General features: G+C 41.6%; 1 protein-coding gene across 2 annotated transcripts; it reads right to left on the reverse strand.

The window, feature by feature from the left end:
* Nucleotides 1-33,919: 33,919 nt before the first annotated feature.
* klhl20 (kelch-like family member 20) lies at nucleotides 33,920-53,724 on the reverse strand. 2 transcript variants are annotated; one of them, XM_080034270.1, is made up of 14 exons: nucleotides 53,640-53,724; nucleotides 52,210-52,273; nucleotides 51,486-51,734; nucleotides 50,918-51,026; nucleotides 45,232-45,438; nucleotides 43,554-43,712; nucleotides 43,334-43,428; nucleotides 42,278-42,393; nucleotides 38,193-38,376; nucleotides 37,607-37,750; nucleotides 36,624-36,757; nucleotides 36,229-36,437; nucleotides 35,923-36,029; nucleotides 33,920-35,406 (listed from the first exon to the last, which is right to left on the reverse strand). In XM_080034270.1, exons 2-14 carry the CDS (start codon nucleotides 52,230-52,232, stop codon nucleotides 35,322-35,324), a joined length of 1,821 nt encoding a protein of 606 aa, XP_079890396.1. In that variant the 5' UTR covers nucleotides 52,233-52,273; nucleotides 53,640-53,724; the 3' UTR covers nucleotides 33,920-35,321. The 2 variants fall into 2 exon arrangements, with proteins under 2 accessions (XP_079890396.1, XP_079890395.1); XM_080034269.1 differs by having other exon boundaries at nucleotides 51,486-51,743; nucleotides 53,640-53,722.
* Nucleotides 53,725-72,089: the final 18,365 nt, after the last annotated feature.

Consider the following 72,089-nt stretch of genomic DNA (forward strand, 5'->3'; position numbering starts at 1 on the left):
TTCAATTTGACATGAAAAACACAAACAGTCCTCTCACCTCAAATTCAGCAGTCTAACTCCAAGGAAGACTATGTAGGTGACCTCTGACCCCAATTGTGGATATTTACATACCAAAATTTCACAGACAGCGCCTTCTGGTTCCGAGATATAACGATTGTGACAACCAACCCGTGTGACAATTTTCCCCGTTCTCCCCTATAAAGGAACGCAGCATTCAACTGAAACTGGAGCGCGACTTCAACGTCATCGTTCTCAGCCACTCGCTCTGTTCGCTGATTGGACCGGCAGAAATCTGCCTGAGCAGGAACCCATGAATACACCGCACACCCAGACTGACTACTGAAGTGAAATGAAAATTGAGCGGAAGTAGGTAGGCGGGCGGAGCCAGGCTAACACACAGTGGCAGTGTTGTTTAACCTCTTAAGCTCTAGCCTATTTTTTAGGTTTCTGCTCGAAAATGACATACCCAAAATGAATAGAGTATATCTCTGCATCTACAAGGTCTATTTGAATAATTGTGGTGTCAATATGAAGGGAACACTTGTGAAATGTGTTCAGATGTGTAAGTATCAGTATGTATGTCACTGGCTCAGAGTCAATTAAGTTTGCACACAAGCATAAATGACTGATTTCATTTCCGCCTAAAAAATATCACACTATTTCAATGAATATCTCTTTGAAATGATGCTGATGGGGCTAAGCATAGCACAAGGTGTTACCATTATCCCTGCAAAGTTTGATCCTCATAAAGAGCAGAATTACAGAGGTTTTAGTACAGACTAGTCAGGCGGACTCTCCAAAATGGTCATTTTGGCACACTTTGGCACTAGCTGTGCCATTTGAAGTTTTTGATGTACTGAACTATATTCTTCACTGTTATGACATTATCTGTGATCATCACATACATTTTCAAGAGTTTTTGACTTTTTTTTTATTATTACATTTTTTCATAACCAACCTAAACTATATACAATTTTCAAAGAACCATAAAAAGCAACTGAAGTTTGAATCAAAATGTTTTGATTCAAACTTCAGTTGAATCAAAAAAAATTATTTTATTTTATTTATTATTTATTTATCAACAATAATAAACAAACTGTAAAAAAATAAATCACACAAAACTATTTACACTGACTGTGAAGTCCAAATAAAAACAATATATCAACAATAAGTCCAAACTAAAAACAGCCCCTCCTGAGTCTCCTTTTCCTCTCTACTTGTTGTCGTGCCAGAGCTGGAAACAGTTCTTTTTTGCAGTGAGACAGTGGTGCCTGACATTTCCTGCAATACATGGATGTCTTCACCCTTGGGATCCCAGCATTGAGGCACCACTTGCAATGCTTGCGAATTTGCGAGTCATAGTAGATGGGCATGCGTGGGGGTAGAGGCAAGCTGCTGAGCCTTCAGCAAACACCAACTTCCTAGCTGCATCTGAGAAGGCAATGGCTCTGTCTGGGAAGATGAAGCTGCTCATCATCACTGCAACACCAATTGTGGAAGGAAACAAATATTATTTAGTGGCCTTATTTTGAAAGTGTAATACATTCACAATATATTCACAAAAGCTATCACAATAGATGTGTGATAATAACAATCTTGGAAGTAAAACACACACAATACATGCATTCACAAAAGCAATAGACATGTGATAATAATAATCTTGGAAGTAAACATAACATAAAAACACACTCCCTCCCTCCCTGCCTGTCTCTCTCTCTCTCTCTCTCTCTCTCTCTCTCACACACACACACACACCGCGCACATATACACACACACACACACACACACACAGGCCGGTGTGTCAGGGCAACTGGTGATCAGGGTAGCTGGTGGCATTTGCAGATGTTTCGTAGGCGTGTCTATTTAGGACCCCTTGTCTAAAAACCCGGAAATAAACCTATTCAAAACATCGTCTCTCTCTGGTCTCTCTTTGCATTCATTTATCGGTTTATTTTAAAACATGATGCTATAAACCGTTTGCAGGATCATTACGTTTGGTCCCAAAGTACATAAACAATTTGTTGTCTTCTGCGCGGGGGGAAAGAAAACTAATTTGTGGCGGAGTCGAACCAGCGATCTCATCTACTCATTCATAATAAACTACACAGGCCGAATTTTACACGGTGCGCCACTAAGTCGGACGAAGTTGCACGGTGCTAGTATTGCCACAATTGTCAAATATGAGCAAATTGCAGAATAGTGTAGTACAAATAAACGGTCCAAAATGTAGGCTACAAGGTGTTTCTTTGACTAATCCTTGTCTGTTTGCATCTGTATATTTCTCCCATCTTTGACGGACATTATCTCAACATTAGGCCTAGTTATTTTCTTTTTCGATAACATTCACTTGTACACCTCAAATTCTTAGCACTATTCTGGAGTTTATTAGGCCTACAGAATAATTCTTTATGTTGTTAGTTGTATGATTTATGATACATTTATTCTGGAAATAGGCTACATGTAGCCTAGAAAATGCATGTATAAAGGCCTATAGCAAAGTTGAATATCCATACAAACATTTCTGTAAAAATTGTAATACATAAAATCTATTTTTTTAATCTAAGTAATCAACTGGCAACGTTTTATGATGATCTATTATTTACCCTTTTCACATACAGTGTCTCAAATCAAAGTTCAAATATGCAATACAAGCTCTGTAAAGACGAGCATCACAAAAGAAAAAACAACAATGATCATTAAAACAAGATTTTATTGAACACAAGCAGTGCAGAAATAGTGTCAGTAAAAGAACAGTAGGCTACTCCCAGTGTGGTAGAACTTCCACAGACTGCACGCAGAAACTCAAGCACTCTAGATCCACTCCACAGTGTCCAGCAAAACGTCTGAATTAAACTCAAATATTAGACTTGTGTCTTATGCTTTCACCTCTCTCTGCACCTCCACCTGGCTCACCTACAGTATCTCCTGCACATCATTTCCTACTAGCACCACTGTTTACGCTCACCTGTTCACTCACACAGACTAATAAATAGGCCTACAACAAAGCAAAATAACAGATACAGGCCTACATGAACCACACTGTCACTGTCATTACAAATATAGGCTACTCCTCAAACAAAAATACACACCTCAATGCGCACTACTGTCAGTAAGCAAACAGAAAGAATCATATCAACACTCCGTCGCGTCGTAGGCTATGCCTAACTGTCACCATATCTCGCTTCAACTATCGCTCTCCAAACCCCTTAAACCATCTATCTATAAAGCAAGAAACGTCTGTCTGTGTGTGTGTGTGTGTGTCTGTCTGTCTGTGGCTCGCATATCTCTCTGAGTTTTGGTCAGATCGGCATGAGCTTCCGGATATTGCTTAAACACAGCACGAAGGTGTGCATCCTTCATCCTTCATTTTGAAGTTGTAGAAGTTATCATATTTATATCATGCTGGCGAATAGTAGCTTACGTGCGCACAGAGCCGACTAAACCCCGCCTCCCTCTGACGAGCGGGACAAACACACACACACAGACCGACACAGCCTTACTTCCTCAACAACTCCTCATCTGCTCCACCTGTCCGCTTCATACATAGCCTACTGCTGCCTGCTACTGACACAGTAACTTTAATTGACAGTTATCCAAACTCAAAGTCTTATCTTTCAAATACCTAACAGTAGCCTGATGGTAATGGGGTTGACCATGTTGTTATGGTGTGCAGCATAGCCTCCTTTTATTCACAGTGCAGCCATTTACTATATAGGCAACTGATTGTAAGTTTGAGTGCATTGTGCAGTATAGATGGCAGTTTGCAAGGTACCATAATATCAGATTGTATAGGTAACACCTGTACAGCTCGATTCTTCTTTAGGATTCAACACTTAATTAATTAACACACTTTCTGTTTCATTTCACTGAACAAAACACATGGAATTAGTTTGTGGTTATCTTTACACAATACACTAAGGAATGTTGCCCTACTCTATAGCCAACTTCTACAAAGTAAGTTACTGATAATAACCTTCAACAGTGTAAAATTAGCCATCACTGATAGCAGCCAAATGTACTGTCTAATATGTTTCTTTGTTTACCTGCTTCCTACGGGCACTGCACTAGTATGATTAAAACCCACAAATGTGTACAATAGCATCCTTTTAAGAAAGACTGCACGCCCCTGATCATTTGTTTTCTACACTTACCTAGTCTCTCAAAGCCAGACCAAACTACAGCAAGTAACAATAGCCTACTATCATTCAATCTTCATACTCAAATTTGACCATGTAGGCTAAAATCTGCATTGGTTCTAAGCAATGACTGTGGTTCCGAGTAGTGAATAACACATTGTAGTGATGATACAAAAACGTCTGAAATACGATGGTATTTCCAAGTGTAATCACAAATTAAACTGGTTCTATCACACTTAGCCACAGCTAACACAGCCAACTTCACGCTTAATTTGTGACACTAATAGGCTAGTTTACCCCAAACTGTACATTTCACTAAAAAGCTGAATGGAAGAATAATCCCCGACCCTTCTCAAGTATATCCGAATATAGCGATATATGTCCAACTTTTTCAAACTGACGAGAACATCTTGTATTCAACCACACACAGCCTATCAACTTATTTACGTTTGCGTTATTTTCACAAGGCTTCGACACAGTCACCTACACGCTCCTAGCTGTCACCAGATAACCCAACAAATAAACCAGGAAGATTTCGTCTCTATGTCGCATTCATTTGTTGGTTTATTTTTAAAACATCATGATAAGCTTATTTCAGTCACATAACCAAAGTAGACAACATGAACAATAGGATGTAGGCTATTCAGTACGAAATTATAATTAGCCTACAAGAAAAATATCCCGTGCGTTAGTTTTTTAAATGTATGCTATACTGTCCTCCGATTTAAAAACAGAGTAATTTATAATCTGGACGAGTCCTCGTAATGTAGAATATCATAGTGATGAGTGGGAAACATAGCTACAGGTGATGCAATTTTAAACACGATGGTAGGCTATTTGCCGATGTGCTGCCACAAATTAAGGCTGTTACATACTCCGCGAGAAGAAAGAACAAAGTTCTTGGTGACAGAGCTGCGAGAAGAAATTTCTTCTCTCAGCTCTTGTTTAGCTGTTCTCGCAGCTTGTTCTCGACACATCACCCGGGCCGAACTTTCTTCTCGCAGCTTGTCCGAGAACTATTGTGTGATTGGTCAGTCTGAAGTCAATGAGGAAAGCGAAGTGAAATCAGCTGGCGCTTCTGAGTAAATTACCATGGTAACAATGCGCCGCGGTGAGGAGTTCGGCAGTTGAGTTCTCGTGAAGTATGTAATGTCAGACCAGAAAGAACTTCTCGCAGCTCTGTCACCGAGAACTTTGTTCTTTCTTCTCGCGGAGTATGTAACAGCCTTTAATCTGATCGCCACAATTTGCCCCAAAGCCAACAACTGTCTCCAAACTTTGTGCTGTTATGCACATGTGTAACAAATCTTACCTCACACTGTTCCACTAACAAGCTGTAGCCTAGGCTATGGAAGTCTAAATATTAAGTAGGCTAGCCTAGATCGGATTCTTGGCCAACATGAACATATTGTAGGTAGGCCCAATCATTTCACGTTTGCGGGCATTGAGTCTACTGTCACCAGTTGCCCTGATCTGGATCATTACATTTGCCCCCAACCAAAAATTATAAATAGTTAGTCTATCTGTCAGAGTCGAACCAGCGACCCCATTTCCTTCTCTTGTCAGCCTACATACGCTTTGTGTCAATACCTTTGTCGCTACGCTACGAAGTTCGTGGCAATAACTGGTGCTAGTCCTTTCTCATCACTATAAAACAGGGGTTCTCAACCTTCTGCAAGCTGGGCCCCCCCAAAGCTGGGTCATTGCAGTTGGCCCCCCCCCACTGACCCTGACAACCCCCCCCCCCCCCCCCACACACACACACACCACCCTACACAGATAGATAGATAGATAGATAGATAGATAGATAGATAGATAGATAGATAGATAGATAGATAGATAGATAGATAGATAGATAGATAGATAGATAGATAGATAGATAGATAGATAGATAGATAGATAGATAGATAGATAGATAGATAGATAGATAGATGGATGGATGGATGGATGGATGGATGGATGGATGGATGGATGGATGGATGGATGGATGGATGGATGGATGGATGGATGGATGGATGGATGGATGGATGGATGGATGGATGGATGGATGGATGGATGGATGGATGGATGGATGGATGGATGGATGGATGGATGGATGGATGGATGGATGGATGGATGGATGGATGGATGGATGGATGGATGGATGGATGGATGGATGGATGGATGGATGGATGGATGGATGGATGGATGGATGGATGGATGGATGGATGGATGGATGGATGGATGGATGGATGGATGGATGGATGGATGGATGGATAGATAGATAGATAGATAGATAGATCGATAGATAATTATTATCACAAGGGCTAGGCCAGTGGCGCACCTTTGAGTTGAACATTGGGTTTAGGGTTGGGGTCCGGAAATTTCTTATATTTTAACGTTAAATTCTGGTGCACTTTAATAGCTAATTATGAGATTGTATCAATGAGACACTGAGGAAATGTTTTTTTTTAAATCTCCTTAGAAGAGAAGAAAATAGTAGCCTAAATAGAACATACACAGAATAAATTCTACAATAGGTATAGGGGAAGGTGGGGTGATTTGTGCATTTTGGAAGTTGCAAAACCCATTGTTTCTAGAAAACCGTGGAAGAAATTGGAAATGTGACCACATATTTAAGAAGAGCCATCCATTTGACTCATCCTGTAAAGAAGGGAGACACAAGGAATAAGATATAAGCACATTTAAGCTCAAAAAACTGTGTTTTGCCTTTCAAAGTAAAATTTCCATGATCAAGGTTTTTTGATTATTGTGTCTGAACAATTATAGACACGTTTGAAAACATTTGACACATGTTTTAGTGCTTTGGTATGCTACACTTTGAGTCTATATAATTAGCACAATGTCAACCCTAAATTGCTGCATCATGCCTATTATCCAAAATTCTGGGGATGGGGTGATTTGTGCGCAAGGGCCTGGGTGAGTTATAAGTAAGTAAGTAAGTAAAATGTATTTATAAAAGCACATTTATGACAGTTTGCACTGTCCAAAGTGCTGTACATAGTGCATTCAGTAGGTAAACAATGAAGGTAAAATAACAATAACCAAAATAAAAGACGTAAAGCCCATACATCCACATAAACACAGATAGTAGTGCAGAGGTAAGTAAGTAGTGCAGAGGTTAATGGGGAGGAAACACCAGGGTGTACATATGGGTTTTGAGCCTTGATTTAAAGGCAGAAATGTAGGGGGAATCACATTTGTCAGGTGGCAGTTGGTTCCACAAGCACGGAGCAACTAGTGCAAAGTACATTTCTGAGAGTTGTGCCAGTGGCATGGCTGTATACGCTGGTCACCAAAAGAAAGTGATTGTCTACAGTAGCTCAGAAGAGAGTGACATCTCAATTCCACTTAACGACACCACTGATGAGAGTTCAGATGGCCAGAAAGATGATGATGGTGACTTTGGGGTGATTGGTGCGACAAGACAACTTTTTTTCCGAAAGCTATATTTCTTAAACAGTTTATTCCAGATCCAAAGTTTTTATTGCCAGGGATGCACAACATCCTGAAATATATGTACATATTTGAGTTGGAGACATAACTGTCAAGGCCTCACTTTAAAATCACTTTGAGTAAAAAGTTGCACAAATCACCCCACCTTCCCCTACCTGTTATGAAAAAGCTTCACAAAACAAAGTCTATGATCAATGGGAAACACTGCTGTCTGACAACCCAGTTCAGAGAATGTTTCAACTATTGAGTCTTGGATTTGGAAAGTGGCCAGATTTAGCTCAAAATGCTACCTGCGATTAATGTGCTGTGCAGCCTGAACGCGGAGTTGTGTGTGTCTCAGTGGCGATTCCAGGAAATTTTGACAGGGGGTGGCCAAGGTGGGCCACAGAGCTAGAGTGGGGTGGCCATCGCACCCCTGAATGAATAGCATGTGATATGCTGTACAACCAATTCAAAGATGATTTATAATCCCAAATGCCCAAATCATGTTAGTATCCATTGTAATGTTTGTCAGAAAACTAAACCCCTGAAGGGGGGTCTGGGGGCATCCCCCCCAGAAGATTTTTTTGTGTTTTTAACATGTAATCTAAGCATTCTGGTGCATTCTGGCGAAGATAATAAAGGAAAAAGTCAATATTTATTTCAGTTCAGATGAATAGTAAAATTAGCAAGACAACATAACTTGCTAGCAGCCAGATGCCTAACAACTGGACAGAGGGACGGATGACCACTAGCTTTTGACCAAATATCTTGCTAAAAAAATAAACCTTTATTTATGAAATTCTGCCCTAAGAACATGTTACACTTGATAACTACAAACTTACATTTTTTTATTCAGATTTCAGAAATCTGCTGGGACACATGCCCATACACATGCATGGGTGGCACGCATGTCACAAGCGCACTTATGCTGTTTTCAAGACCTTTGCTGACCAGAGACCAGTTCTAGTGGCCACAGTCCTACCATTAATTCAGTACTTAATTGTAAACTGATCTCATATCAGTGGATTGGAGTGTTTGTGTGATGAACTTGGCAACTACCTATCAAAAAAAGTTAAGAAAGAAAAAAAATACATATCTCTGATCTAGGCTACATATCAGGAAAAAAATTGAAATTACAAAAAAAAAAAAAAATTAAGATTTTTTTTTTTTCATCCCCCTCGCGCCCCCCCGGTAGAGTGTCCGCGCCCCCCCCCGGGGGGGCGCGCCCCACCGGTTGAGAACCACTGCTATAAAAAAATAATAATAATAAAAAAAAAATGTAGGCCTACCGTATGTGAAATAAGTGAATTGCAGTTGTATTCCCACGTGACTAACTACCAAGGCTACAATGGCAAAATGCTGCTTATACATTGAACATATTGTATTGATAATATTGATAAGATATCAGTCATATTCTTCTGCAGAATCAACAATTTCAATTGAGACTTAAGGATTTAGAATGCATGACTTATTTACTTGTAATGTGGTATTAAACTGAATAATTCTATCTATTGTAGCATAACTTGTTTATTTATCTATTTAAATTAAGTTAACACATCAGTTCCTACAGGTGTGAGCAAACTTCTTTCTGTGAACCCGGCTTCAATAATAACTAATATTGCTTCGTACAGTTATGTCTAATAAAAATTGGTTTAAAACAATTGAAGAGGATGAATAGTGCATACATTATTTTCTGAGTAAGCTTCTCAGAGAGCGAGAGAAACACAACTTATACATATAGTGGCTTCTCACATTACAACCACACACACTCATTTAGTTTGTTATTTTATGTGATATAATTGTGAAGTCGAAAATAATGGAGAGAAAAGTATTCAGCCCCCCCTGGGGCAATACTTTGTAGAACCACATATTTCTTTAATTACAGCTGCAAGTCTATTGGGGTAGGTCTCTCCCAGCTTTGCACATCTACAGACTGACATGTTTGCCCCTATTACCCAGTTAACAATCAAAAATAAATCACGTAAGAAAAGACAATGTACATTGAATTAATTAAAAAAAGATTTTATTAAAGACAAGCAGTGCCATTTCATTTGAAAAGTTGTATAACACATGGCAACTTGTACAAAGCATGTTAGGTTTGTCCTGAATGAAGTAGGTAATCCCTTCAAGATCAAAGTGAAACATTTTCCTATCAGCCATTTGGATTTTGTACAAGTTGTCCTTTCCTTTCATGTGTAGGCAATGCACCGGTCAACTTTCAGCAGACATCAAGTAAGCATTTTAATTTTTTTTAAAGTTAAAGTAATCTAAATACAAATCCTCCCTGCGTTCCAAATCACACTCTTTCTTTTTACTACACAAGCGTTTTAAGGCCATAGGAGAGAAAAATAAATCAGATAGGGACAAACTCAGCATGATGAACATACATAAAGTCCTTCTGCTGAAGGGCTTCCAACACATAGCATGTGAAGCCACATGTGACATAGCGAGCACTCAATCTGAAAGAGAAAAGAAAAAACTTTAGGATATTGTAACCATTCTGTTGCCTTCACATCTTTTATCCAGAGTAGGATGTACAGTGAAGTAAATACAAATCAATAGCCGTTGTGTCAGATTCTGGACTCAAATCTTAGCTGTAGTCCCTTTTCTGTCGGTAGTCAGTCTACCCATATTTCAGCTGCTCCAGTGTCCTCCAAAAAAGGTGCAAAGACATGCAAGTTAGGTGAATTAAACTACCGTACTTTCCGCACTATAAGCCGCACTGGACTATAAGCCGCAGGTGTTGTAATGTTTAATTACCATATGTAAGAATTTGTGCACAGAGGGGATTGTCGGGAAAGAGATGGCTGCTTGAGGAAGCTCCCATTTATTAACATTTCAACAAACAAGTTGCATATTTGCATAACGTATTCAAGTGTTACCATTTAGTGCAATAGCTACTAGGGATGGACACGAGTGTTTTCACTACTCGTGTGATCGCTTGCATTCCTCGAGGATCAATCGATTCCTCGTTAAACTTTTTTAAATTTTTAGAACGCAGCGCATCTGTCTGCAGAATAACAGTGCATCGCAATAAAGCCAATAACCTGTGCTTAATGCTTCTTGTCAAACAGTCACAGTTACCATATGATTGTAAGGATTTATTTTCCACAAGTTTAAAACACATTTTCCTAACTGAAAGTAATTAAATAAGCGGGCCACAATTTAAACCGATCGAGTAGGTCTGCGGTGGAGAGAAAAAAAAGAGAGAGAAAAAAAGCATGGGCTGTAGTTGGCTAACAATCAAAATAGACACCATTTAAAATAAGAAGGGCAGCAAATACAATAAAATTATTGTCCTACAATTTAAACACATAGATAGGCTAAATAACTCACCAAAGCAGTAGAAGTAGTAGTTGTATATCCAACCGCGTAATGCTCACTCCGTGACTAATTACCGCGACTAATTCCTCGTTAACGGAACGTTACACCGGTAGGCTTTTGAATCTCAATCCTATATTCCATAATAAAGGCTTCTTAACTGTCGTTTGCTCGAATGTGCCCGAAGTCAGCCTGGCTTCTTTACGGGACTTTTTCCAGCACCGCATTCAGCTCCGCGGTGCTGTGGAGACCACACACTGGCTGCGCTGCACGGAGGTGGCAGTTATTTGCGGTTGCTGTTTGACACAACGCTTAGTTTATTTAACTTGGATCAAAATATTTAATTTTGTTAAACTTTATTTTATCCGTTTTGTACACGTATATAACATTTTAAAATAGGGGCGGCCGGCCTAAAGGCTACAAACACTAAAAAAAACAAAAAACGATTTTCCTCATCCACCAATCGAGATCATTTGAAACGAGGAGTACTCGATTACTAACGCCCATCCCCAGTAGCTACAGAACATATACTGTGCTGTGTAATAACAGGGTCGAAAAACGGGGGAAAAGTCGCGGCTTGTAGTCCGAAAAGTACGGTATACATTTGCAATAGCTGTGTGCTTAAGTGCTCACCCAATGATCTTGAGGTAACAAAGGTTTCTCCCAGTCTTCCAGCTGAATGTTGGTCTGTACTTAAATTACCAAAACCTCTTACCCAGTCATCGACCTCTGCCCCCGAGCTCTCCTCCCCACAAGCCCGGCACAGCTGGGTGAGGTCATCTGTTAAAATTAGAAAGACATTAATATAGTAACATGTTAATACGGACACAATTAAATTGACCTGTTACAGTACTGTATACCTGAATCCCTTAGAAGGGACATTACATGGCCAGTTCTAGCCGCAGCCTTGCCACACCCTCCTGGTCCACAGGGTAGTCAAGTTTTTTTCCCTTAAGGATTTGCTCTGCAAGCTACAACAATTCTGATAAGTATTATACATTGGGTTCATAATGAATGATGGCCACAGAGAATCAAAAAGTTACCTTGCAGACAAAAACGCCACAGGAGGTGGCGTCCTGCTGTTTAGGGTGCGGGACAGTGGCGCAGGCCCATCGCCCAACTGTCCCACATTTCTGTCTTACCAGTGCTCTAAAACAGTAGAGATTGAAAATGTGAGTTAACACTGTCCCATGTTAGAGCTTCAATTAAGAAAAGTAATGTTCAATTAATACCAAATGTCAGCCAAATGAATAGTTAAGAAAATGTTATTCATTAAATGGTGTCCAAAATAAAGAAGTGTGCAACACAAATTGAATATGATTTTTCACTCACCTTGTGATGTCTTTGCATTGCTCCAGTTGGGCCTCATTAGCCCCAAACGGGTCCAAGTATAAAGCCCTGTTCTCTTTAAGATATATGATCTATGGAAATGAAATTCAAGCAATATAACCTCTGTACAGTGCATTGTAACATCATATTAAACATTTAGCATTACTTACGATCAAAGTCCAGTGCCCATTGTGGCATACTGCCCCAGCAGCCCTGTCATGGTCCGACAGGTTGATCTAAAAACAAAATTAAGATTGACCCCACACAGATAAAACGAAAAAAAAAAAATCGTTTAGAAAGCCACTTACTCTTCTTGAGCGGTTTTTCTTCCCCTGCCAGAGACAGGTCATGGCGTAGGAGTCTATTATGTATGTTGAGGTTTCCCTTCCAACACTCGTAAGGTATGCATTCACCACCTATAACGTAAAGATAAATATTTTGATTTTTAATTTTTTTTTTAAGGAAAGGGGTAGGATTAAATAAGTGTATACTTCTTCCTGCTCCTTTTCAGGCATATTTATTGTATTTCCATGCTTTTCATTTTCATTTTGTTTTGTATGTGGATGTCTGAAATAAACTAAATCAAATCAAAAAATCAAAAAGAGGAACATGTGATGCACCGTTTCTCAGACAATGTAAAGGCAACAAAAATATTGGAACATTAAATATACATGAAATAATTGATGTAAAGTACTTCGCTCTCCAAAAGTTGTCCTGGGGCAAAGTCGTTCAAATTCTCTGCATAAACCTTATAGGGCCCAAATTTGGTCCACAGTCGCGCTTTACCCCTCCCAGCCAATATGCTTCGTATTACTGTAATGGAAACAATGATAGTTTTCAGTAATGTTTTCATAATGCATAATTTAGGGTGTACTACTGTTAAATAACTTACAGGTTTCTTCTTTGGACAGTGGCTCAGCCAGAGGAGAAGGATCCTGCATTTTTTAAAGTTTTGCAGGAATCCTCTCCTCTGGCTGGAAATAGCGGGTCAGGTGGTCGATGTTTACTTTCAGCTTTTTCTCCCCCTTCTCGGACACAAGGTCGGCACTTTTCCCCTCTAGGTGGGAAATGATATAGGGCCCCAGCATGTCCGCCTCCATTTTCCCCCCTTTCCTCGCCTCCTGCCGCTTGTTTTGGCGCAGCACCATGTCGCCAACAATGAAGTTGTCTTCCTGGCCCCTCTCCTCCTTCCTCTCCCTCACCCTTTTGTGGCTTTTGGCCACATTGGCCTTCACGTCATCGTAGGTTCTCTGCTGCGTTTTAAACAGTCAGGAACGTCATCGTTGATGACAAGGTTGGCGACCTTGGATTCGCTGACCTGTCATAAATGACATTAAGATCGAACATACAATTGGTACCATATGAGCCAAATTAAAACAGTTTAAGAATAAAATGTATGAGAACATTAGATAATGCTACCTCGTACTCCTGTGGCACCTCTGAGGGATACCTCGCCTCCCTCCCGAACATCAAAAAGTATGGACTGTACTTTGTAGTCAGTTGTTTTTTAGTCCGCAGGCCGAACATGGTGGCCTGGAGGAATTTGTCCCATGTTTTGGGCTCCTTGGCCACCAGTTTGTTGAGGGATCTGCAAAATGCAGAGTTATAGAATGTAAATGAGAATGCAGGAGAGCACGTTATTTGTCCGATACCATAATAACATACTTCTGAATTTCTTGTTTAGATTGTACGTGGAAATCTTCACCTCTGTTTTAGCACCAAAGTGTTGGCATGCATTTAAAAATTAGTATAGTCCTATACCTCTGTATGGTGCCATTGAGTTTTTCAACAAGGCCATTGGTCTGGGGGTGGTAGGGTGAGCACAGGCTCCTTTTAATGCCCAGCCTCTCACACAATCCATAGTTGACCTTGAAATTAGAACAAAGTGTCAGCACAGTAGTAGTTGTATATTAGGATTCATAATGCAGCATTACTTTACCTTGTTCCGAAACTCGGAACCTTGGTCTGTTGGTCTGGTGCACCAAATTTGTAAAAGAAATCAAGAATACAATTGGTGACCTCATCTGCTGTTTTGCTCTTTAGTGGGTAAAGGCTGTAACATACTCCGCGAGAAGAAAGAACAAAGTTCTCGGTGACAGAGCTGCGATCTCAGCTCTTGTTTAGCTGTTCTCGCAGCTTGTTCTCGACCCATCACCCGGGCCGAACTTTCTTCTCGCAGCTTGTCCGAGAACTACTGTGTGATTGGTCAGTTTGAAGTCAATGAGGAAAGCGAAGTGAAATCAGCTGGCGCTACTGAGTCAAATTTCCATGGTAACAATGCGCCGCGGTGAGGAGTTCGGCAGTTGAGTTCTCGTGAAGTATGTAATGTCAGACCAGAAAGAACTTCTCGCAGCTCTGTCACCGAGAACTTTCTTCTTTCTTCTCGCGGAGTATGTAACAGCCTTAAGCCTCTGCCCATTTGGTGAAATAATCAACCATTACACAAATGTATTGGTTACCACCGTCGGTTTGAGTGAGTTTACCCACTAGGTCCATCCCAACCAGTTCGAGCGGCTCTGTGACCTGTGGGAAGATAAAACATTAGCATTAGATAAATATAATTGATGATGCGTTGAAAGCTGACAATGTGTGCCATGTTTCCTTTACTTCAATTGGCTGATACTCCTTTTTTTCTTTTATGGTGGCCCTCTTGGCCTGGCACTGTGGACACTGCAAAATCTAAACAGATTTTGTCTTTTTTGTCAGAAGTCTTTTGGGTAACACTTTACAATAAGGCACACAAAAAAAGAGTAGTTACCCTTTTGAAAAGGTTAGTTACCCTTTTCAAAAAGGTTAGTTACCCTTTTTGAAAAGGGTAACTAACCTTTTTGAAAAGGGTAACTACTCTTTTTTTGTGTACCTTATTGTAAAGTGTTACCGTCTTTTGAGTATAGTATCAGAAGAAGTTATCCACATAATTGCATAAGTTAGTAGGCCTAGTTGTATTTACAGACAAGAGTTCTAAGGATGCAAATGCGTATAGGCCTATTACTTCAACCATTCATGTAAAAATGTTTATATTAATAAACTGGAAAGTTTCATGATGATATCTAAGTTAAAATTGTAACCATATTCGCCTGCATTGTCTGGCCCTAACACAACTATGAAAAATCACAGTTGAAATATACAATGCTCTGTGCCCTGTATCAGCTCGACCGATGGTCACACATCACTTAAGAAAATACAACAACAATGGATTTTAAAACAACATTTTATTGAACAGAAGCAGTGCAAAACAGTGTCCCTCATTACAGCCAGTGTTGTACACTAGGCCTATAGAATGTATAGAACAACTAGACCTTAGTAGGCCTACTTTCAAAACATCCTTACGGCATTTTCACAGAGGCTAGTCTACGATATACAATGACATTTAAACGTCATTGTTAAATATATTCTTTAGAAAAGGCGTATGTTATATTCTGGTTAAAAGATCAGACCAGTTTCCAGCAAAGTGTCTGGAATTATACTCAAATATTAGACCTGGCTCACATATCTCCTGTAGGCTATATCATTTCCTACTAGCTCCACGGTTACTCACCTGTCCACTCACACAGACTAATAAATAGGCCTACAACAAAGCAACATTAAAAAATATATACACGATCCACACTGTAATACAAATAAACACACCTCAGAAATAGGCCAACACACCTCACATCTGTCAGTAACAGAAATAATCATAATCACGCTATCGAATATGCTACTTACATGCATAGTGTCACCATATCTCACTTCAACTATCCCTCACTATCGCTGTCCAAAACCTTTAAACCCTGTAATAAAAACCCACAGATGTGTAAAATAGCAACATTTTTGGAAAGACTGCACGCCCCTGATGGTTTGTTTTCTACAATTAGTCTCCCAATGCCAGACCAAACTAGGTCTACATCAACACTTACTATCATTCAATCGGCCTACTGGAATTTGAACATGTACAATCTAGAATGGTTCTAAGCAATGACTGTAAGGTTCCGAGTAGTGAAAAACACATAGGCCTATTCATGATAGGAAAACACTGTGGTAGGCTAGTTGCCCAAGTGTAATCACAAGTTAAACTACTATCACATAGCCACAGATAACAGCCAACTCCACGCTTAACTTGTCACAGAAATAGCTTACCCCAAACTGTACATTTCACCAAAAAGCTGAATGGAAGAATAATCCCCGACCCTCTCAAGTAGTTCCGTATAATAGCGATATATGTCCAATTTAAAACTGACGAGAACATCTTGTATTCAACCACACAGCCTATCAACTTATTTACGTGTTTTCACAAGGCATCGACACAGTCACCTAAAGGCCAGCCCAGGACACACCGGCCCGATAATCGCCGTCGTAGAGTTTCGAGGGGACGGAGAGACGAATCTGTTTGGTGTGTGCCGTGAAATCGGTCGTAGTTGATGTCGTCGGGCTTCTTTTGAGCCAATTGAACATGTTCAATCGGCGGCGGACAGTCTTCAGTTTGAGCAATTTGATTTGTGGAGGGTGTCAGAATAAATCTTAATTTTATACTCATGTGCTTTTTAAACTTTTACACTTTTGTATGTTTATTAACTTCACATTCATTCACCATTTGTAAGTGCACATCAACACTGTATATACAGAGGCAGGCAGTTTCAGGAGATACTTTGACCAAGGTCAGGGAGAAATATTTGTGTGGGGTGAGCCAGCACATGACAACCGGCCTAGCAACGACCCGCACCCTCCCTTCATCTCTCTTATTAGTAGGGTAGTGTAAGCCATGAAATGTATCTTATGAAGACCAGCAAGAAGAAGACGTCATCGGCCAGCCTCTAACACATAGTCAACCAATCAGAAATAATGTATTTGTTTCCATATAACACTTTGTCTCACCATTTTGTCTTCAGTCTTACTGGGGACGCTTTTTGAGAATCCAGTAAGCTCCATGTAGGCCTACATGTTTTCTGCTCACTCAATTTAGATAATAAATCTTTAAGCTTTGAAATAAATCTTCTACTTGTTTTTCCTTCTTCAACTCTGGTTAAAAGAACACAGGAAATATTTTCCTATCAAGGGTTAGCGAATCAGTGAAGCCCGGAAGTGAGGCGGGTAGCACAAACAGCTAACAACAGTTAGCCATCGTTTTAATGTGTTTGTTTGTTTCGTTCAGCGAGTACTCACATGCATCAACCCTTGTTGACTGCTCGACACCATGCTCGACACTCTTTGCTAAAAATGGTGCTCTTTATGGTCCATAAATATAAATACGTATTTCTATGGTCTAGACTCTAGAGAGCCGTCCCATCATTTCCGGCTTCCGTATTTTTTCGGGCCACAATACAGATTAGCGCCGCCTGCTGTTATGGAGACATGACGTCCCGCGCAAGCGCAGAGCGTACGGAAAGGCAACAGTCGGTTTGGTGTGTTCTTTGCACTTTTTCGGCCGCGACGGGAAGACTGGAGCTCCCTGAATCGGCAGTCACCATTTTCGGGTAGTCGGACTGGTGTGTCCTGGCCTTAACACGCTCCACCTCCCAGCCTGTCATCAGATAATCGAAAAAATAAACCAGGAATATTTCGTCTACGTCGCATTCATTTGTGGGTTTATTTTGAAACATCATGACATTAATTTATTTCAGTCACGAGTAATGTATAATATCGTGGTGATGAGTAAAAAACATTCAGGCGTTGCATATTAAACACTATCTTCCGATGTGATATCACAAACTAATCTGGTAGTCACACAGCCAACAGCTGGCTCCAAGCTTCGTGCTGGTTATACACATGATGTGTGACACAAATCTTACCTCACACTGTTCCACTAACAAGCTGTAGGCTATGGAAGTCTAAATATTAAGTAAATCTGATATGTAGGCCTAAATATGTCACGTTTGCGGGCATCGAGTCTGCTGTCACCAGTTGCCCTGATCTGGATGATTACATTTGCCCCCAACCAAAAAAGAAAAATAATTAGTATCTGTCAGATGCGAACCAGCAATCTATCATCCATCTCATTTACTCTCAGTGTCAGAATCTTATCAGTACGCCACCAGTTTGGTGAAGAACGTCTGTGCTAGTTTGTTATTATCACCATTTAAAATAATAATAATAATAAAAAAAAACTCATGTAAAATGAGCGAATTGCAGTTCTATGTCCACCTCGACTAACTACGTAGGCTACAATAGCAAAATCCTGCTGTTTTCCTTATACATTGACAATAGTGTAATGATATCAGTCATATCATCAATAGGCTCCGAGTATTGAAAAACACATTAGTGATGATATGAAAACGGTATGAAACACGGTAGTACAGATCATTCACAAGTTAAACTGATATCCCAGTAAACCCCAGCTAGCACACACCTCCACGCTTCAATGGTTACACACAAATAGCTTACCACAAACAACATTTCACTAAAAGCGTATGGACAAATAATCACCAATCCTTCTGAAGTAGGCCTAGGCCTAAATCTGAATAATAGCGTTAAATTTACAATTTAAAACTGACAAGGCATCGACAGTCTGCTAGCTACTTGCTCCTTATCCTCCCAAGCCTGTCACCACCAGATAATCCAACACATGAACCAGGACTAGGTCTCTATGTTGCATTCATTTGTCGGTTTATTTTAAAACATCATGATAAAAACTGTTTTCAGTCACATAGCCTACCCAAAGTATGCCATACGCACAGTAGGATGTATTCAGTAGCCTACGAAAGAAAAAAGAAAAGTCTACCACGCAACGCGTTAGTTTTCTGAATTTACTGTCCTCCGATTTTCAAACAGAGTCATACAATCTGGACGGGTTCCGAGTAATGTATAGTGATGAGTGGGAAACATAGGTGATGCATATTAAATACGATCGGTGGTATTTTTTGATGTGCCATCACAAACTAATCTGGTCGTCAGACGTTGCCACCACAGCCAACAGCTGGCTCCAAGCTTCGTGCTGGTTACGCACACTGGCCCTCATTTATCAATTTTGCGTGGAAACTGGTGCAAATTCTGGCGCAAATACCTCCCTACGCCGGGTGTTGCGTGGTATTTATCAAACAGTCGTATCTCGCCAATCTCAGCGTACGCCAGGCCATTATTGATAAATGCGGCGGCTGAAAACGATCGTACCACGCCCCTATATTTTCTCAGTTTAGAGGCCTCGCCCAGAGGTTTTACGACATGAATATGCAAATTATGGCACAGAAGAGGAATTTTTCTGAAGTAGAAATTGACAGAATAACAGCGAAAGTAGAAAAAAAAGAGTTTCATTTCGGAGCACTAAAAGCGGCATCAAAGAACAACAGAAGGCAGCAGTTAGGAAGGAAATAACTGCCGCAGTCAACAGCGTTGGTGTTGACAAAACGATCTACAGCTGAGGATTTTGCATTTTAGGTTTACATCAGTAGGCTACTATCGCTCAAATACTATAAAACAGCATATACAATTATATGTCGCCATTTCTTTACATAGATGAAGAAAAAGTGGTCTGACTCAAACATTGCCACTAAAAAAAGCGTGTTGCTGTTCTGAAATGCAACCAACTGAGGGTGCGGGCATAATATAGCCTAAGTGGTAGAGGAGAAACAGACGCACCAACTGTCCGGTAATGGTCCCCATGAAATAAATACAGGTCTGCAGAGATTTGAATGATTAGAATGTATTGGCCCTTTTAGATAGCACTACTCAAAAGGGTTGTAAAAACTAAAAATAACACATTTTGCGTTTTACTGTATGACAGCAGGAGTGGTCAGCCCGGCGGTCAGCTGCACAAGCCGACCCGGCAACGATCAGCTGTGAGAGCGCCCACAGTCCTGCTCCACCAGCAGGTCGGAAAAACGTGCCGGTTAACGGTGGAAATAAATCGCTCGCTTAAGCGATCAATGACACATTAAAAGAGGAACTAACATCTAAAAAGTGCGTCAAATAAATAAAATGTTAAGCTGAATGTTGTGCCGTGTATTTTTTATCATAAAGAGCAGTGTAGGCCTACTACATATTTAATACTGTGGCTAACATTTTGAATGAATGCAGCCTCAGTGTCCCCCCAGCAGCTCCAGACGGAGATAACTGCCCTTACGCAGTCCCATGCAGCGCTCCTAAGTGGCCGGTGTGTGCACTATTGAATCAGTGCTCCTACTCGTTGCGCACCATAAGCTGCACAATTTTAAGTGATTAATATCTTTATTTCGGTCTGAGCAAACACTGCATTTGTATTATCTTCTTATATAGAAGGAGGCTTTGGATAAGGTTAGCGAACCGGAGGCAGACAACCAAAGTTGTGAACACCTGGAGAAGCAGCCTAAAAACCTGGGTACTTCAGAGGAAACGGAGCAGCCGAAACTGCACATGGCTGAGCATTGTAACATGCTGGATTTGGCCCAGAGGGAGGCAAAGGCACTACAGGTCAAAGAGCAACCAGGTCAGGTCGTAATACAGGCTCGGCGAGAACAGACTGGCTCAGCTGAGACTCAACTAAAGGCTGTAACATACTCCACGAAAAGAAAGAACAAAGTTCTCGGTGACAGAGCTGAGAGAAGAAAATTACGTCATTTTCTTCTCTCAGCTCTTGTTTAGCTGTTCTTGCAGCTTGTTCTCGACACATCACCCGGGCCAAACTTTCTTCTCGCAGCTTGTCCGAGAACTATTCTGTGATTGGTCAATGAGGAAAGCGAAGTGAAATCAGCTGGCGCTACTGAGTCAATTACCATGGTAACAATGCGCCACGGTGAGTAGTTCGGCAGTTGAGTTCTCGTGAAGTATGTAATGTCAGACCAGAAAGAACTTCTCGCAGCTCTGTCACCGAGAACTTTGTTCTTTCTTCTCGCGGAGTATGTAACAGCCTATAGTCCGGTGCAGAAAGAGTTGAGTAAGACGACTGGGAAACTGCACAGGGATGTGGCTGAGGAGCACCTGGACAAGGAGAAGGAGCTGCCCAAAGGCTTGGGACAGGCAGCCAACAAGCCCCAGCAGCTGTTTAAAGCTGCACAGGAGCAACTGACCATAGAGAGGGACACAGCAAAAACACAAGAGGAATACCTGGATAATGCAAGCGGGGGAAATATATAGAACTGAAGGAACAGCTGTCTGGAAGGAAGTTCACAATGGACATTGCAAGAAAGAAAATGTGCCTTATAAGTTAAGCACTCAAACTCAACATTTTTAAAATAAGTCATGTTACTAGTTTGCTCAATTCAGCAGGGTAGCCTAGTATGGTCATTTTTACATTTCTATTAATTCTAACGAGGTTGTATAATTGGCTCTACTGTATTTCTGTATTGTATTGTAATGTCTGCTTGCCATGTACAATAAGGGGCCAGTGTAAGAGCCAATTAGCGCTCCTATATAAGTAGGAACCAATTGTTGGTTCCACAGTTGCTACCCGGACATTGAAACAGTTTTTGACCACACACAACCCACGTTACGTCTGGGTCTATGTTTGTATGTTGGTTTTAGAGCGTGTAGCTAAATAAAGTAAAAATAAACTAAACAGATGTTTTAAACTGCAAGAAAGACTCGGACTTTCATTCATCAATATTGGACAAAGGTGCGTCAAGAAGTATGTCCGCGGCAAAGCATCTCGGGGCCTAAAGCCTGGGCTTGGCCTCTATATCCACCATTGGAAACGAAAGGGGTGGGCTATCAGCGGCTATCTAACATTAGCTAGTGAGCTATATTGTAACTTGAGGCAAAAGTTAGAAAGCAGATAATGTTAGCATTCATCCTTAGAAACTTGACACAATCAATCATCAATATTAGCATGATATTTAACCACATAGATTGGCCTATTTACAGCCATCAGAAAACTGACATCTTTTCTTCAATGCAAATTCATCAATTCATGGCTTAAAATCCTGAGTTGTGGAACTTTCAGCAGACATTCCTAGTGGTAAGCTACGTGAGTGTCCTAATGGTTGGGAGCGTGTGCGACGTGCGGATATAGCACAGGCATGAGAAGATTATTATTGTTTTTTTCGTGGGCCGAATTTAATTGAATTGCCGAATTGGTTCGCGGGCCAGATTAAATATTGAAACGGGCCAGAGTTTGACACCCATGCTCTAAGGTTTTCTTTTGTACGAAATGAAAATTCTCAATAAAACAGGTGGAAGGAAATGCACTTTAAGATAGCACAGTGCTTGGGTTGTACAGCCCTGCCATATGATTGAAGACATAGATCATTTTGGATTTTTTCCATGCGTTATTCATTGAGTTGTGTATAGTAGCAACGTTTCATGCTTCATGAAAGCAGAATCCATTGAAGAGCTTTTGGTGAGCCGCAGATGTATGTCAACATAATTTCTTCAGTGCGACTATCAAGTCTGTCATCACTAGTAAAATATATCAAATATATAGGTATGAGATGCCCTTGTATCTATCACCAAATGGGTGTCTTGTGCATTACCTTCCCTTCTAGATTAATCAAAACATTCTTATAACAGCACTCAAGCAAAATGTACCAGTGATCTTCATCTTGAAGATCAAAGTCAATGATAGGATGATGACTAACTATGGAAACTAGTAATGGAAATAAATCCAAGAGTTGTGCATAATAGCTGAGATATGTGACATGAGCCGATGCATGTTCACTCAACAGCAGCTACATAACCATAAATCATATAAGCCTTCTGCCGCTGTATGATGAGCAACAACATGTGCGTTTAAGTCCTGCAGCTATTGGATTTATGTAAAAAGACTTGGGAGTGGGCTGCAGGTACTTTCCCCATCCCGACATTCATATGGTATGTAATGACGCGACAATTTATGATGGATGTTGAGCACTCATCCTGAGGAATCTAATCAAATGCCAACTCTTTTTATATTTATTTCATTGCAAATGGTTTGAATTCCATTTTTTCCCCCGCTGTTTGAATTCATTGTTGTAGTTAAATTGTCATTGTAAAAGGTTTCATAATGTTGTGTGTTAGTGTAGTGCAGTGCTTCCCAACCTTTTTAGTCTTGTGTTTTTGTCCATCTTAAAAGTAAGTACCCCATCGCTCACGTGTGATTAATCCCTCAAATTTGTATTTATATCAAACCCGTTGTCTTTGAATCTAATCCAACTGCTCATTAAATGAAAACCATTTGTATAACTCTCCCTTTATACAAGCACATTTACACTTGATATTTACAATTATTGTGTGTACAAAATAATTATATTCAGACTCACCGATAGCAGTTTAAACATATCTTATTCAGTCACTGGAGTTTTTAATGAGACACTTTAGCTTGTTTGTCGTTCATTCTAGGGGCAGTGTGGCAACAGCCGCCACCAGGCTGCTCTCCACATTCAGTCTGTTAACCCTCTGCTTGATTTGATGTGAGTCAGGCCAGAGAAGGTTACTTCACACATGTAAGTAGATCAAGAAGGCATGAGTTCATTCAATGCACATTTGCTGCTTTCAGTCCCTCTGAATGGGTTCCTCACCCATACCCCTTTCACACAGCCTTATCCCAGTTATGAACCGGTTGGTTTCACACCGACCAGAGCCAGCCATGGAGCCGGCAAGAGAGCAACGCCGCTGCTCTCGTGGCTAACGCTAAAGCTAGCGCTAGCTTTAAGCACAACAACAGCGGCGGAAACGTCTTATTTTTACATGTGTTGCCTCTCGCTTTGCTCTGTTAACCCATGCAGCGTATTTGCGCCGGTCAATTTGATCGCTACGTTCGGTAATTATGTTATGTTTACGTCTCGTAGTAGCTGTGTTTTTAAATATGTCGGCATGAGGTTTGAGTTGGTCTGGTTGGTCAGGATAATCCCTCCCCCGGCCACTGGCGCAGGCAGGACTCATCTCTAGCCCAGCTCATTTCTGGGGCTGGGGTTGAACCGGTTTTTACAGCTCGGAGCCGGCTCTCTGGCTCTAGCTCGGAACTGCAAGAAAACCTGGTGGAATTGTCCTGATCGTGGGCATGTCATCGTAATACTTGTTGAAGTCAGTGTTTAGTTTGTACTAGGGGTGCACCCAGGGCTGTACAGTGCGACAGTTTTGATCGCATTTGCTACTGAAATTGATGACGTGCGATGATGAATACAATGCTGCTCGCACTAGTGCTAGCGTCTAATAATACACTTCACCAACGGTAATAACCGGAAGGAGACGGCACGCAGTTAAGTTAGCACGTGTGCAAACAGAACATTTCCTGTGCGCCTTCACATTAAAAGCCTGTTACTAGCCAAACGTGAGTTGACTTTTATTTTGAAGCCGATAAGAACAGGAAGTTCGCGCTTCACAGCCCTGCAGTGCGCTAGCTTGAAAATCAACTGCTTCAGCTGCAGAGAAAAGTCAACAGTAGGCTTTTTAAACAAAGTTTGAAATAACTGATAAGCCACTGAAGAACTACTCCCAACACATTCACAACAACCTATTTAACTTATCCTAAATTGTACCAATATGTATACTTATTTATTTAATAGGCTATATGTTTTAAAGTTTGGTTTTAATTAACAGGACATTTACCAAAAAAATTATTAGTATGAATATAATAATTATATGTGTATACAAAAAATATATAGACATTTTATGAGGAGAAATAATTCTGAATCAGCAAAAAATTGCAATTGGCAGGTTAGATTATTTTGTCTAAACTGCAATCAGTGCACCCCTATTAATTTTTCTACAATTATTACTGCACACACTAGGATATGACATTAATTGAGAATGTCAAATGAGACCAAGATGACAGGCTCAAAGGTAATTAGAGCGAAATGCAAGGGTTAAGGTTATGCAAGTTTTCGATCATACTTTGTGTGCTACTGAATTTATTTTTGTGCTACTGATTTTTGTTGCTTGCTAGCACCAGTGCTACCACCTAAAAAAATAAGCGTACAGCCCTGGGTGCACCGAATGCAATTTTTCTTGGCCGATCCCGACAACATATAGATCATTTAGAATAGAACAGGCTGAAATGTATTTAGAAACATGTAGGAAAGATTCCTTTAGTGAAATGACCCGTAAAGGAGAAGTAAACAATGTAGTCCTTTTAGCTATAACTTCCTGTCAGTGACTACAGTTAGCAGTCCTTAGCAATGGCTAATAACAAGTCGCCGATGGGCATTTTCCTGGTCACTGCTGGTGTTTTTTCAGTTGTCCTGGTTAATAATCTGTTCTGGTCGATCTGCAAACTGTCTCTACTGTTTCCTTGTAATTTTTCTACACTGCCTCCCAGCTCTTCTTCAGCCCGCTTTGGGTACATTGCTAGCTGCTTCTTCCAGGCTAACATCACTTTGGCTGGTTCAATGATGTTGACATACTTCGCCTCACAGCTGCTGAAATACAACAATCACTCCATCCCATCCTGTATTTCCACCATCAAGCAGCTAGGACTCTTACGCAGACCTCAGTATGTCCACTGAGGCTATATTTATAATCAGCCTGCCGACTCCATACCATCCGTCTGGTCTGCTGAGAAAGCTACTGAGGGCAAAGGAGAGGGCTGGCGTGAAGAAAAGACAGCAGAGTTCATTCATTAATTTTTTCAGAAACAGAGAAACAACGTCCCCGTGAACGGACACTGCCAGGTCCAGACACAGAGAGACATCCCTGTCCTACGAACGAGACCAACGCTCTAGCTCAGAAGAGCGAAAAAAGACTCATGGAGAAACTTGTTCTACTGTCAGCCTTCAATCTCCATCCCATCCATCTGGTACGCTGATCGCTCTGTCGCCCATCATCACATCGCTACCACTGTGGTGAGTAGCCTACCATCTCTGCAGGTGTTATGTGACCGCTGCACACCGAAGTTCAATAAGGATTTTATCCTGGACTTCTGTGCTGCAAGCAAGTTCAATTATGAAGAATTTCTGTTGAAGTTAGCCTACCTCAGCGATGTATTTGGCAAGCTGAATGTATTAAATCTTCAGCTCCAAGGCAAAGACAAGCACCTACCTCACCTGGCAAACAAAAATCACTGCATTCTCCCGAAAGCTCGAGGAATGGGGCACGCGCCTCGATCAACAAAATAAAGATGTCTTCGAGAAACTGAGTGAAGTTGCTGAAACCACTGATTCTGGAGCCACCACAGTGATCCCATGTATTAAAGCGGCTACGAGTAACATTTAAATATCTTTTAAACAGCCTCATGTTTCCTCTGATAATCATAAATTACCTTTAACAGCAAACGAGACCATCAGTGCAAAGAAAGACGTTTTTAAATAGTTTTTATTACTCCTTTTGGTCTGGTCGCACACCCAGTCCGATTTTCGGTTCCCTCGTGCAAGCTCTATGGTCACATATCCGTATTGGTCGCAGATTTCAGTGTGGCGCTGCAACGTGAATTGAGAAGCCTATCCCTCCAGGTGAGGGAAGGGGAGCGGGAGCCTTGTTTGACACAGTTATTTGTCGTCATAATGACTGATAACGGGGCTGAACCATCAAAGAAAAAAAAGGTTATGCAATGAAGAAAAGCTAAAAGGGAGAGTGATATAGGCTACGGGGGACGAGGGCGTTGCCAAGCAACGTGTATACAATTTCACGAGAGCGAAACTAGACTGCAGTGTTTACTCCTAAATGAATGAGCGGTTGGTACTAACACAAAGTTTGCTTTGCTTCACCATCATCAGATAACCATTATCTGAAATAGTAATTATTTATAACAACATAAACACATTACCTCATCGTGATCCAAACTAACTGCCGTCTATCGTTCATTCGCTTTCTGTGAGGAGTCGGACACGGTCGGACACTTTCAGCCAGATCAAAATCCTTATCATAGCTTTTATTTCCAAACACGCAAATGCATTGGGGACTATTCCAAATCCAAATATGAAGAAACATTTGTCAAATGTTTCTTCATCTTTACAGAAAGTGAAGAAAAAGGAATATTAGACTGTTCCAAAAAATAGCAGTGTCTGCATTTTTCTTTACAACTCAAACATTTACTGTATCAACTGAAAAATGCATGAAGATTTAGCTTTCCTATGAATCACTGAACTAATATTTATTTATAACCTCTGTTTCTGAGAACTGCTTCACATCTGTGTTGCAGGGAGCCGACCAATTTATGGCACCTGTGAACAGGTGTTTCAGCCCAGGACAATTGGACTACATTCCACAATTCCTCTGCATTTCCTGGTTTTGCCTCAAAAACAGCATTTTTGATGTCACCACATGGGTTTTCTATTGGATTAAGGTCCAGGGATTGGGCTGGCCACTCCATAACGTTAATCTTGTTGGTCTGGAACCAAGATCTTGTTCGCTTACTGGTGTGTTTGGGGTCGTTGACTTGTTGGAACACCTATTTCAAGGGCATTTCCTTCAGCACAAGGCAACATGACCTTTTCAAGTATTCTAATGTATCCAAACTGATCCATGATATGCGATAAATAGACCCGACACCATAGTATGAGAAACATCCCCATAACATGATGTCTGTACCACCATGCTTCAATGTCTTCAAAGTGTACTGTGGCTTGAATAGGGGCCGCAGACAGTTTGTCAGACGACCCCCAAACACTGAATTCAAGCCACAGTACACTTTGAAGACAGTGAAGCATGGTGGCGACATCTAAAGCCTAAAATACTGCCGTGAAAAGTAGAGCCTGGCTACACACGGCGCCAAACCCCTTTCAGAAATCTGTCTATTCAATGTTTATTTATTAGTTTATCCACATAAGTAACTAATTAATTTAATAATAATAAAAAATTAATGCCACTCGCTCCCGCAGATACACAGCACACGGAGGTCTTATATTCCGATATTTGCTAAAGGGAGTGTTGTTGTATTGTGGAACGGCCGCTGCGGTACGAAATTCCTGTCTCAACATTGTTTCCTACACGCAATTATAACTCTAGCGTCTACAGCCTGTTGTTTTCATGTTGTGTAACTTGTGTTTATGTGTTACATTATTCAGCTGTTGCCGTGATGTCGGCTAACGCTGATGCTAATGTTAACTAGCTCTCCGTCGCACAATAGACCTTAGGTCGGTGTTGCAGCCCGCTGTTGGGTGAAGCTCTCTCCCACATGTAAAAGCAATGGACCTTTGAAGCCTGTCCAATATTCACTGTAGTCCAGCTAGGACTTTATTTATGTAAAAAATAAATATTGCTTGAAGCACAAAATTAATGGCTTTATTTTATTTTATACCCAACAGATTGTTATACTGTCATGTAGTTGTTTTTATTTGAAATACTAAAAACAGTGAAATGTTGTGATGTATTTTAAATGTAGTCTTATATCTGAATCGTTTGCTTTTCACTAGTGATATTTATGTACTCTGAAATGGGCGGTCCGGTCCCTACAATAATATATATAATACACTGTATATTAAAAGTTGGCAACCCCGATATACACTACCGTTCAAAAGTTTAGGGTCACATTGAAATGTCCTTATTTTTTAAGGAAAAGCACTGTACTTTTCAATGAAGATAACTTTAAACTAGTCTTAACTTTAAAGAAATACACTCTATACATTGCTAATGTGGTAAATGACTATTCTAGCTGCAAATGTCTGGTTTTTGGTGCAATATCTACATAGGTGTATAGAGGCCCATTTCCTGCAACTATCACTCCAGTGTTCTAATGGTACAATGTGTTTGCTCATTGGCTCAGAAGGCTAATTGATGATTAGAAAACCCTTGTGCAATCATGTTCACACATCTGAAAACAGTTTAGCTCCTTACAGAAGCTACAAAACTGACCTTCCTTTGAGCAGATTGAGTTTCTGGAGCATCACATTTGTGGGGTCAATTAAACGCTCAAAATGGCCAGAAAAAGAGAACTTTCATCTGAAACTCGACAGTCTATTCTTGTTCTTAGAAATGAAGGCTATTCCATGCGAGAAATTGCTAAGAAATTGAAGATTTCCTACAACGGTGTGTACTACTCCCTTCAGAGGACAGCACAAACAGGCTCTAACCAGAGTAGAAAAAGAAGTGGGAGGCCGCGTTGCACAACTAAACAAGAAGATAAGTACATTAGAGTCTCTAGTTTGAGAAACAGACGCCTCACAGGTCCCCAACTGGCATCTTCATTAAATAGTACCCGCAAAACACCAGTGTCAACATCTACAGTGAAGAGGCGGCTGCGGGATTCTGGGCTTCAGGGCAGAGTGGCAAAGAAAAAGCCATATCTGAGACTGGCCAATAAAAGAAAAAGATTAAGATGGGCAAAAGAACACAGACATTGGACAGAGGAAGACTGGAAAAAAGTGTTGTGGACGGATGAATCCAAGTTTGAGGTGTTTGGATCACAAAGAGGAACGTTTGTGAGACGCAGAACAAATGAAAAGATGCTGGAAGAATGCCTGACGCCATCTGTTAAGCATGGCGGAGGTAATGTGATGGTCTGGGGTTGCTTTGGTGCTGGTAAGGTGGGAGATTTGTACAGGGTAAAAGGGATTCTGAATAAGGAAGGCTATCACTCCATTTTGCAACGCCATGCCATACCCAGTGGACAGCGCATGATTGGAGCCAATTTCATCCTACAACAGGACAATGACCCTAAACACACCTCCAAATTGTGCAAGAACTATTTAGAGCAGAAGCAGGCAGCTGGTATTCTCTCGGTAATGGAGTGGCCAGCGCAGTCACCAGATCTGAACCCCATTGAGCTGTTGTGGGAGCAGCTTGACCGGATGGTACGCAAGAAGTGCCCATCCAACCAATCCAACTTGTGGGAGCTGCTTCTGGAAGCGTGGGGTGCAATTTCTCCAGATTACCTCAACAAATTAACAGCTAGAATGCCAAAGGTCTGCAATGCTGTAATTGCTGCAAATGGAGGATTATTTGACGAAAGCAAAGTTTGATGTAAAAAAAATCATATTTCAAATACAAATCATTATTTCTAACCTTGTCAATGTCTTGACTCTATTTTCTATTCATTTCACAACATATGGTAGTGAATAAGTGTGACTTTTCATGGAAAACACAAAATTGTTTGGGTGACCCCAAACTTTTGAACGGTAGTGTACGTTTGGTCAACATCTGGTCCTCTGGTGTCATAACACAGGTCACTGCACTAACACAGCCACGTATGAAATGGCTAAATCTCCTTGTTGAAAAGTATTGTTAGAATGTAAATCAGAAGATTCCAAAGTCAAATCTCAATGACGAGATGCCAAAGTTAAAGGTGTGGTAAGCAATTATGGAGAATGTTTGTTGACAAATCCCTTTGTCAAATTCAGTGAATATCTCCTCACAATCTGCAAGCACACACAGTACGGAATGGGATTGAGGATGTATTCACTGATTTTGACACACATTGATTCGTCAACAAACATTCTCTAGAATCGCTTACCCCACCTTTAATGTCAACATGGCGCATGTGCAAAGTAATTCTACTGAAGATCTCAGAAAGAACCGGACACGGTCAGGTTTTCTTTCCCCAGGGAAAACGTTTAATCCTTTAGTCCAGAGCGGCTGCAGAGAGAGTTTGATACATGAAAACAAACAGCAGAGATCACAGCCAGGTTTGGGTCACATGTTGGAAATACTGCACAGAGGCTACTCCAAAACAAGATATCGGAATAAAGGCTACTGACTGGCTGAATCCTGTCCATCACTACTATCACAATGCATCGTTAGTAGCTTACATGATTAAAAAGGAAAACGCCACTCAGTTTGGGATACCAAATATAGTGTTACCCGGCGTAGGACAGCCTTGCCAATATTTGTTAACTCAAATCTAGAACTAGAGCCAAAGATGGTAAAAACTGTGCAGGTAGAAGTTTAAGGGGGGAAAAAAATAATCACTTCCGTCTCCACCAGCAAAACCACAGAGTAAGAAGCATTTATTTGTGATAGACATTGCTTTTCATTTGTTTACGGGCGATATCATAGGCCCAAAACATGTGCCTTTGTGTCCTAAACAAACATTTGAAAACGCACTGGATCTTCAGAAAAATTATTGGTCATAAAGCAAAGTTTCTTGGTCTAGGAAATGCTGACTTTCGAGAAAAACATAGTTCTCATAGGAAAAGCTATTGAACAGCAACATGATTCATCCAGAGCAAAAACACATATTGAGCCCTACACTGAGAGGCCTTCCCTTGTATTTCTGTGGCAGTGAAACATAACAACATATTTTCAGGAGTTTTCAAGAAGCAGATATACACAGTTTGCCACAGTGCATCATGTTTTGTTCAACAGTCTGTGATAATATTTCTATTGGATGAAAACTTGGCATTCACGACACTCTATATGGAAGATGTGTAGAAGAGCCTGAATCCAGTGTCTATGTTTTCGAAAACTGCATGACATGGACAGATTTGACATTTTTAACATCCTAAAACAAACATTCCATTTTCAACAAAAAGTTTTGCATAACTACATGATCAGATAATCGGTGATCGTGTGGCATTTAATTCCCTACTAGCATAAAAAACTAAACCCAATACACATCTCCTATAGCCATACCAGTGTTAATTTTGGCAGCAAATTCTGATTTAGTCTTAGTCTTTTGAATATCACACCATTTAGTCTTAGTCCTATTCTAGTCATCTAAAATCTTTTAGTCTTAGTCTAGTTTTAGTCTACTAAATATAAGCAGATTTTAGTTTGACTAAATATACAGCGGACTTCGTCGATTAAGTGTTTTTCTTCATTGAATGGTATTAAGGTTTGAATATGCAATACAGACACAGATTTAATGGTTGTAATACAAAACATGTATGCTATTTCATTAGTAATAATCTCACATAAAATCAGTGTACCTGACTGGATAGGGGGGAGGAGGGGCTTTAAGAGCCTGTGCCCGGGGGTCCATTATCTCATGATCTGTCTATGAACCAACTGGATTCCAGTCTTTTTTCTTTTTGCGGGGAGCATGCACAAGCATTATTTATTAAAAAAATAAAAATAAAGAAAATATTTTAAAAAAGTGGGGGGCCCCACACTAGGTCTTGAAACGGGCCCCGAGATCGTTAAGGCCGCCCCTGGGCAGCAGCAGCAGGACGCAGTTGAGGTGCTGATAAATTTGAGCAACTGCGCCTTCCTTTAAGCAACACTGCTGCCGCTGTGTGTGTTCGGACTTCTTTTGCATCAAAGCCTTTTAGATAATACAATTAGAGGTTTTAATTGAACGCTGTCCATGCGTCGGAGTTGATTGTAACTTAAAAACAGAAACTAACGGGCGGAGGCGGCAGTTTCACATGGCTCTGTGTATTCAAACTCGAGACAGAGCCTACTACAAACAGATCGCGGAACTTAGCCGTTCCCCTAGACATCGTTAACGGGCAGGATATCCCTGACTATCATTTTTGTCCATCATACCGCAGAGTTTTTCAGCACAGCGGCTCACTCCACCCGCTCACACCTGCGCGGTCTCCCGTCGATTTTCACCGACACAGCAGGGTTGCATTCGCTGCTTTGCACTGATTGTATTTCTTCCCAACTTGTCCCACAAAAAGAGTAGTTCTGATTGGATCTCTTCTCCATTCGTCCCGCCCTAACAGTTTCGTCTAGTTCCTATTCGTAGACTATAGTGTCAGTTAAATTAGTCTCAGTCTTCGTCATCACATCTGCCTTTTTATTTAGTTTTTATTTAGTTTACGTCCGTGAAAAAGGTTCGTAGACGAATATTTTTCGTCATAGTCTTAGTCTACGAAATTAACACTGAGCCATACTATTGAATATTAACACCGATAGTCAGGTTAAGACCTGCTGGCTCATATTAATGTGGTTAAAATAATGCATGACTTCAGCCGTGTCTCGTTTTTTTCTGCTGTTATTACAGCGATGCATTAGTTGTCACCGAATTTAAAGTGCAGAACTGTGATGAACTGTGGGTGGCACACATCTATTTAAAAACAAAAATGTCATTCTCAGTGTGGCCTGAAATGTCTGATTCCCAAGTTGACCTAAGAGGTTTTTACATTTTTCCTGGAAAGCTGAACACCATATAAAATATAATTAAGAAAAAAATAAAAATAAAATACATTTTCGAATCACAGTGTAATACATTGTGAGAAGATTCATTAAGAAACCAAATTCACCATATACTCAAACTGTGTCCATCGCCACTCCTGTTTCACACTGAGCTGAGATCAGTTCTACAAACCAGGGAGCGCTTTAGAAAACTCCAGAGCCATAGCAGTGCTGCACTATACCTGTCCTCCAGCAGGTGGTACTATTACACTGTGCTGTGTTTGATGCCAGAGAACACATAGCTGGGAACAGAGAATAATGAACCAAAAGTAATTGAAGGTGTCTCAAAAGAAAACCCTATGCTTGTGTCAGACAAAAACAATAACAAATATCAACCACAGGCTAGTGCGGGACGAGTTGTTACTTTTTTTTAATGCATATACAGTTGACAACAAACTTCACAGCATGTTGTCATAGTCCACTGTCAGGAAAACCATTTAGAATTGGTTGCAATGATGTGAAGTATGCAACAGAAATCCAATTACAGGAACTGGGTTTAATTTTCCTCCATGACTTTTAGTTATCAGGGATCTTATTGAACTAAGTAAAAAAAGTTTTAGGTTTCATATACTCCAAAACTGCTTAAAGACACCCTTTGGCTAGAGAATGCTGTCTGAACGACGTGTTAAATAAATAGCTAAGAGTCTGATGGATTCCATTTCTGTACTGAGCTTGGGCTCTGTAGGCTCTGCTAAATATCTCACCCACCTTAAATGTATGAATTGAAAACTGATTCTGGCATTACGGTCCTCACATTTGTGACAATGTACTTCTTACCTTGAGCCTGGACACAGACCCTCTTTTTCAGAACACTAAAATCATCTGTATAAATCACTGGCTCCAGTGTTCAGTGCCAACACATTAACAAGTGTAAGGGTAACATCGACTGGCCAGGAGTGTGAAAAATGGGCAGGGTCTGCACTTTATAGCTCTTTTTCTTTCTTTAAATAACAATATTAGAGTACAAGTGAGTTTAACACCTAAATGCCTTTGAGGAGACCAAAATTGTAAGACGCTCTACCCATTTTGTACTCGGTGTCATGACCACGAAGACACTTGGAAGAGATTCTTGGGAAAAGACCATGGAGGTAGTGTGATGTCATGTGGAGGCCTTTTTTAGGTCTGATATTGCAATACCTCCAGTTTGTCTGAAGTCTACTTAAAGACTGTTGGGATTCAGCAATTGAGCCATACCTAAACCAGCCTCACATTTAGATGAGTGTGGTGTCAAAGTTCTTTCTAGTGAGGCAGACTTGAATAACGGGGACATTGAGTTTAGTAGATTTCTTTAACCACACTGAACTGAATCTCCATTTAACAGCAGCAAGTTTGGGAGAAAGTCTTGAGTAGCAGTGACTTGCATGAACACATCCTTCTTATGCCTCCCATCTTCCATGGTATCCAATATAAGTGAAATAAATTATAATCTTTTTACTGTCTGGGGGTATACAGTCTAAATGTATTGATGCCTTCAGATGATATGCCTGACAGCTTTCTACTGTTGACTGCTACATGAAGCCCAAATTCATAACGGACACAGCTCGACAGTGTATGCTTCAGACCCCAAAGCAAAATAGAAACAAAATAAACAAAATGGTGGGTTTACCTCCCGACAGTGTCTCGAGGAAATAGCCTGCTCTCACACAATGAACAGGAGGCTGACTGTTCGGCAGGTTGTTTTAGTTTTTTTTCACCTTAGGGCGGTGGTAAGTGGCTGGAATTTTGGGGGCTGGCATTATGAAGACAAGGGGGAAAAGTGAGCATGAGACTTAGAAAGCCCTGTTACAGTGAACTTATGGACTTCTTGAACGTCACACAAAAAGGTAAGCTAATCCCGCCCCGTCAGCAATCTTGGTTGAGTTCAAGCTGCCACACCGACAAAATCAAAATGTCCCACACCCGAGAGGCTTGGAGGATAAAAACCCTCGGCGAGTTACTGGAGAAGGACTGTCCTCTCCAAACTGGAAGCTGAATGGGGACTTGGTAGACTTCTGCTCTCAGCGCACGTTCGATGAAGACAACTAGAGAATATTCCAAAGTGTATGACCACATTGTGGGTTCGGGGGGATGCGCTGGAGTCCGAAGTTTGTTCCTCTTCCCGTCCCCAAACGTTTTTTTTTCTTCTCATCCTTGCATGAATTCCAGCTGCTCTTTTTTGGGAGGCACGGTAGTCGGTGAAAAAGAGGCATCCATTGCAACGCGATGAAAAGTGGGAGAGAGAGAGTGTGTGTGTGTGTGTGTGTGTTTGTTTGTATGTGTGTCTGTGGGGGTGCTGGTTTGGTGTTACCATATGTGGGATTCACAGTGAGTCATTTTAATCACGCCCACCCCTCCGCCTAGCCGCCGGTAGTTCATCCCGCCGTACAATCTGGAAAGAGATGAGAGGCAAATGATGAAGTGTGCAGTAGAAGTTATGGGCTTAGTCGTATGTGTTCTGGTTCTCATGGTTCTCAAGATTGAAAATTAAAATGGTGGACAGTTCAGTACTATTCTATTAAATCATTAAAATTGTTAAATGACGATTAGAGGCTGAGCCCATAGCGGTCAATAATTTTATCAATGGGCTTCAGTCCCAGCAAAATAAATGTTTAATTATTTTTGATGGTAAGGCTATATGAGGAATGTGGACATTATTTCTTGTAATAATAACCACAACAGTTCATCTCTGTCAGTTTAGTGACTTGGATATGTGCAATTAAAAAGTGATGTAAACTACAACATGAATGATGTACACATCAACAGATACTGTCAGTTTTATCAATACGAGTTAAATTACCCAAAGCTAATGTAAAGTTGGCGGCCGGCGCTACAGCATACAGTGTCATGTAGCAATGCAAGGTTAAAAATCTGTCAAATCACTTCTAAACATCAGAGTTGCACCAACCTCCAAGTGTTTGCATCAGGGTCGTAGACTTCTATAGTTTTGAGATACGTCGTTCCGTCAAAGCCTCCAACTGCCATCAGCTGTCCGTTCACCACAGCCAAGCCCACCTACACACACACACACACACACACACACACACACACACACACACACACGTCAGCCTCGTTCACAGATTTAACATAATAAATGCAGTCCATGCATTTTTTACAATTCAACTTTGAAGCTCGATAAGAAATCATTTAAGCTTCGGAAAACTTAAACCCTTTCATATTTTTCTCACACACACACACACACACACACACTCACCCCGCTGCGCCGGGACGTCATGGCGACAACAGGAGACCACTGGTTGGTCCTGGGGTTGTATCTCTCTGCGCTGCTCAGCTCTGTGGTGTCATCTCTGCCCCCTACGGAGTAAATCATGTCCTGGTAGACGGCACAGCCCAGGTGCTTCCTCCTGGTGCCCATGGGAGACACCGTGTGCCAACGGTTCTCCTGGGGGTTGTAGCGCTCCACTGAGAAAGAGGCAAACAAAATGGAAAAGGGGAAGTGTGTGTGTCTGTCTGTCTGTCTGTGTGTTGTTTCACCCTTGAGTGCATGAACTTGCACATGAATTGTAACAGATTTCCACATTTCCTTAGTTTAATTTCTAACCGTCACAGTCAAAGCTTATCATATGATCACATTGCTCAGCTCCTCACCTGTATTTAATGGCGACGTGCCATCAGACCCTCCCACAGCGTACAGGAAACCCCCCAGGACAGCCACGGCCACGCCCAGTCGCCTGGTGCTCATGGAGGCCACACGAGTCCATTTGTTCTCCTTGGGATCATACCTAAAAACATAGAAAGGAAGCCATTCTATTGGATACAACTTTTACATATCATTATTCAATACAGTCAATAAGAGTATACAAGTTACATGTAATGAAGCAATCTGCAATATATAAAAAATTAGAACCACACTGAAGCAGATATCAGAGACAACTTGTATACTAAAAGGTAGAATATGTCTTGGATGCAAACAGGAGGTGAGGTAGTTAACATTGGTTATTAACTGGCCCTGTGTTCCAATCCCTATACTTCCATACTATTTAGTATGCCAGAAAAAGATTTAGGATGTCCCAATACATGCACATCAATTGTATTATGCTGAAAATACATAAATGCCCCACTAACTCCAATAGCATATTGGAGTATTTGTCTTAACTCTTGACATTTCTCGAGATAATGAATAAAAAAATCTTCCTTTTCTCTCCTGTGGCCCTAAAACTCTTCTGTACTTTAGTATGTAGTGTGGGGAAAAAAAAGAGTATGTGATTTGGAATGCAGGGTGAGTTTCATTGGCTGTCTATGTGGATAGTCTTTCCAGCATGACAGTTTATTAAGTGCTATCTAGGGGTTTTTCTTGATATTATTTTTTCTGTCTCTCATGATGATTATTCATCATTCATGATGAATAATTTAACTACATGGAAGCTTCCAGACAACCCAGCAGGTTGTTTGGATATGAACTTGTCCAAATGAGGGGGGATGAAGGTAAATGAAGCAATATACTGAAATACCTAAAAGAAATCAGTAGATTTAAATGTGTTGGTTCAATTTCATATCTACGCACTAATATAAACTGATATGTAAGATGGTTATATATAGAGTTTATCATTTGAAAGACTTCTAATAGATACCTTTCTACAATGTTGAGACAGGAGACCCCATCCTGTCCCCCTACAGCGTACAGATAGCCGCCGAGGACAGCCACTCCCACACTGGTACGGCATGTGCTGGTGGGCGCCACGTCACTGCTCCACTGATTGGTCTTTGGGTCATATCTGGTAAGAAGAGTGGGATTGAGAAATAGTAAACTGAAACTTTACATCTAGATATTTTTGATATAGCAAAGTGGAAAGTAAAAGCACAACACATTTAAAGGCTAGAGAAGAATGAAACCCTGCGTTCCAATCCCCATACTTCCCAACTATTTATTATGCTAGAAAAAGATTTAGGATGTCCCAATACATGCACGACAATTGTAGTATGCTGAAAATACATAAATGCCTCCCACTAACTCCAAAAGCATGTTGAAGTATTCGTCTTTAATCTTGATATTTCTCGACAATAAAAAAAAAAAAAACTTCCTTATCTGATTTTTTTTTCTCTACTGTGGCCCTAAAACTCTTGTGTACTTTAGTATGTAGTGTAGTAAAAAGAAAAAGTATGTGATCTGGAATGCAGGGGAAATATCCAGCCAAAGCTAAGCCGATCATGCCTCACCTCTCCACAGAGTTGAGGTAGGAGGAGCCGTCGTGACCGCCCACGGCGTACAGTAAGTCATCTAGAACACTGACGCCGACTCCACACCGCCGCTTGCTCATAGACGCTACCATCCGCCACTCGTTGGTCTGAGGATCGTAGCGCTCCACGCTGGATATGGCGTCACCGCTGCACCAACCACCAACTACACAGCATGGGGACATTTGGGAAGAGCACACAATGGTTAATATTAGGGGTGTAACCAGACCTGCAAACTCATAGGAGGTGAAAAAGGTGACAAACACCCGTCCAAACGATTGGCTATTGTTAAATATCATTCACACAACCAGAGTTCTCCACTATTGCCTCCAATGTCCAGCTGGGTGAAAATAATAGCCAGCTGAGATCCTGACCCTCCTAGGGGAGTCCGGGGGTATGCCCCCCCGGGAGATTTTTTAAAAACTTTTTAAAGTGAAATGCATGAATCTGGTAGCCTGGAAATCCTGACCCTGATATCTTGAACGATAGAGGGTCTGGCGACGATCAATAGTAATTTCCAACTCTAGGGGCGGCTCCTACTCGTGCATTTCAAATGCCACTGCACGCAGTTGGATAGCACTACAACCAATCAGAGCGATGCACAAGTGACGTAAGCCCCGTTCGTTTAGCGAACAGCTGTTAAACTGTTCAATTAAACGTTTGCCGTTGTCGGTCGGCAAAACAGAACATTCCACTTACTTGCTAGTGAAAGCTATGAGTCCCGTCTTCCAATTCGTTAAGGGTCGAGGCCAAAGCAGTCTCAAACTCACACAACATATCCGCAGCCATCTTTGATGTTTACTATCACAGCTTCGACGTCGCATGCACGTCACTGTCGTCATCCGGTTACGTCCTCCCCAGAGCACCATATAAAGGGCTCTGGCGCGCCCATATTAGATAGAACCAATTGAAACGTTATACCAGATTTCTGGTAGTCTTGATAAGCTTCAACGGAGCGTCTCCAGACCAACACGCGCAGCAAATTTAATTTGCCAGCGCCTAGTGGCAGGTCTGGGAATGCCAGGCTATGAATCTGGTGCACTTTGAGAGGGAAATTAAGAGGCTAAATCTGAGGAATTTTGTGTGAACAAATAATTTGGAGACACTGGGTCGGATGAATTAGAAGCTTCTTGGATTTTCCATTAAAATGTTCATTTAAAATAAAATATTATGCAGGGTCCTCTGGGTTGGGCTTGGTGCTCTTTTTCTTTTATGGGACATATTTCTCTGTAATATAATGAATACATTTAAATGCAGTGAGAGGAATGAAGCAGAAGAACTCTGTTGTCCAGCTATCTTTTTTTCCACAGACAAGGCTGAAATAGGTTATACAGTGCATGGGCATCTGAGCCCCATTTCCAAATGTTTTTAAATAAACTCAATACACACTGGACGTGAACGTGACGTGATCAGTTCAACTTGGATTACCTCCCAGATGAACTGATTAAATTATTGGGCTATTAACTAGGCTATCTAGATCAAAACATTGTATTCATTTTTTTGTATGATATAATAATATGATGTTAATATCAAACACACAAACTAAAAAATAAAAATAAATTGGGGGGGAGGGGGCTGTCGGTCGGCTCTGATTGTGAGCGCACTGCAGACACTTCATTTCTGCAATGTGCGCTCATTAAACTGTCAGCTTCACTTAAGAGTCCTGTGTGGGTCAACAGTGCAGTGCAAACTATGCAGCATAAAGTTATAACATTCGTCTACGACCGTGATGTTAAATCACCTTCACACAAAGTCTCCGCCCCAGCAAAGCAGCGAGTCGATCGCTGTGACGACCGGCTGAGCTACGGGAGCCTTTGGTAAAAAAAGCTATCCCCTGGTAGATATATCAACCTGCCTCTGTACCCAACGCTATATAGGGCTAATTCTCTGTTATCGATTAGTCAAACCTGCTCAGGAGGCTATGCTAACTACCGTCACCGGAGCAAGTCCGACTGTTTTATAAAGCATCTGTCATTTGAAAAGCAACAACAAACAGATCGCACATATCCTTACAACGGAAAAGACCAGAGACATGAATAAATCTATTTATTTACGGTGTTATGTTGTGATATAGTGTCAATAACGACCAACTATATTTAGCTTTACCTGCCGCTGCCGTAAAGGCAATACCTGTCGTGAAATTATAGGGGGGAGGCGGGGCGTGCCGGTCGCAGAATACCACTTTTGAACTGGCAATTACCGTTACTGAACGGCACAAGCCATGGTATGGCAGTGGTCGCCGTGGCACTGGCCAAATGCCGGAAAACGATCTCGGCGCACCTGGACCAATCTAGCTACTTTTACTGGTGTTATTGGTGACTTTTGGAGACCCTGTGCTGTCGCTAAAGCATGTATCGCTCTTAACACTTCTAAACGAGCAGCGGGTGCTCAAGGCCACTCCCCCCGGTCCCAGAGCACTGACAGGCGGCCGAGTCCTCAAACAGCAGTCCCTCCCAGCTGCAGTCAGAGCAGGAGATACACACCTCTCCGCTCTAGTGTTCCGTTTGCATCACTATTAGCAGTTGTAGTAGCAGTGTTCCCCCTTTCCCTTTTACTGTCAATGAGTAGTGCAAGTCAAAATGATACAGTGCTTTCGAACAGAGAGCGAATTGCATGGCGAAAGACAACAGGAAACCGGAGCTCGCAGGCGCCCCCCTGTCATTCAAATCCCGTTTGAGGGATAATTTTGGATTCCAGGTGAATTATGAAAACAGTGATAGATAGAAGTGTGGAACAATGTCGGCACACAGGTTATTGTTTCACCGCGATCGCTTGTGTAGGAGGCAACACGTCGAACATGCATACGCATTTGAAAAGGCACCATCAGGTGTTTGGCTACTCTCGCCATTACTGTGAAGAAAAACGAGCTGGGCAAAACCCAGACATTATTTTCTTTTTTATACTGAATATAAACAAGCTGTCATTTAATTAATGCTGCAGTAGCACTTTTATTTGATAATTTTTATGTTTATAAGAGCACTTTAGAGTTTAAGAGAGCTGCAGCAATATTTTATTTTTTTAAAGTCAAAAAGACCCTTAAAGATGACATACCCTTTGTTTACACCAGCTTACAGAGCCTGCTGAGCATTAACACTATATTTTTTCATTGCAATTTTAGTTTATGCTGCACCTACACTAGTATTTAATAGTAAGTAAATAAGTATTTTATTTATTGGAGAATTGCAGCAGTATTTTTATATTTGTTATGCATTTTATTTATATCAATCACACTTTATTTATATAGCACTTTTCATACAATCAAATGTAACAAAGTGCTTAATACAACTCCCCCCCCCACACCCAGAGATATGCATACATGCAAAAACATTCCCCCTCCCTCCCACCCATCCATACCCCAAAATAAGAAATTCATTAAAAACAGGAAGGAAACTGCACTGAGGAAACGCCATCATCAGAGAGAAAACACTAGAGACTGTAAAACTAAAACAATTCAAAATAAATATATGTTACTGTCAGCTAGTTACTGACAGCTAAAGCTGTTCATTCTCCGTTAACTATGAACCGTACCGTACCGTGACTTCAAAACCGAGGTACGTACCGAACTGTGACTTTAGTGTACCGTTACACCCCTAGTTAATATGACGCAATAGTTATTTTATTCATCAAGATACACTTTTTACAATTCCACCCTTATATGGTGCACGTTATCTCCACACTTTTTTTAATCAGCACTTTGTCCTTGCACTACTCTTTTGTTGATTTGTGTCTTTTTTCACTTGTGTGTTTCTCTTATACATTTTCTTCTTCTATATTGCACTGTGGAGAAGGATTGCATTGTTTAAGAATGTCATAGCCAAAGACTGCTGCTGATTGTTGTGCATATGGCAAATAAACCATCTTGAAAACCATGTTGACATCTGTCTACACAACTTATTGCCTTTCCAATGTCCACAGGGGGGTTTGTGCCGTTTTACTTTATTATTGTATTGGCAGTTCTTTATTATCTGCCTCGACTAGAAAGCACTTTGGGTCAACTTCGTTTTTTTTTATTTGTTATGTCTTATATAAATGAAATGACTTGACTTAACTTGGGAAAATGTACCGACCTGCAAAGAGCACCTCTCCACAGCGGATGGGTTTCCTGGGCCGGGTTCTGGGGCCCTGCATCAGCGGCCTCTCCTGAGGCAGCAGCAGGTAGTTCTTGGCCTCATCCACCAGGTCTCTGAAACAAACAAAAAAAACAGAGTTTATGATGTAAATCAAAGATCATCCCTGCGTTCCAATCCCCATACTTCCCTACTATTTAGTAGGCCAGAAAAAGATTTAGGATGTCCCAATACATGCACGTCAATTGTAGTATGCTGAAAATACATACATGCCCCACTAACGCAAATAGCATTTTGCAGTATTACATTAGTCTTTATTCTTGACATAATGAAAAAACTCTTCTGTTCTTGTAGGAAAAAGAAAAAGTATGTGATTTGGAACGCAGGGCAAGTTTATGTATTGTCAATTTTTCATTTCATCTGCATTGTTTACCATTCAGAAGAAAATGAAAGATAAAAGTAATTCATCTCTTGTCTGGCAACTTAAAGAAATCCATCTAATGCTTTGTCATAACCGTTTTAATTAAAGATATTTTACAAAACTAATGCCAAAGATCTCAAAATGAATATGTTTTACCACTGAACAAACATTATTATGTAGATTCAGTAAAGAGGAAGTTACATTTTACCAGTTACATTTGTTTGATGTAAATGTTTTGGTACTATCTAAATATTACAATTTAAATAGTGTTTTTCTTTTTTATTCTCTATCAACTATTACTCTATTATATCATTAACTTTTTCATTAATTTATTTTTAATTTTTTATATTTTTTGGCATTTTTCATGCTTTATTGATAGTGTTAAGAGACAGAGGTGAAATGGGGCAGAGAGGGGAGTGACATCGAACCCGGGTCTGCTGCCTGACCCGGCCCGGGGGGGGACGCCCTACCAACTGAGCTAAGGGCGTCCCCATTTATTTAATTTGAATTATTTGAATGTATATACATTTTTAAACATGTATTTTTGTATGTGTTATGTATATCATTAATATATGAAGGAATAAAATAATATTTTTTTAAAACATTTCAGTGGTGGACAGACAAAGCAACCACACCTGCACTCCTCGTCACTCTTAATGAGCGGGTCCGACCCCACTGTGCCCACCAGGAACTTGGGGCTGAGCAATGGCAGACGGACGTGCTGAAGGACCTAAACAACACACAGACATCCAGGTCAGTCACAAAGTCTTCTACTACATCAGAAGTATGAACTAATGTTGAGTGTTGGATATGACTCATTGTACACCAATATACTGTATGTGTTGAGCCACAGACCTGTGGTAGCTGTGGTCTGCGTTCCTGGATGCTGTACTTGACCCAGGCCATCACGGCGTTGAACACCTGCTCCTCGCTCCGCACGTTGAGCTCGTCGCTGGAGATGATGTCAATCAACTGGTTGGCAGGAAGCAGCATGAACTCTTCACTTTCCATCACCTGAGACAACAGAGGGCACGCCAGTCAGTCAAACAGGAAATACTAAGGCCACGTCCCTATGTACATGGTTATTTAAAAGAAAAAAAACTGTTTGCAGAAAAAATGCCCATACCCACAATGGTGTTCTATAAGATCTGGTGGTGATACATTGTCATGTCAAACAGCATAAAGAACGTTAAGAGAATGCCCATTGAGAGACTTCTACAGGAAAATGTTATTCACTTGTGGATTTTCACCTGATAGCCTCGAGCCTGTTTCTTCTTTCTAGTGACTCACAAGCTGCACCAACATTTTTATCTGCCCGTCTACGTTAAAGCTTCTGGATGAAGGATTACTGCAGACAATTTATCTTTATGCTCATTGTTATAACTACCTTTACTGATTTTATTTTTTGTTCTACTCTTGACTGCATACATTTGTTCTGAATACATTTGTTCTGAATGTGATTTTGTGACAGCGTCCCTCCTTTTCTGTTGCTTCCAGCACAAGACTCTTACGTCACAATCGATCTCTATAAATCATGAGTGAACAGACTTTCCATGTTTACAATCCCCTTCTAAGCTTCACTATCAAATCGACAATCAGACACGCACACATCCTGAGGCTTGGAAAAGGAGGAGAGGAGGTAAACAGTGCCGCAGAAAGACAACAAACCAACTACTGAGCTATAAGCGTGACATGATTTCCTGCTAATGATATGTAAAAATGTAAACAGGCGCATGCTTGATACCACAATCCTTTCTGAGAGAAGCAGTTGGCTGTTTCTGTGCAAAGGATCTAGAGCTGCAACGATTAATCGATTATTAAAATAATCGCCAACTATTTTGATAATCGATTAATCCTTTTGAGTAATTGTTAGTAGTTTTTTAGAGTAGTTTTAATAAAAAAAATCCAAATTCTATGGTTTCTTTAATCCTATTATGACAGTAAACTGAAATATCTGTGTGTTTTGGACATAACAATACATTTGAGGACGTCAACATGGGCTTTGGAAAATTGATCAAAATGTTTCACCATTTTCTGACATTTTACGGACCAAAACACTAATCGATTAATAATCGATTAATCGAGAAAATAATCAACAGATTAATCGATTATCAAAATAATCGTTAGTTGCAGCCCTAAAAGGATCCATGTTGTTGTTCATTTTCCTGTAGTCTCCAGAGTAACATATTTTCCACGACCACAGAGGTCTTCTGCCATGGTTGTTTAAGAAATAAGAAGTTACTCACTGCATCAGCTGGGGTTGAAACTGAAACACATTAACCAATACAGTTTCCATCCAACGGAGGGCTCTTGCCTATTTGCTTAGTTAAATCCAGGTGGTGACTTTATTTGTCTAGTATGCGATTTTGAACGCTAGGTAAGTGTAAAATACAGAAAGGCATGGTGTGTTACAATTACAAAGCATTTACCGTGCTGCACATTCAGCCTAAGCTTAACTTTTGTTATTTTTGCAACATATGTATAACAAATGTAACCGAAGTGGACAGTCGTGGTTGTGTCTCCATGCTCTCACCTCCTGAAAGTTGTGCTGTGTGAACTTGTCTGCGATGCGGAGCAGCTCTCGGCAGGAGTGTGTGTCTGCGAAGGCCCTGATGCCCAGACAGTTGGAGGGATCCAGCTGTCTCTTGAGGAACTCACAGCAGGCCTCCTGGATCTCTGCCAGCTGGAGGAGGCACGCCGCAGGGAGCAGCGTCTGCACGTTCCCCTCCTCTACCGTCACCTAAGAGCGGACAGAAGTCTATTTAGGTTTTGCCATCTCATTCTCAGTCAGTGGCCTCCTCTCACACACACTCTCAGTTTGAGGATTGTCAGATTTACGGCTTCACCATCCCGTTTATGTTCTTCTATTGTAGTCGATGGTTCAGAGCAGTTATTTGGGTTTTATGTGAGTGCTGAGTTTAGATTAATTTGTAGGGATTTGTTTTTCCTGACATTCTCCATTGATCGCTTACAAACAGGGGTGGACTGGCCATCTGGCATACCGGGCATCGTCCCGGTGGGCCGGCAGGCATTTTGGGCCGGGCCGGGTCCATTTATAAAAAAAAAAAAAAAAAAAAAAAAAAATTAAAAATCTTTTTTTTTTTTTTTAATGGACCCTCGGCTGTGTGACTCGGCCCGGCCCGGCCAAGTCACACAGCCGAGGGCCGAGGGCCCTTCCCTCTCGGGAGTGCCATGGACATATAATTGTGCGTGCAGGCTGTCAACTTCACCTGAAAGTTAAATAAAACTTTGTCCCAGGCTTGGGCTTTGACTCATTATGATTGGTTCTAGGCTGGGCCTGGCCCAATCACACACACAGCAGAGGGCCGCCCATTCAGAGGCTGCATTAAATTGTATTATCATGCATTCAACTTCTACTCCATAATTATGAGCATCTGACGATGGTCAGTTACGTTCAGGGCCGTCGGACTGCGGACAGGCTTGGGGGGCCCAAGGCAGAGGGGGGCTGCACCCAAAAAAAAATATATATATATTTTTTTTTTATATTTTTTTTTACTGGCTCAATATAGGCCCCTGATCTTTGAAGGCCCAGAAAAACGTTATTTAGGGAAAAAAAAGATTTCATGGGCCTTTCATTCGTCAGTACATTTATGTTATTTTTTAAATAACATTGTTCGGGGCTACGAAGATCAGGGGCCTATATTGGGCCATTAAAAAATGCAAACAAAGGAAAAAAAATCCCGAAGCTGACTGGATTTTTTAAACATGTACATTTCTTCTTTCTGCTTTTTGGTCATCTGTGTCTATACATTATTCCAGCAAATAATAGCCTACTAAATAGCTTACATAGGAAACAGTTGATTTATCCTTAGTTTTCTCTTCAAAGTGCACCAGATTGATGAATTTTACTTTAACACTTGAAAAAAAATCTTCCGGGGGAGCATTCCCCCGGACCCCTCTAGAACAGTGGTTCTCAACCAGGGGGGCGCGAGGGGGATGAAAAAAAAAAAATAAATCTTAATCTTAATTTTTTTTTTTTTTTTGTAATTTAAATTGTATTCCTGATATGTAGCCTAGTTCAGAGATGATATGTATTTTTTTTCTTTCTTAACTTTTTTTGATAGGTAGTTGCCAAGTTCACACAAACACTCCAATCCACTGATATGAGATCAGTTTGCAATTTTCAAGTACTGAATTAATGGTAGGACTGTGGCCAATAGAACTGGTCTCTGGTCAGCAAAGGTCTTGAAAACAGCATAAGTGTGCTTGTGACATGCATGCCACCCATGCATGTGTATGGGCACGTGTCCCAGCAGATTTTTGAAATCTGAATAAAAAAATTTAAGTTTGTAGTTAGCAAGTGTAACATGTTCTTAGGGCAGAATTTCATAAATAAAGGTTTATTTTTTAGCAAGATATTTGGTCAAAATCTAGTTGTCATCCGTCCCTCTGTCCAGTTGTTAGGCATCTGGCTGCTAGCAAGTTATGTTGTCTTGCTAATTTTACTATTCATCTGAACTGAAATGAATATTGACTTTTTCCTTTATTATCTTCGCCAGAATGCTTAGATTACATGTTAAAAACACAAAAAAATATTCTGGGGGGGATGCCCCCAGACCCCTCTTCAGGGGTTTAGTTTTCTGACAAACATTACAATGGATACTAACATGATTTGGGCATTTGGGATTATAAATCATCACCACCCCACTCTAGCTCTGTGGCCCACCTTGGCCACCCCCAGTCAAAATTTCCTGGAATCGCCACTGAGACACACACAACTCCGCGTTCAGGCTGCACAGCACATTAATCGCAGGTAGCATTTTGAGCTAAATCTGGCCACTTTCCAAATCCAAGACTCAATAGTTGAAACATTCTCTGAACTGGGTTTCCCATTGATCATAGACTTTGTTTTGTGAAGCTTTTTCATAACAGGTATACCTATTGTAGAATTTATTCTGTGTATGTTCTATTTAGGCTACTATTTTCTTCTCTTCTAAGGAGATTAAAAAAAAATAACATTTCCTCAGTGTCACATAAAAGTGCACCAGAATTTAACGTTAAATTATAAGAAATTTCCGGACCCCAACCCTAAACCCAATGTTCAACTCAAAGGTGCGCCACTGGCCTAGCCCTTGTGATAATAACAATAATAGAGTATCTATCTATCTATCTATCTATCCATCTATCTATCTATCTATCTATCTATCTATCTATCTATCTATCTGTCTATCTGTCTATCTGTGTAGGGTGGTGTGTGTGTGTGTGTGTGTGTGTGTGGGGGGGGGTTGTCAGGGTCGGTGGGGGGGCCCAACTGCAATGACCCAGCTTTGGGGGGGCCCAGCTTGCAGAAGGTTGAGAACCCCTGCTCTAGAAGGTCCAGGGTCCACGACACAGTCTCCCAAATTCCTGTGAGAAACACTGTGTGTGTGCATGGTTATTAAGAGTCATTAGACCAGGGGTTGTGTTCAAGTACGCGTAATGATTTGGTCATCCATCAATAGAAACATTGTGTTGTTATCTGGCTCAGAGAGGGACCAGTCACTCATACGTTTTGGACTATAGACAAACATAGCTTTTACATGTTTGTATTGTAAGACCGCCTCTCAGAGGGCCCATCAGGACTTCCTGTATAGGGGCCCAGAATTTTGAGCAACGCCCCTGCCTCCACATATCGTATAAATAATCATGGTGGGCTGCCATGGCCAAAAATGCCAGGGCTGAATTTTTGTCCCAGTCCACCCCTGCTTACAAATATTCCTTATATCATCCACTCCAGTTCAGCTTTGTTAAACAAATGATGTGAAAATCAAATAGCCCTGTTCCCCTCGCCTGTTGCCTCAGGTCATAAATGCAGATTTGATTAAACAAATTTAAACTTTTGAACTTTCTGTCTCTGACTTATGCAGCTGATTTGAAAAAGCTCCCTACCATGTTAGTAAAGGTTTAAATGCAAACAGTTTCTGAAAGACTAAAGTAGATCCACAGGTCATGACTAGCTGTTTCTTTATCCACAAATGTTGTGCTATTCTGACCGTGTGTGTGCGCCTATTGTCAATATGGGGCATTCTCAACTAGGGCCCGACCGATTTAATGGGCCGATTATAGCACATCTCCGAAAAATCGGCAAAATGGCCACCGATCTTTTGCCGATTTTTTTATTTATTCCAGCAATCATGTTGAGTGAGATGCATTGCTGCCCCGGAGGTAGCTGTTGACTGTTAATAGTAGTTGATATTACTATAGTTATTATATAGTGCTTTATTGGAGGTCATTCAAAGACACTTTACATCAAACATATAGAAACTCATACTTATAGAAAAAGAAAACAAAATACAGACAAATTAAAGATAAGGTTTGGAATGGAGTCAGGTGTAATTATGCTTTCTTAAAGAGGTGAGTTTTGAGTTGACTTTTGAATGAGTTTATTTAGTCTGAGATGCTGATGTTTGGAGGCAGGGAGTTCCAGAGGGTTGGGTGAAGTTACATAAAATGCTTAATGTCCGAGTTTAAAAATGCGTCATGTCACTTTAGACATATTTGTAAAACTTTTTTTTTTTTTTAGATAATTCATATTTCAATAAATAAAAAGTTCCTGTACACCTATTGACAGTAACAAGAATTTATATATATTTAAGGGTTCAAAAAAGTAAATTTTTTCTAGGGATGCACCGAAATGAAAATGCTTGGCCGAAACCGAATAAAATGAAACAGTTGGCCGAATGGCCGAAACCGAATACCGAAAGAGGCTTTTGCAGTTTTGTTTATTTATTTTGCCACTTCTTTCAACATTGCATACATGAACTCCCAAATGTTCTCCTCAAACATAGCCTACAACTAAAAATCAACCCTAAATAAATAAACAAACAGTAAAACCTTAAAATCTAAGAGTAAAATTAACATTTTACTAGGAATGTGATTGTGAACCACTCATTGATTTGTACCTTGACTTATATGAGGAAGAATCTACAAAAAGATCGACTTATTGCCATTTTTTTCTTTTCTTTTTTTGCAATGCAGTGCAGGTTGAGTTGCTCTAAAAAACTGCACCACAACTCCCACCGTAATGATCAGACTTCAGAATTTGCATCAAAGCCTAATGATCATAACAATGAGAGGCTTTAAACGATGTCCATGCTTAGGAGGTGATTGTAACTTTTTCGGCTGTAGACTGAAACTAACGGGGGGAGGCGGCTCACTGGACATATATTTAGTTACGCTGTCAGTTTGCCGAGATGGCTCTGTATTCCATGGACATATAAAGAAATGTATTCAGGCTCGAGTAATGCAATCAGATCGCAGTGCCGCCCCCTCCCCTCTCTCCCACAGCTCTAACGGACAATATGATTATCATTTTCGCCGTCAAACCAGATTTTTTTTGCGCTGCGGCTCTCACCGGCGAGGTGTCAGTGAATGACACCGTTACCAACCGTTAGTTTCACTGGGTGAATCGCTGCTTCGCTCGCGCAAGGCTTTTGTGTTTCTAATGTGATAAAACATCAGTCTTGGACGAGCGTTTTATCTTAATGCTGCTTAAAGCATTGCAATGCGCCGTGTTTCATCCAGTTTGAAAACATGCTCCCACACTGGACCCTGACATTTTCATGCACGCAGCCTACAGACTGCTCCTGCTGCGCGCTCCCGACCAGACGTGGACTCGCATACACGGTTACGTCTCTCTTTACTTCCATTTCCTGGTTTGCAAGCGCGCAGCTCTTTTAAAAAAATATTTCCTTATTGTCATTTAGTTTGTCAATATTCGGTAATTTTGTTCGGCCTTTTAACTGTTTCGGGCCGAAACCGAGAATGACTTATTTTGCCATTTTCGGCCGAACATTTTCGGTGGCCGAATATTCGGTGCATCCCTAATTTTTTCAATATAAATGTATGGGATTTGGGGGCGCCTTTAGCTCAGTTGGTAAGGCGTCCCCCTCCCGGGCCGGGCCCAGCAGCAGACCCGGGTTCGATTCCCACCCGCGGTCGTTCTGTGCATGTCACTCCCCTCTCTGCCCCATTTCACCTCTGTCTCTCTGCACTGTCAATAAAAGCATAAAAAAAAAAATTGCCAAAAAAATTAAAATAATGGGATTTTTTTTTTAAATAATCGTCTGATTTAATCGTTATCGTAATTTTTCTCTGAAAATAATCGGCATCCAAAAATCCATATCGGTCGGGCCCTAACAACAATAGTGAAACAGCATTTTGTAATGCTAAATATTACTGTAAACAACACAGTACCAATCCCCATAATGCTGACGTACCTGTGAGGTGTAGGCAAAGTCAATGAGCAGCTCCATGGCTCTCTCATCGATGTCACGGATAACCACTTCCGTCTGCCTGCTCTCTGCCAGCTCGCCAGTGAACATCGCCCTGGAGACAAGATGGACATCAAGAGATATTATTGTAAAAGCCGACACTCAAAGCCCCTCCCCCTTTACTTTGATGTTTTTTTCACCGGCCAATGGATCCAATTGATAGATACATGTTCCTTTACCATTTAAATCGTCTACATACTACAGCTGATCATAATAAATAAAATAATCTAGTTAGCAAGCACTAGGCTTACAATTGGGACATACTTTTACTTGTTTATTTCATTATAACATTGCACCTTGTTCTTGCCTTCATACGGAGTCTCCATCAATATGCGCACTGGATTGTGGGTCAGAATCTCCCAAATAGAATGCTGATTTCAAAAACTAAAAATCTCCCCCGGATGTAGTAGGGCATCCGGTATTTTAAGCATACCAAATCTGATCACAAAAAAAAAAATTCTACTATACTAAATAGCAGAAAATATGGGTATTAGAACGCAGGGATCGTTTGTACCTGAAGTAGGGGCTGCAGGCAGACAGGATGACACGGTGGGCATAGATCTTCTTGGCGCCCACCACCAGCACCACGTCGCACAGCTCGCGGTGTTTCCTCAGCAGGTTGATGACCTCCAGGGTCTGCCGGGGGTGTTTGTCTGACACGTAGGGCATGCGCGCAGGCTGGGGGACCCCTTCAGGGAGCTTGTTGGGGTCCCCCAGAGTGCAGCGGCTTGTGATGTCCATACCAGTGGCGTCTTGGCGTGCGCTGGTGACCCTTAACAGAGGCAATGATTATTAAAGAGACTTAACACATACCTGGCTTTCACTTTGTCCATTTAATTTAACCTTTATTTATAGGGGGGGAGGGGCATTTTCAACTCTGTAGTCGTGTTACGTTAAGCCTAAACCCAGACATAAGGCTAAACGTTTTAACCAAAAATGTTCACAACACAAAGTATTATTTATAAACTTGTAGTTAATGTAGTGAATTGTATTCACTCAGTGACCAAATTAACCACTATACAATGTAATGTAATCCAATACAAGAGATACTTTTAGTAAATCAACCTGTGTCTCACAGGTTATAGGGCATCTCTGCAGTAATAATGAAGGGGAAGTTCGCCTTATGACATCATCGGGGTTATACTGGCTTGGGCCTGTGACTGAAAACTTAAATCCAGCATTACAAACAAACAGAGGCATTGGGTTTCTAAAGTAAAGGGCATATTCCAGGCACTTACCTGCGCATTGGCTTTGCGTCCATGCACTGAGGAACAATGTTTGGTCCTGCACCTTGAGGTTAACCTACAAAAAGATGTTTGGAGATTACATGTGAATGTGCAGTTTTTGCCAGAGACCTAAACCTTTTCATATGTAGTTTATTTTTGCTCGGTATGCTGACTAAAAAAGGCTACAAAATCCTGTTGTGTGGTACTAACTGTTTATTTTTTATTTGCAGCTGTTGCCGCACCCTTGTCCTGCTACCCTCTGAATTGGACCTGTAGCCATTTCTCCGAGATAAGATTGGTGCATTCATTTATGCCAAGTCATTTGTCTGTCAGACACACCTGTACTATCCATGCTATTAAATGTATTTGTAGCTATATTTTACAGATGTAACTATTGCACTGGTAATGCAGTGTGTTTTCCAGCCACATTGATGGGAGAGTGCTGCGATTCCTGTTTTTGCATGTATCACTTTACAGTGTTCCCGTTCAACTAAACTGTGTTTGTGGTATTAAGTGAAGTTGAGGAAATTAACATCCTTTAGCTGTGTGTGTGCGTGCGTAGGTGTGTCACTGAGTGCGCATGGGTTACTGAGTTACCATTTAGGTTTGGGGGTATTAGCAGCAGTGAAATGTCTAGGTGGAGCAATGTTCAGATACATTACACTAATGATATTAACCCAATCACAGATCAGGATTAATTCATGGACATGAAGGCATAACAGATACTGTTGCACGGGATCAGCATTCAGATACCTACCATTAGCATCGGCTTTTTGTCAAAATATCACCAATTGCAGTCCTACCACTTCATACAACGTTCATAGACAGTAACTGCCTGTGAGTTTTTGGTGATTAACAATAAGTTAAGATATGCTAACTGTTTGTTGTTAGCAGTTTCAGCAGATAGACACATCCCGATGCGAAGTCAGTTAGCTTGTCAGCTATTTCGGAATCGGAATGTCAAGAGTGAGGTTCCAGTGAGTTTTATCAGTAGCTGTGTCGGAAACAAATCAGCTAAATACAAGCCTTGTTGGCCTTCTAGACTGTTTTTATTCTCGCAAAACTATAAAATAAAATAAAAGTGAGTTGCATTTCCCGATGATATGTGAAAGCTACGTGCTATCGCTAGCACCGTGCTAAGAATCCACAGGCGAAATAACACTGAACAAACACAGGACGTTTAAGGAAGTCGATACAACCAAATAAAACCAAACGTAACCATAAAATGTAGATATTCCCTAGCTAGCCGACATGTTTAAGGTATGAGTGGTAAGTTGAGAGTTTGTGTCAGCATCAGGTCAATTACCAAGGATTGGATGTAAGAATAAACTGTATTGCTAACGTTAACTAAGTTAACTTAACGCTACAAAACGGCGTGCGTTTACACTGTTATTAGTGACAGCTGACTGGCGAAAAAGTAGGCATGTCAAAGATGCGCTTACCTTATATTTCCATCCCAAAGACACAGCGGAGTCGCCCAGGATGCGAATGTTTACAATTTAATGCCGACGGACTGGTGGTTTTCTTCCTCGGTTATTAGGTTATCATGCGCATGCCAAATGCCAAGCACCATTTCCGGACAGCGCACTTTCAAAATAAGAGATTACGTCATTGCATGTTATGTAGACAGGTGGGCAAAACTATCATTATACATTTGCACAGATTCGCAAACTATGAAATAGTCAGATTAATACCAATTCGATTAAAAGCTAGGCTGCAGTAAATCGGAGAGGGGGTTGTAGCCGATTCAGTGGTCTGTACACTGACCATGGTCTCTGCCGCAGACCACTGTGTGCCACCACCAGGGGGTGCTGGAGGTACTGGTACGGACTACTCAGCTAGTGGCACGGACCACTCAGCGACCTCATACAACTGGTCATGACCACTAAGGACCAGTGGTCCTTGCCACTAGGGGCGCTAAACTAGTGGCACGGACCACACAGTGACTTCTCACTTTCTCTTCATCTCTGTACATGGCTGTAATAGCAATGCTTTTAAACATAGAGATCCATTGACTCTGCATTTATGTCATTATTGTAGCACTCTCTGATTTGTTTATAGCATAACTGAGGAAGAAGTTTAAAAAAATAAAAAATAAAATAAAAAGTCAGATATTTTATTGTAATTAGCTTATGCTGTACTCTGACGCTTGGGCACACACACACACACACACACACACACACACACACACACACACACACACACACACACACTCACTCACTCACTCACTCACTTACTCACTCACTGACAGCACGGACACACGCTACTCTAGCACGGACCAGTCAGAGACCACATACCACTGGTCATTACCACTAGGGGCGCTCAAGCAGGTAGCACGGACCACTCAGCTAGTGGCACGGACCACTCAGCGACCACATACAACTGGTCATGACCACTAAGGACCAGTGGTCCTTGCCACTAGGGGCGCTAAACTAGTGGCACGGACCAGACAGTGACTGCTCACTTGTCTCACTTATGCCTCATTTCCACCGAGTAGAGCGGGTCGGATCAGAGCGGCTCAGAGCGGGACAGCTCACTTTTAAGAATCTCGGTGTTGTTTCCACCGCGGACCCTACCCTTACTAGTGGGGCGGGGTTTAGGCTGGACTGCGATAGCCGCCGCCAGAATGTGGTTTACGGGCTGTGGAACAACTGTGGTCAAGCCAGCGGTCTCTTGTTTTTGCTTGGTCAAACCAGCCGTTTCTTTATTTATTCCCCCCGTGTTGTTGTGAGCGTGTATTTACTAGCCTACTAGCCTATCTATGGCGAAAACACACAGAGACGGCTCGGTGCAAGTTGCAACTGATAGAGACAGTGAGAGAACAGCGCTGGCTGCGGCAGCTACGTGACATCGTAGCAGTGGGACACAGTGTAGCCAACTGATTAATTTAATGACGAGGAAAAACACCACACAATAAACAGTGCCGCGCTCACAAGCCAGCGATCTCTCGTTTTTGCTTGGTCAAACCAGCCGTTTCTTTATTTATCCCCCCCGTGTTGTTGTGAGCGTGTATTTACTAGACTACTATCTATGGCGAAAACACACAGAGACGGCTCGGTGCAAGTTGCAACTGACAGTGAGAGAACAGCGCTGGCTGCGGCAGCTACGTGACTAGTGGGACACAGTGTAACCAACTGATTAATTTATTGACGAGGAAAAACACCACACAATAAACATTGCTGTGCTCACATTTTCGGCAATACACAAGACTCTCTTCACTCTTGCCGAGATGACTACACATGGCGGAAATGATTATTTCGACCAATCAAATGACGGCTCCGCCGTTTCGGCCCGCTTTCAGGCGGCTAGTACCCCTACGGAGGAGTACTGAGATCGGGAGCGGCTCAGAGCGGTTAGGTGCGCTTAAACCGTACCCTACCCAACTTTTGGCAAATGAAAAGCCAAACTACCCGGACCGAACCGCTCCGATCCGACCCGCTCTACTCGGTGGAAATGAGGCATTACTCTTCATCTCTGTACATGGCTGTAATAGCAATGCTTTTAAACATAGAGATCCATTGACTCTGCATTTATTTCATTATTGTAGCACTCTCTGATTTGTTTATAGCATAACTGAGGAAGAAGTTTAAAAACAAAAGAAGAAAAAAAGTCAGATATTTTATTGTATTAGCTTATGCTGTAGGCTACTCTGTCGCTTGGGCACACACACGCACACACACACACACACTGGCGCAAAAAGTGGGTATGCTCTATATGCGGCGCATAGAAGTATGATTGCAGAGGGATGAAAAAAACATTTCAAAGTGGTTGAATAAATAAATACCCAGAGCCAAACGTTATTTTATTTGACCGATTGTATTGATTTATCACGGATTGTCACTGCAGTTTTTAACGTGTCACCTCAAAAAAAAATGTTGTTGTTGAATGGTGTGTTCTGACCGACACACCTTAAGTGAAGGTCGATATTATAGCAGATCAGCGCCGAAACCACACACTCAACTGCTTTCTCCACTATCATCATATTTTGCACTGTTATGTTCCAGCGCACTACTGAGTTGTGTGTGTGTGTGTGTGTGTGTGAGAGAGAGAGTCTGTGTGAGCGTGAGCACGAGATAAACTATGGGTGAATAGAGAGTGTATTTCTATGTTTGATTGATGGTTGTGTAGCAATAATAAACAAAATCCGTTTGCCACAATCTTAAAACTCCCACAATCCTTTGCTTTCACATCAGCATATTTTCAAAAGGAACTGCTTCCCCCCAGTCGCTACAATCTGATTATACTTGGATAACATCAGCAGCATTCCCTTATTGCTGAATCAAATGTCAAAGTATATTAATATTGGGTCATCCATGGTAGGCATACTACATGTCTGAATGCAGTTGATTAAGATTCGAGATACGAGAGTAGCGTGTGTGTGTGTGTGTGTGTGCGCCCAAGCGACAGGGTGCAGCACAAGCTAATGTACTGTAAAGTGAGCGATAACCGAAAATAAAGTAACCAGCTTCTCAAGAATCAGTGGGCTCATTCCGTCCAACTACCGGTAAAAGTAAAGGGTGTTACCCCCGAAAGAACATCGGCCTTGGTGCAGGAAAGGTGTAACGTGTTCCTCGACTAAAAGTAAAATAGCTGACTTTTTATTTAGTTATTTAAACTTCTTCCTCAGTTATGCTATAAACAAATCAGAGAGTGCTACAATAATGAAATAAATGCAGAGTCAATGGATCTCTATGTTTAAAAGCATTGCTATTAAGCTGAGAACACACCGGGCGCGTTGGCGCTTTGGGCCAAAGCGACCAACGGCCCCGATCTGGCGCTTGGTCATTTTGTGTCAAAAAATTGTCCAACGCGCCCAAAAGCAACGCGCCTACGTCATGGCCTACGTAGATGAGCCCGCCCGAAACTTATTTCCCCCCGCTTTTTCTATTGCTGATCAACCATGGCTGAGATAATCCCCATCGCTGCGCTCTATCTTTTGTGGGAGTCCGAGGAACGGAGCTACGCAGCTAGTCTCCCCCGATATATTTATTCCCCTAATCAACCATGGCTGCGATCAGATCCAACCTAGTCTGGCATGACCACTTCCGCCAGCGTCTATTCGCTTGCGGCGGCAAGCTACGCAGCCCTGACGCAGCCCCCTCCTTTTCCGGTTGCTGGCTTTCCCCTATTGTGATCCCCCTCAAATTCGGAAACAATTCGCTCACAGTCAACCCGTGTGCTTACGTGCAGCGCTCTCTCTCTCTCTCACACACACACACACACACACACACACACACACACACACACACACACACACACACACACACACACAGGGTGTGAGAAGTCACATTACTGTAGACAGAAATAAAGTGTGGCGATACTTCGGGATAATAATATTGGCGGCGGCGGTCCGGGACGCAGCCTAGATTAGCCTAGCCTAGCTGTCCAACTTCATTGTACAACTACCCCCGGGCAGAAATACCCTCATAAACTCTGGAAAATTAAGCGTGGGGGTTTGAATTGAGCACCAGACCTTATGACCAGCTAGATTAAGATCCGCCGTTCCCTTTCTTTGGTGAATTAGGGACTGACACAGCAGCGGTGTTTTAGCGACGGGGAAAGATTCCAACGGCTTCCACTATCACCTAGCAACTCTTACGGCTACTTGCTGCAGTTGGTGTAGCGCTCACAACGTCAAAACCCTGTTCTGCCTGTAAACAGACGGACTACGGCTCTGACTACAGCGATAGGAGGTGGTGACATAAGTTCTCGAATGCTAAAAATTCTACTCGACCGCCGTAGCCGTCCTCTCAACCGCCGATGATAATGTTACCAGAGATAACACTACGTGGCTAGTTAACTCCGGTTAAGTTATCCCGTGAGCTCCTCGGGGGCTAAAGTGTATGGTGTCTTGACATGCTGGTTAGAAAGCAACACACTACGTATATTCCTTTTGTCTTTAATAGTTTTTGTGTGGCGTTTGCGGGTTTAGCCATTTCTCTGACAGTCTCTGGACGTGAAGACGTTCCATCAAAATAAGTCCCCCCCCCCCCCCCCCCGGCAATATTTTGCAGGACACCGCTGCTGCTTCCCGGGGTTAGCCCCGCCCTAGATGATTGTGATTGGTTTAAACAAATACAAACAGGCTAGCCCAGTTTCCCCCGGTTTCCCCACCCGAATAGACGGCTCTAAACAGAGTGCTTCCAGACCATACTACGTGCTGTAGTTTGGTCTGGCTTTGCGAGACTAGATCCGACCCGACACAACAGCGTTCATGTCCACACAAAAACAACAACTACACGGCCAACAATTGTGCCAAAAAACAAATAAACAGCAAGTGAACGGAACAAATAGCCTTAAAACAGCATTGCAGATTCACGCCACTCGGAAATGAACACAAACAGCAAGGCAGCACCATACCAAACACATTTACAGCAGCATTGTGCACAGGGCAGTAGAAAATAAAGGCAAGTAGCCTACATTACCTGGCTGTGACGGGACCGTGGCTGGCGTAGATAGCCTATAGGGCAGGCATAAACACCGGTGCTTCGCTGTACTCGTTGTGAAAGTTCCCCGGATTTAGCCGTTATGTTTGGGTTCATTATATGGAGGTGGTGGCCGCACACAGCCGGGTGAGTTAGCTAACGCTATCCGACCGGTGCTAACTTGGTTTATCGGCTTAAGCACAGCCACACATATTCACTGAATTAACCAGGAAGCCCATTCTCCTGGCTCACTTTCCCCACCCGAGCGGCTTCATATCACCAGCCAGCCGCATTTCCTCCACGGTGTTTATAGAGACACAGTCTCGCACACACAGCGGTGATTATTTGCTCCTCCATTTTGTCTCAGATTTTTCTGTCCTCGGTCTCTCTGCCAGTGACGTCGGGTCAAGCTCACCGCTGATTGGCCAACGCGGCTAAACGTCACGCGCTGGAGCGTTGAAAGTTCAATTTTTTCATCTTTTTTTGACGCTTTGCTGGCGCGTTGACGCTTTGGTAACGCGCCCAAAGCGACGCTTTGCCGCGGCCAACGGATCCTCGCGCCTAAACCAATGGTTCCCTATGCAAAAATAGGATTTTTCAACGCGCCCACCACACCCAACGCGCCCGGTGTGTTCTCACCTTTACAGCCATGTACAGAGATGAAGAGTAAGTGCAGTGTTGCCAACTCTTCAGTAAGGAAAGTAGCTATTGGCTGTCCAAAAAGTCGCTAGAAGTCGCCAGATGACGTCATCGCCTACTTTGCATATTTGTAGATGATGTCATCGCCTAATTTGCATATTTGTAGACAGGGGTTTTATACAGTAATATTTGAATAGATGAGGTTCTAGTGTTATGAACGTGACAATCGCATAAACAACCAACGTGGTAATGTTAAGTCTAGCAGTAATCATACATGCTCATGGTTTAAAAAAGCACTGCATAACATTTTGAATTGCACTCCTCGTAGACTGTAGAAGAGGTGGGAAAAGCTGCTAACTGCTAATAGTGATGCTATCTCTGCTAAGAGAGAACGCTACAAACTGGTGTGGTCCGGGGATCGACTAGACTGGTGGCTCTCTGTGCATCAAGGTGAATTATTGAAGTGTTTATGTGCACTGTGAGTCAAATATCCTTTATGTTTTTAAACCACTGTAATTCAAATTATCTGTGTGGCTTTTTTAAACAATAAAACATGTGTCTTATCTGCTGAAATACCTTTAAATGGGCAAAAGCCATTTCAGTCGTTTTGCACCTGCCAGAAATTGATCCGACGCCGAATCTTGAAGTTAAAAGGATATTTCTGCTCCAAACTGACATTATAACATTCATGTGGGCTATATGGGGTAGAGCAAATGCAGTCTCTTTTAACAGCTGTAATACGTTTTAAAGCAAAAATATAACACATTAGAGTCGTTTTCTCCTGCCAGAAAATGATCTCAAGTCCTATCTTGATACTGGAATGTTTTACATGCCTTAAAATGACTTATTAATATTCATAAGTATCACATTAAATAGATTATATCCCATCGAGTGTCTATTACCACCTGAAATACCTTTAAATGGGCAAATATAAGACATTTCATGTCACAATCCTGCCTGGGCCTCAAAGCCTTGTGTTGTTTTTTCCCCCTGTCTGTCTGTGTGTCTGGTCTGATTGCAGGGTTGGAGTCAGGTGTGTAGGAGTCAGGTACCAGCTAGTCTGGCTGACCGGGTTTCACCAGCATCTACAGTTTGTGTGAACAGATTTTGTACATTTAATTAATGTAAATATGTAAATAGTTTGTCTTTTTATATTCTTATCATCTTTATTTAACCTTTTATTTATAATTTTATATATTTTTCAAGAGAGACCTGTGTAGCCAAGATGGATGTTACAACATAAAAAAAGGACAAAATACAAGTTCAAAATACACCCTCAAAAAAAGTGCAATTGGGAAAATACATTGAAAGTATTGATTGTCGCTGTAAATGGGTAAAATAATTTCTCTATTTATAGTTACTGTATTATTATTATGACTACAATCTACATCTGACCTGCCTTTTTCTACACTACATCATTGAAACTTTAAATGTACCACTTATTGTATGAGCCACATGTTATCATTTAATCATGATAGACCATTTGAATGTTCATTTTACTGCAAATTCGTTGCACTTTATTAGTATTATCTTGCCTTGAGGTTTTAAGTAACATTTAGTTTAAAGGTGCTCTGAAGAATTTTCAGTTTGCATTAAGTCTTGAACCCCCTTTGCACAAAAGCGGTAGAGTTTTTACTACGCCAGCTGTTGTTCCTGGGTGAGCGTGACCATGACAAAGAGATTAAGAAAAATCAGAGGAAAAATTAGACTGTTTCATAAATAATTAAAAGTTCCTCGTAGCACCTTTTAACAAGGCCTAAGATAGCTGCCTTTTTTTTCATCTTGAATTGTTTTGGTGCTGTTTACTGTGTGTTTATTTTTGTCTTTCATTTGCTTTTTCTATTGTGTTAAAATTTCTTTTACAGTTTTAACAACAAACTATTCCCTAAAACCTTAGTTTATTTGACAGAGATATTGAGAAACTGTTCATCTCTTCAGTAGTTTTAGTGGATATTTATGTATAATTATGTGTGTTGTGTGACATTATTTCTGCTCTGATTGTGTGTGTCGTTATTGTGTCATTATTGTGTGAATTATCAGTGAAACAGTTTCTGAACATGTTCTTTTACTTTCTGGTTTGATGCAAACAAAGTTCACAGCTCTTAAAGGTGCAGTCAGCGATTCTGGCGAACTCTTGTCAAAATATAGTCTTTGTCGAAATAAATGAGTATCTCCTCACATTACACTAACCTGTCTATACTGCGTGTGCGTAAAAAAGAAAAACGTTAATACACAGCCTATGCTCTGTAAACTGGCATGTTGCTAGCTATGGTGGGACCTCTTTTTTTAACATACCAATTTTCTTGGCTGTATATTAGCACTAATTATTATTTATTTTTTAGCACATGTAGCTGATCATTTTAGATATTCAATGACTTGACAAAGTGATTTTGACTGCAACCATTCCCTAGAATCGATGACCCAACCTTTAATTCTCTAAAAATATAATTTATCGTCATATACAGGTGACACTCGAAAAATTAGAATATGCTACAAAAGTTCATTTATTTCGGTAATTCAACTTAAAAGGTGAAAATAATATATTATATAGACTCATGACATGCAAAGTGAGATATCTCAAGGCTTTATTTGTTATAATTTTGATTCTTATGGCTTACAGCTTATGAAAACCCCAAATTCAAAATCTCAGAAAATTTTAATATTACATGAAATTAATAAAAAAGGGATTTTAAATACAGAAATGTCGGCCCTCTATAAAGTATTATCATGCATATGTAGGCTACTCAGTACTTGGTTTGGGCCCCTTTTGCATGAATTCTTGCCTCAATTCCAATTCATTTTCCATGATATTCTAATTACATGAGTATCACCTGTATAATTAGGGTTATGGTTGTTTATACTTATATTTTTATGATGACTTGCTTAAACAACTTAATTATTAATGGTTGACACCGCCCTCAACGACACCTGCCACATAACGGGATGCACAAAGACAACGCCACCCCAACTGAAATCCAGAGCCAGCTGCCTGCAGACAGTCCCACCTCTCCAGAACACCAAAGAAAACTCAAGGACCAACATCTGGAAAGATGAATGGAACCAGCTCTACACACGGACTGGATGGAGAGAGAGGAATCACCCCCACAGAGCGCCTCACCAGCGGGCACAACCTCCCATGGCCAACCTGGAAGACTCAACAGACTACGAGTGGAGGAAGGGAGATGCAAAACACTTATCAAAGCATGGAGTTACCAGCCAGAAGACACATGCAGCGGTGGAGCAGTACAGACAACATCCCACCTACTGCAGTGATGATGCACCCCCCCCCCCCAGTGCAGCCCCCCAAAGCCTGGCTGAACCCGCCCCATCATGACCTGCACCAGATAGAGATACTGGCTGAACGAGATTGCAACAGACTCAAAGAAGAAGTACATTTGCATCCTACGGCCGGTGAGACAGACTAAGGGGCGACATCTGGTGGAGATTCGTCGCAACAACCAAAACCCTCGACCAGTAACCCTAACTGACTGCAGAAAGGCCTCCTACTGTACAAGCGGGGAAGAAAGCTTTAGCTATCTGTTGGTGTTAGGATATTGTTATCTCTCCTATTTTTCTACCTGTTTAACTATTTAAGATTTTGCAATGTTGACTTGTTTTTCAATGCCAACAAAGCCCCATTGAGTTGACACAACCCTAAATGAGAAAATGCAATCGTAGCTGGGTCAAAATGAGCTAACCCTAGCTCTGCCTACTGAGGATAAAAATTTGTAAAATATTTCGCCATCTTGTATTCTAATTAAAAACGTACAGACATAGGACAATTTACTCAACAAACACTTTTCTTTGTCAAGGGAGAATTTGCCTCATTTAGGGTTACAGCTCTCTTACTTTTGGCCAGTCAGGGTTAGCTCATTATGTCCACCTAGGGCAGGGGTCCCCAAACTTTTTTCACTGAGGGCCACATACAGAAAAATCTACGAAGGGCGGGCCACTTTGCAAAAATAACACATTTATCAGGACATGTAGCTGCTCTGATGTTTTGTTTCATAGTGTCTTTGTAAATTGTAATCCTTCTTCACGGCAACACTTTACTTGCACATTAAACAGATACATCCCCCCTCTTGTTAAATGCCATTGATACACCCAGTGTTTTCTGCCGTTGTGTCTAATGTCCAGCTTGGTGAAAATAGTAGCCAGCCGAGATCCCACCCCTCCAAGGGGGGTCCGGGGGTATGCCCCCCGGGAGATTTTAAGTTTTTAAAGTGAAATGCATGAATCTGGTGCACTTTGAGAGGGAAATTAAGAGGCTACAGAGACACTGTGTCAGATGAATTAGAAGCTATTGGAGAAGGACACATGGATTTTCCATAATAATATTAATTTAAAATAAACTATTATGCAGGGTCCTCTGGGATGGGCTTGGTGCTCTTTTTCTTTTATGGGACATATTTCTCTATAATATAATGAGTGCATTTAAATTATTTAAAAATTAAAAGGGCCATATTACATTATATTTTTTAAATGTGCCACGGGCCAATTAATCAGTGTTGACACCCCTGCACTAGTGGGTTAACTAAGAAATGCAAAAAAAAATAAAAAATCTTTTTTTTTTTCAAAGGGCCATATTACATTATATTTTTAAAATCGGCCGCGGCCAATAAAAAGCGGGCCGCAGTTGGCCCGCGGGCCGTAGTTTGGACACCCCTGACCTAGGGTTAGGGTTAGCTCATTTGCTCACCTAGGGTTACAGTTAGACTTATTTTGTCTACATAAGGTTAAGGTTGTAGAGCTAGGGTTAGCTCTCGTTGTCCACCTAGTGTTATGGCTGTCTAGCTTTTGATTAAATTAGGGTTAGGTAATTAAGAAGTAGTTGCAGAGGGATCATCCCTATGTTCCCGGGCCCTATATTCCCCGGATCCTATGTTCCCCGCTTTGAAGTGACCGGGGAACATAGGACCCCTTTTTTTTAAAAGGGTCCTATGTTCCCCGCTTTGTATGTGACCGGGGAACATAGGACCCCTTTATTTTAAAATGGTCCTATGTTCCCCGGTGGTTCGTAGCTGGGGGCAGAGCCGCTCCAGCCCTGCCCGACTCGCTGGCTCTCCCCGTGTCGCCCTCTCACGACCAAGCGAATCTACGAGCGGCCGCCCCCGCCAGATCTGCCTTTTCAGTCAAGAGATTCGACTATTCTGCGGCCGTGCGGGACAATTGTAGCCAACTTATTCCTGTCAGGTTTTAATTATAACACAGCGCAAGACTGACTGCGTGCCTATAGAGAAAACAGCCTTAATGTGAGAGGAGACAGTCACTTCCCTCTGTGAGATTCTATCTAGCAAACAAAGTTACAATGAATCACATGGACAGTGTTTAAATAAAGCTTCTCTTTATTATTATCAGTAGAGTTATAAGCAAATATATTAAGCCTGCGGTGGCATCTGTAAGCGCAGTTTGCAATTTATTTTCAGCATCAACTGCAGCTGCAGAAGAAGAATAAAAAATCACAATAAGCGTGTTGATTCATCTGACAAACACGTCTACACTAATTACTCAGATAGAATAAAAACTCTTAGAAAATACACAAAGTAACAGTCCTAACCTCTCTCTCTCTCTCTCGGCACGGCACCAGCTGTCTCTTCGGAGTCAAAGTCATATTTGTTATATTGTTTGTTTATATGTATTTATTACTTTAGACTGGATGCTGCTTGTGGCTGCTAAAAATTAATTATTAAACTGTATATAATATGTCCTTGTTTTGCCATGGCTGGGGCTTTTCCGCTCGCTTGTCCGAACAAGAACCCAACAACCTTGCGCTCTCTCTCATTATATTGTTTGTTTATATGTATTTGTTACTTTAGACTGGATGCTACGGTGGCGCTGAGCATTCACCAAATAAAAAAAAGTTTCACAGCAGGATCTCGTAATTACGAGATAATATCTCGTAATTACGAGATAAGTATCTCGTAATTACGAGATAAAGATCTCGTAATTACGAGATAAGGATCTCGTAATTACGAGATAAGGATCACCCTCTCATTCATCAATAACGATGTCTGTGTGTGTGTGTTTGTGTGCAGACGAGGTGAACCCAGCCATAGGAAAACGTAGGCAATAGCCTTGGTTTCCGGACTACAATGGGCCCCATAATCAATGCACTTATTTTAAATATTTGTTTACTGTTCATTCATTAATCAGCGATCGCATCGGGTACTGAGGGACACACTTTCGGCTTTACGCCCGTGATCAGCTGCTGAGGTCCGACTGGGCTTTTCTCCAGAATAGTCCCAGTGACTGCATATCTGCACAAAGTTGACATGGCTATACTCATTGTCATGCCCTCCTTGTAGAAAGTTCTTATGTGTTTGTATGAGTCATGGATTACACCGAGTTTAACGACTGCATTTAATCAAAGCATTCAATAAAACTGCGTTCCGATACAGTAACAAACAGGAGGTAAAAGTGAACTAGCCCACCGGGCATTCTGATTGGATGAGGCAACACAGTACGGTGGCTCCGGTGGCTCATAATGAACAAACTGCATATAAAAAGTGAAAGTGTGTCCCTCATTTCCCGATGCGATCGCTGATTAATGAATGAACAGTAAACAAATATTTAAAATAATTGTATTGATTATGGGGCCCATTGTAGTCCGGAAACCAAGGCTATTGCCTACGTTTTCCTATGGCTAGGTTCACCTCGTCTGCACACAAACACACACACACATACACACATCGTTATTGATGAATGAGAGGGTGATCCTTATCTCGTAATTACGAGATCCTTATCTCGTAATTACGAGATATTATCTCGTAATTACGAGATCCTGCTGTGAAACTTTTTTTTTATTTGGTGAATGCTCAGCGCCACCGTAGGATGCTGCTTGGAATGAATTATTAAACTGTATATCATATGTCCTTGTTTTGCCATGGCTGGGGCTTTTCCGCTGGCTTGTCACCGTTTATAGTTTGTAAAAAAAATTAAACCTGATTTATGGTTTCAGTAGAATGAAATATATGAAAATAACTAACATATTAACACAATTGAACTGTGCAGAGGGAATTATTTCAACCATTCTAACCGGAGACAATTAAAAATGTCGGTCCACATAATTTTTTGTTGGTCTATGATGGCCTAGTCTGGCATGACCACTTCCGCCAGCGTCTATTCGCTTGCGTCGAAAAGCAACGCAGCCCTGACGCAGCCCCCTCCTTTTCCGGTTGCTGGCTTTCCCCTATTGTGATCCCCCTCAAATTCGGAAACAATTCGCTCACAGTCAACCCGTGTGCTTATGTGCAGCGCTCTCTCTCACACACACACACACACACACACACACACACACACACACACACACACACACACACAGGGTGTGAGAAGTCACATTACTGTAGACAGAAATAAAGTGTGGCTATACTTCGGGATAATAATATTGGCGGTCCGGGACGCAGCCTAGCTTAGCCTAGCCTAGCTGTCCAACTTCATTGTACAACTACCCCCGGGCAGAAATACCCTCATAAACTCTGGAAAATGAAGCGTGGGGGTTTGAATTGAGCACCGGACCTTATAACCAGCTAGATTAAGATCCGCCGTTCCCTTTCTTTGGTGAGGGACTAAGCAGCGGTGTTTTAGCGACGGGGAAAGATTCCAACGGCTTCCACTATCACCTAGCAACTCTTACGGCTACTTGCTGCAGTTGGTGTAGCGCTCACAACGTCAAAACCCTGTTCTGCCTGTAAACAGACGGACTACGGCTCTGACTACAGCGATAGGAGGTGGTGACATAAGTTCTCGAATGCTAAAAATTCTACTCGACCGCCGTAGCCGTCCTCTCAACCGCCGATGATAATGTTACCAGAGATAACACTACGTGGCTAGTTAACTCCGGTTAAGTTATCCCGTGAGCTCCTCGGGGGCTAAAGTGTATGGTGTCTTGACATGCTGGTTAGAAAGCAACACACTATGTATATTCCTTTTGTCTTTAATAGTTTTTGTGTGGCGTTTGCGGGTTTAGCCATTTCTCTGACAGTCTCTGGACGTGAAGACGTTCCATCAAAATAAGTCCCCCCCCGGCACTATTTTGCAGGACACCGCTGCTGCTTCCCGGGGTTAGCCCCGCCCTAGATGATTGTGATTGGTTTAAACAAATACAAACAGGCTAGTCCAGTTTCCCCCGGTTTCCCCACCCGAATAGACGGCTCTAAACAGAGTGCTTCCAGACCATACTACGTGCTGTAGTTTGGTCTGGCTTTGCGAGACTAATGATGGCCTAATTAGCCTACAGGACAACGGAAACTAATTGTGATTGTAGCTTATTGACAATATATATTTTGCATTGTTTAAAATCAATAAAAAACTGCTGAAACTGATGTATGATTTATAAAGCAAGAACTCACAAGGTTGTTTTTTTGTTGTTTTAATTCAACAATTAAAACAAACAATGTTTAACTGAATAAACAAATACTAGGCCTGTGTGCTAAATAAATTGACGGCATTTAGGCCTACACCAAATAGCGTAACAACTTTCTTGACGTTACAAGTCCAACCTAGAACTAGGCCTATTTATTTACGCGCCACACAGAAAATTGATACATTTGCTTTGTGCACAGTGCACACGGCCCGTGCCAGTGGCGCCACACATAAAATGTACATTTGCTTCAGAAAACTTTATTAGGTTAAACTTATATGATTATTTAGCCTATAATTATTATCCATATAAATAGTATTCCTGTGCATTTTAATCTTCTATTTTTAGTTTTATTAATGCACACCACACACTGACGAAAAATAAATAAATATAAAAAAAAAGAACGAAAAAGACGGCGGGAAACCCGCAGTCGACCTCATCGTCGACTTTCAAATCATCGACAATGGCAAAGATCATGACTGGAAACCGAGGAGGGAAAGTCTTGGTTCTCGAGAACTTCTGATATCACAGGCACCGCACCAACCAAGATAACATTAGATGGAGATGCTGGAGAGAGAACTGCAGGGCAGTACTAAGGACCAATATATTTGATGTTGAGGAGGAGGATGCTCACATCATCGTACATGAGGTCGGGGAGCATGTTCATCCTCCTGACATAAAAAGGGTACACAATGCCGATTTCCGCCAAGCGGTAACTGAGGAAATCCACAGGGAACCCACAGTACCCGTCAGAAGGGTCTACAATGCCCAGCGGGTAGCTCTACAACGGCAACATCTACTCCAGGGTGGAGGAGACAGAGCACCACCAAATGGCTTCCTGTCAGTTAGATCAGTGATGGCCAGAGCACGGGCCGCTGTGATGCCTCCCATCCCAGGTACCATTGAGGATGTAATGATTGAAGGTCCATGGGCGGAGACATGGCACAGGGACCGATTCCTGTTGAGCAACGACGAGGAGTGGGGTGTCGCAGTCTTTGCCACTGAAGACAACTTGAGGAAACTGCAACGCTGTGGGACCGTCTACATCAGGGGTCCCCAAACTACGGGCCAAATGCGGCCCGCGGCCCGCTTTTTATTGGCCCGCGGCCGATTTTAAAAAGATAATGTAATATGGCCCTTTGAATTTTTTTTTTTTTTTTTTGCATTTCTTAGTTAACCCACTAGTGCAGGGGTGTCAAACACTGATTGATTGGCCCGTGGCACATATTAAAAATATAATGTAATATGGCGCTTTGAATTTTTAAATAATTTAAATGCACTCATTATATTACAGAGAAATATGTCCCATAAAAGAAAATGAGCAACAAGCCCATCCCAGAGGACCCTGCATAATATTTTATTTTAAATTAATATTATTATGGAAAATCTATGCGTCCTTCTCCAATAGCTTCTAATTCATCTGACACAGTGTCTCCATTTTTTTTCATACAAAATTCTTCAGATTTAGCCTCTTAATTTCCCTCTCAAAGTGCACCAGATTCATGCATTTCGCTTTAAAAACTTTAAAAAATCTCCCGGGGGGGCATACCCCCGGATCCCCCTAGGAGGGTCGGGACCTCGGCTGGATACTATTTTCACCCTGCTGGACATTGGACGCAAAGGCAGAAAACACTGGGTGTATCATTAGCATATAAACAAGAGGAGAAATGTGTCTGTTTAATGTGCAAGGAAAGTGTTGCCGTGAAGAAGGATTACAATTTACGAAGACACTATGAAACTAAACATCAGAGCAGCTACATGTCCTGATAAATGTGTTATTTTTGCAAAGTGGTCCGGCCCTTCGTAGATTTTTCTGTATGTGGCCCTCAGTGAAAAAAGTTTGGGGACCCCTGGTCTACATTGACGGAACATTTAAGTCCTGCCCACGCCCCTACACTCAGGTGTTCACGGTGCTTGGGGACGTGCACGGCTTCGTTATTCCACTTGTTCATGTAATGATGGGCCAACGCACAATTGGACACTATCGCCAGGTGTTCCAATGCGTAAAAAGTGCAACACGGCGAATCACCCATCACCGTTGGAGACCTCTCAAAGTCATCTGCGACTTTGAACAGGGGCTCATCACTGCGCTGGAAACAGAGCTTCCGAGGACGCGAGTGTGTGGATGCTACTTCCACTTTAACCAGGCCTTGTGGAAGAGGGTGCAGGGACTTGGACTGGCTACTGCATTCTGGAATGATGATCGATTGGCAGGAATCATCCGGAAGATGATGGTTCTAGGCCACCTGCCACTGCCCCTGGTCCAAAACAACTTTGATCTGCTTCTTCACCACCGCAACACCAGACGCGCCCAGCGGGACCACCCAGAGTTGCAGGACTTCCTTCAATATGTCCGCAACACATACGTCCACCCTGGAGCAGCCTTCCCACCTGCAATGTGGAATGTGTTCGAGCGAAACATGGAGCAAAGGACCAACAACCATGTTGAATCTAAGTGATTAAAACAGATTTTCTGATTAATTGAATAATTGCTCAGCACACATTATTTTTGATGTGTATAGGCCTAAGCCACTGTCAGCATTTGCATGCATAACAGCAGGATAAAAAGTTAAAATATTCTTTTTTTGTAGCATATCATCGCACTCTGAACGATGCTGTTCAAGTGCGCCACCCATCGCTGTGGATGTTTCTTCGCCACCTGAAGGACCAGCAGCAGCTTGCTGAGGAGAAGCTGGAGATGACAGATGGCAGCTGGTGATGCTGCCCCAAAAAGGAGACGCAAGTGGAGGGAGTTGGAGGCCCGTCTCCAGAGGCTCAGGGAGCAGTACAATGCAGGGCGCAGACATCTGGCATCGTTCTGGAAGGCTGTCAGCCTATTATTATTATTATTATTATTATTATTATTATTATTATTATTATTATTATTATTATTATTATTATTATTATCCTTTTATTATTATTTTGTTATTTGTAAGGTGTGGTCACTGTTCTGGATGGGTTGCTTGCCTATGTAGCCTATTACCTCTGTTGTGTTGTTCCTGTGTTCCAATACAAGTTCACAATTAAATTAATGTTTTGAAAAGAAAGTGTGCTAAGTGATTATTCAATGGATCAGAGAATCAATAGTTTCCGTTCTTTAGCCTATTAACGATTTATGTTTCTTTCCAGTGAAGGTTGTTGGGTTCTTGTTCGGACAAGCGAGCGGAAAAGCCCCAGCCATGGCAAAACAAGGACATATTATATACAGTTTAATAATAATTTTTTAGCAGCCACAAGCAGCATCCAGTCTAAAGTAATAAATACATATAAACAAACAATATAACAAATATGACTTTGACTCCGAAGAGACAGCTGGTGCCGTGCCGAGAGAGAGAGGTTAGGACCGTTACTTTGTGTATTTTCTAAGAGTTTTTATTCTATCAGAGTAATTAGTGTAGTTTGTCAGATGAATCGACACATTTATTGTGATTTTTTTATTCTTCTTCTGCAGCTGCAGTTGGTGCTGAAAATAAATTGCAAACTGCGCTTACAGATGCCACCGCAGGCTTAATATATTTGCTTATAGCTCTATTGATAATAATAAAGAGAAGCTTTATTTAAACACTGTCCATGTGATTCATTGTAACTTTGTTTGCTAGATAGAATCTCACAGAGGGAAGCGGCTGTCTCCTCTCACATTAAGGCTATTTTCTCTATAGGCACGCAGTCAGTCTTGCGACACAGCGCTGTGTTATAATTAAAACCTAAGTTGGCTACAATTGCCCTGCACGGCCGCCGAATAGTCGAATCTCTTGACTGAAAAGGCAGATCTGGCGGGGGGCGGCCACTCGTAGATTCGCTCGGTCGAGAGGGCGACTGCGCCGGGCATCACTGGAGCTTCTCCCCGCGGGGAGAGCCAGCGAGTCGGGCAGGGCTGGAGCGGCTCTGCCCCCAGCTACAAACCACCGGGGAACATAGGACCATTTTAAAATAAAGGGGTCCTATGTTCCCCGGTCACTACAAAGCGGGTAACATAGGACCCGGGGAATATAGGACGCGGGGAACATAGGTACGCTCCCGTTGCAGTGCTAGGGTTAGTGACTTTTGTCCACCTACGGTTATGGCTGTCTCAATTTTGGCCAAGCTAGGGTTAGGGTTAGCTCATTAGAAATAGTTACAGAGCTAGGGTTGTGGTTAGCCTGCTTCCTGGGTTATGGTAGCCACAGTTTGACTCGTAGCATGAGCTAACCCAGTTTAGCCAAAAGTAAGGGCTAAATGAGGCTAATTGTAACCCTAGGTGGACATAATGAGCTAACCCTAACCCTAGTTTGGCTAAAACTGAATGCTAACCCTAACCCTAGCTCTTAACCCTAAAGGTGCGAACACACTACACGTTACAAGCGTACAGACCAGGCGCGGCTGGCCCATAGAGGGCGCTGGGGCGCCGCCCCCCTCCTCCGACCCCAAAAAAAATAAAAAATAAAATTATTATTTTTTTATTAATTTGAGGCAACTAAACTATTTAATTT

The sequence above is a fragment of the Ammodytes marinus genome (genome assembly GCF_949987685.1).
Source record: "Ammodytes marinus genome assembly, chromosome: 9".
Classification (NCBI taxonomy): domain Eukaryota; kingdom Metazoa; phylum Chordata; class Actinopteri; order Uranoscopiformes; family Ammodytidae; genus Ammodytes; species Ammodytes marinus.

Coding starts and splice junctions, on each gene's coding strand:
- klhl20 (XM_080034269.1), bottom strand. CDS start 52,232: ATGGACGCAAAGCCAATGCGCAG. Junction 38,377..42,277: donor TGGAGAGGTGCTCTTTGCAG/GTCGGTACATTT, acceptor CATGCTGTGTAG/TTGGTGGTTGGTGCAGCGGT. Junction 36,030..36,228: donor TGACGTCCCGGCGCAGCGGG/GTGAGTGTGTGT, acceptor GTGTGTGTGTAG/GTGGGCTTGGCTGTGGTGAA.